Consider the following 71244-nt stretch of genomic DNA (forward strand, 5'->3'; position numbering starts at 1 on the left):
TGCTAGTCCCCGAGCAAAACAAAACAAACAAAACACAACATAAACCTTCCAACAATTGCCTCAGGGATTTTCAATGCAACATGACATGTTAAAAATCACTACTATCATAGATTTTAGCTATCCTTACCCTCGAGCATATACTTTAACCGCAATCACCACTTACTAGCTCGCATTTAATCAATTAAAACAACAATTTGAATGTAGTAACATGCCTTAGAGAATTCCCTCAATTCCTCATCGGATATACTCTTATTTTCACACAGATTTTCTAACTACACTCCCTACACTAAGTATATGTGAGAAGATTGATGTAAACGTGTAGACTAACACTCATATATGTTATAACAAAGAAATCACTTTCTGGAATTATTAACATAAACATGTATATGATCTCATGAACGGAATGCCACTACTTAGAAGCGAGAACCAGGGATTCCATATGCTCGTACCAAATTCAACCTCCACATATTGAAACACATAACAATCAAGATAGAAGTCTAAGGGTTGTAATTAGGCTAAGGTATTGGCTAACAAAGAAAGGTTAAGGATAAACAAAGGTTCTTAAAGCAATAGTAAGCAAAGTAATGAAACAAACACTTAGAATTTACTTTTGAATGCAGAAATCAACTTTAAACACCCATGGGAGATTCACACAACACTTAGGGCCAGATTCAAACTTTTGGACCCTTTCTTCAACAACCAATACTTGTGAGTTCATTCTCACTTATTTCTCAACTCTTTTCCTTTCTTTTTCTTTCTTTTTCACTTTTTTTTTTTCACGTGCCCTTTCTTTCTTTGGCACACAAAACGTACAACCTCATAAATTTCCAACAAGAAACCTTCCCACACTTGTTTTTTTTGCATAATATTGGCCAAAAGGTATGGATAGTCCTATTCTAGGTTAGGTAAGGATAATGTGGCTAACAAAGAAAATAGGCTAAATAAGGCTCAAAGGGGTTAAACCTACAATACATATGCAAAGGGTAAGGCTTTTTGGCTCTGGTTTAACAAACAACTTCATCTTATTGTATGTTATGCACTCAATATTATGCTTCGAATGAAATGGGCATGAGTTATAGTATTTGGAACTATAATGATGAAAATGCATTCTAAGTAGCAACTAAGCAAAGAAATAATGAGATCATGCAACGACTTTAGAAAACAAGAAATCACAGATTAATAACTCTCCAAATAAAGTTTAGGCTCAAGTCTCTCAGGGTTGTAGCGTTAGTTTGAGTTTCTTCCTTTAAGTATGTTACAAAAACTGATTTTTTTTTTCTTTGTGATTACATGTGAATTCATAAACGACAACTACAACTAAGCATAAACCAAAGAGCATATCAAACTACCATCCATGTTTGTAACTTTCTTTAACAGTCATGCAATTAAAAACCAAATCCTCATCATTGTTTTGGAAGGTACCCTAAGACACTAACAAAAAAAAACAAAAACAACTCTAAAAACGACTCTTTTTTGGTTTTTTTCAAAACTTTTTTCAATTTTTTTTTTCAAATTTTTGTATTTTCCTTTCAAAACACTTCAAAACAATGAGTAACAACTTCACAAGTGATAAGTGATAAAATCTGACGAAATTCATGAAAAACACACTTTGTTCACCCCCCACACTTAAACCAAATATTGTCCTCAATGTTTCAAACATAGACTCACACACAACAATCAAACAACACAACTAACAAACATGACAATTATGGCAAAGTAAAAGCGATAAAGAGTAGGATTAAGGAAGGCAAATCTGGTTGTGGAGTCGGAGATTCCTAGGTTTTCTTTATTTGAACACATGGGTTGCCTCTCAAGAAGCGCTTGCTTTAACGTCTTCCAGCCGGACGATACCTTCATTCAAGCTTCACTAGGGCCAACAGCATGGAGGGGTACATCCTCCACGACATGTTCCCCAAAATACTCATAGTAAGGCTTCAAACAGTGTCTGTTCACTTTGAATTCCTGTCCGGTCTTTAAACTTTGAATTTGGATTGCACTATAAGGAAAACATTAGTAACAACAAAAGGACCAATCCATTTAGAACGTAACTTACCTAGAAACAATCGAAGGTGGGAGTTGAAAAGTAACACTTTCTGCCTTTTTGAGAATGTCTTGCTACGAATCATCTTGTCATGGAATGCCTTTGTTTTCTCCTTGTAAATACGAGCGTTCTCATAAGCCTCATTCCTAATCTTCGCAAGCTCATTCAATTGAAGCTTCCTATGAAGTCCATTCACATCTATGTCTATATTGAACGTTTTGACTGCCCAATGTGCTTTGTGCTCTAATTCCACAGGGTGATGGCATGGTTTCCCATAGATGAGCCGAAATGGAGACATCCCAATTAGAGTTTTGTAGGTTGTACGATACGCCCACAATGCATCATTCAAACGTAAGCTCCAATCCTTTCGAGTTGGCCCAACTGTCTTCTCCAAAATCTACTTGATTTCTCGATTAGAAACCTCGGCTTGCCCACTTGTTTGAGGATGATAAGGTGTTGAAACCTTATGTGTGACGTTATACTTCTTAAGCAGTGCCTCAATGGTTCGATTACAAAAATGGGAACCCCTATCACTTATAAGAACTCTTGGCATTCCAAATCTGGCAAATATATTAGTTTTGACAAAATCTGCAACCATTTTGGAATCATTAGTACGGGTGGCTTTTGCTTTCACCCATTTCGATACATAATCAACCACAAGTAAAATACAATTGAAACTATGAGATGAAGGAAAAGGACCAATGAAATCAATACCCCAAACATAAAAAATCTCAACAAAAAAGATAGGGTTTTGAGGCATTTGATCTTTCGCACTTATATTGCCCGTTCTTTGACAACGATCACAAGTCATACAAAAGTTCTAGCATCCTTAAAGATAGTAGGCCAATAAAATCCACATTCTAAAACTTTAAGGGTTGTGCGTTGTGTGTGTGCCAAAATGATCCCCACATGCATAAGTGTGATAAAAAGTTAAAATCGAATTAAACTCATAATCGTGCACACACCTACGAAGAATCTGATCAGGGTAATATTTCCACAAGTATAGATCATCCCATACATAAAACCGTGCATCATTTTTGAGTTTATCATGTTGGTGCTTATTTAGGGGGCTTGGAACTTGTTTAGTCACTAAATAATTCACCAAATCAGCATACCATGGTTCACTTACCTCAATGGTCAGCAATTGCTCATTTGGGAACGTCTCTGGGATAGGTAGTGACTCCTCATCATGCACCAAACGGCTCAAGTGGTCAGCCACCATGTTTTCACTTCCTTTCTTGTCCCGAATTTCGATATCGAACTCTTGGAGGAGAAGCATCCAGCGAATTAGCCTTGGCTTGGCCTCTTTCTTTGTGAGTAAGTACTTCAACGCTGCATAGTCAGAATAAAAAATAACTTTAGTGCCAAGTAAATAAGAACAAAACTTGTCTGAAGCAAACACAATAGCAAGAAGTTCTTTTTCAGTTGTGGAGTAGTTCAATTGTGCGTCATTCAAGGTCTGGGACATATAATAGATGACATGCAACTACTTGTTCTTCCTTTGGCCTAAAATAGCTCCTATTGCATAATCAGAGGCATCGCACATAAGCTCAAAAGGAAGACTCCAATCTGGTGGAACTATGATGAGGGCTGAAGTTAGTATCTCCTTGAGGTGATTGAAGGCATTCTCACATTCTTCATTGAACACAAATGGCACATCTTTTTGGAGAAGTCGGCATAGGGGTGTAGAGATCTTCGAGAAATCCTTGATGAACCGTCTATAGAAACCTGTATGTCCAAGAAAAGAACGAACCTCTCTCACCAAAGTGAGAGAGGGTAAGTAGCGTACAAGATCTATTTTTGATTTATCAACCTCAATTCCCTTTTCTGAAATCATGTGACCCAAAACTATACCTTGTTTTACCATGAAATGACATTTTTCCCAATTCAAAACAAGGTTAGTTTCAATGCTCAAGAATAAAGTGAGATTAGCTAAGCAATCATCAAACGAATCACCAAAAACACTAAAATCATCCATGAAAACTTCAATAATCTTCTCAACAAAATCTAAAAAGATACTTACCATGCATCTTTGAAAGGTGGCTGGTGCATTACATAAACCAAATGGCATTCGACGATCAACAAAAGTACCAAATGGACAAGTAAAATAAAAGTGGTATTTTCTTGATCATCTGGAGCTATAACAATCTGATTATATCCCGAATAACCATCAAGAAAACAATAAAAAGAATGACCAGCTAACCTTTCAAGATTTGATCAATGAACGGCAAAGAGAAGTAATCTTTCCTTGTGGTGGCGTTGAGCTTCCTATAGTCAATGCAAACTCTCCAACCTGTTTGGATATGGGTGGGCACAAGCTCGTTCTTTTCATTCTTCACCATAGTGACTCCAAATTTCTTTGGAACAACTTGAACCAGTGAAACCCAACGACTATCCGAAATTAGATAAATCACTCCACAATCAAAAAGCTTGATAATCTCTTTCTTCACAACTTCCATCATTGGAGGGTTGAGTCGACATTGAGCTTCTCGAGTTGGTTTAGCCCCATTCTCTAAAAGTATGTGATGCATGCAAGTTGTAGGTCTTATCCCCTTAATATGGCCAAGGTCCATCCAATGGCTGTTTTGTACTCCTTCAACACCTGAACTAGTTTTTCCTCTTCTAATGCCGTGAGTGATGAAGAGATTATGACCGGCAAAGTCTCTTGGTCTCCCAAGAAAACGTACTTTAAATGTTTTGGTAATGGTTTAAGCTCGAGAGAGGGTACCTGAATCACTGAGGGTAACAACTTATTGGTAGAAACGGGAATTGGAATTGGGATTGGAGGCTTACCAATATGTTGTGGCAAGGACTCAAGGGCAGCCACCATTTCCACTTCTTCACAATTGGGCACGGCAAGGGAATCCTCATTCTTGCCTTGAGTGTGCATAGGTTCTGTCCCTTTGTCTTTGAGTTACATTCCCCTTATAATGGTAGTTTCAAGGGCATCACCATTTAGGCCATCAAGGTATCCCAGAGTCTACTACACTTCCACTACTCAAGGAGATACATTTTTTCCAAGCTTTTCCAACCCAAATGGAGAAAAAAACTTGTCTCGACAAGTCATAGAGTTAACGAGCGCCCTCGTATATCAGACGATCTTGGTGAACTAGCTCTTGTAGCGCACCGAGATGCAGCGTGCCCCAGACGAGGTGTCCTGAATAAGGACAAGGGCAGACGAAAAACCTCTCCAGCAGCGTCCTGGCAAGCAGCCACTCGACCAGACATGAACCGAGCGTTTGGGTAGTGTACACTCCTGACTGGGCCCTTGAGATAGCGTATACTCCCGTTTTAGTCCACGGAGGAGAGTGCACTCTCTACTAGGCCCACGGACGAACATACATTCACGGTTGGGGTTAAACTCCGATAGTCAACATGAGCAGCCTTCCAAGCGAAGTGTTCATTTGCGGCTAAACCCGCAAGGAACATCTTACACCTCACATCGAAGTAGGCAGCATGACGGATGGAGACAAGCAGTCACTCAATCCTCCTCAAGTTCAACCGATAGGTTGTGAAGAACTCGCTCGCCTGCTAGGAACACACCACATGCACTGTATCTGCGGCATAGATGAGCCAAACACATGGAAGAGCAGCCTAGACCAGCAAATCATGACTGGGGGCAGCCGAGAGCTTCGCTACCCCCAACAAAGTCAAATTTAGGAAGAAGTAAATAGACTCTTGACCAACATAAGTGATTTCCAATGCAATGAGGTCACCGATAAGACACTACAACGGGACATGACCAACATAAGCAGGTCACCTTTCACGGACAGGATCGAGCAGGCAGAGCCTCTACGCAAGTTTAGCATGCCACATTTCACATCCTTCAAATGAGATGGAAACCCAGAGAAACACTTAAAACACTACCGAAGTGCAATGATCCTCTATCAAAACAACGACGATCTCATATGCAAGATATTCACCACCACTCTATAAGGTGCAGTGTACGATTAGTTCTACACCCTGGCATCACAATCCATTTGGAGTTTCAAAGAATTTTCTTTGGTTTTCACCAAAGAATATTCATCATATCGCTCGATCAAGAAAAAGTCCTACCACTTGTTCAACGTCATGAAGAACCCAAATGAGTCGTTTTACGACTATGTGAAGTGGTTCAAAGTAGAGAAAGCAATGATAGTCGGATGCAACGACTCAATAGCTAGAGCAGTCTTCCAAAAAGAACTTCTAGTAGACCACTCGTTATTCGGAAAATTGATCATGAAAGAAGATTTAACTCTAGCAGACTCTTTTGCTCTGGCAGAGAAACATGCACTTTGGGACGAGGCTCGTCGATGCACATTTAAGGAATTGAAAAAGTACTCGATATCACCTTCTAACTATCCAAACCAGAAGTAACGGAAAACTTATTCATATGTTTGATGGTATCTGAAGCAGAAATAAGCTCTACCATCATATGAAAAGGGCTGGGGGCCCGACTACCTGTATTCCACGGTTCAAAAGCTCTCCTCGATGCTACTAGAAATTCAAAAGTTAACTTTGGCGATAGTTGTTACAACCCGGAATCTCAAGTTTTACCTTCAGACGCAAGCAATCATCCTCATAATGCACTATTCTTCCCAATCCAGATGCGCGACGATAAAGGCATAGACATTGGCAAATGTAAAGTTTTCTGAAAAACGCAACAACTCGGCCCAATAGGCGCCAAGGGCAGACAAACACTAGAAGGACACACTTGGAAGCAAGTTTTGTCTTCATTGCCCTAAAAGATTTTACATAAGAGCAACATGTACCAACAGTTGAACACCACTTCCTGTTACGTGTCACATGGCCCCAGCCAACCCTTGCTTCATAATTCAACTCCAGAGTGGCCCAATACTGGTGGTTGAGCATATTTTATTATGTGTAACATGACCCTAGCTCTATGGCTTCCTACCATGCCTTCACAACACCACAAGGCGACCCCAACGACGACTCCACAGATCCTTATTGCATCTTCATGCCAAGCTTAGGGGATGCAGCAGAGCGGCTCAACAACGCCCTGGAGGTAATCGAGCACGCCCTAGCCGTGCCTGCTCCACCTGAGGGTGATTTCTGGCATTTGCATGTCGATGACGCATTCAACTACAAAGGTTCGAGAGCAGACGTGGTCCTTGTCACCCCAGACGATTCGATGCCCGAGCAGGTGATCACTCTAGGCTTCAAAGTGTCTAACAACAAAGCAGAGTACAAAACACTACTAGCAAGCATCCGAATGGCAAAAGACTTGGCGGTGAAAAAGCTCGCAATTCATTATGATTCCCAGCTAATCACTAGCCAGACTTGAGACGTTTCAGACTTACACCCTCAGTTAAGTTCCATGGGTAGACAACACTCACACGGATGTACTAACCGGCCTAGGCTCCGCCTTCGACCACCAACTCAAATGCTCTATTCCGGTGGAGTATTTAGACAAGCTAAGCATAGAGGTGGAGTCAGCAGCTGAGGTGTCACAGGTTAATACAACTCCAAACTGGCAAGATTCCATTATGGATTACCTGGTCAATAGCAGACTCCTCATGGAAAGATTTGAGTCTAGAAATCTCCAAATAAAGGCAGCATGCTACTACATGTGGAACGACATTCTTGTCCGAAGATCCTACACTGGATCCTTAGTGCAGAGGGCTCTTGACGAAGGCTACTACTAGCCTACCATGCATCAGGACGCTAAGGAGTTAGTGTAAAAGTATGACCACTGCTAATGCTACAAACCGGTACCAACAATGCCTGCCAATGAGCTACATCCACAAATGAGTCCTTGGCGATTTATGCAGTGGGTAATCGACCTGGTAGAGCCAATGCCGCCTGCTGCTGGGGGCAGAAGCATGATGATTATGGCAATCGATTACTTCACCAAATGAGTTGAAGCAGAGCCCATGATAACCACGACTCAGACAGAATAGAGCACTTCATATGGAGGAATATCATTTGCCGATTTAGCATCCCTCAATCCATTGTCACCGACAACAGCCCGCAATTTGTGGGCAAAGATTTGGCAAAGTTATTTCAATAATATGACATCAAGCAGCACATGTTCATGCCGAGGTATCCTCAAGGTAATGGGTAGGCCGAAGCATCCAACAAGACGATCTTCGACTGCCTCAAGAAATCCTTCACCAACAAGAAGGGAAAATGTCCAGACAAACTCCTCAAATGTCTATAGGCATATCTTGCCACCAAAAGACGAGCAAATGGTGAAACTTTTTTCTCTTTGGCATTTGGCTCATAAGTAATCATTCATCCCAACGTCATCAAGCCAAGTGTCAGCACTCTACTGCCAAGCATTGAGCAAAATAGTAAGAAGATGACCATAAGCTTAGATCTGACAGATAAGTAGCACGAGCAGACCATCACCCGCATCACAGCCTACCAGCAGCAGCTCCTGTTTAGCTACAACAAAAGGGCCAAGATTCGGCAGTTCCAACCTAGAGATCTAGTCCTAAGAAATCACTGCCCGCGGAGAATGCTTGAAAAAAAGGGATCCCATATGGAAAGGTATGTACATGATTAACAGAGTAGGCGGCAAAAGTAGCTACACCTCTGCTACCATGAACGATAAAGAGATCGAAAAGCAGTGGAACGCCTACAATATGAGCAAGTACCACGCGTGACCTCCCACTACATCAAAGCCCGATGACTCAAGTAGCTCGACTGCACCACCTTACAAGCCAATGACTATCTAATTGTTATGCAGTTCCTACCTTATAGCTAAGTTCTTGTTCGTTTCACTCGTTTTTCAATGAGGAATTTAGAACTAATTTACAACTTGGCTCAGCTGCATGCTTACAACAACTGATCACTCATGCACTTCAAAAAAGACCACGCCCTTCGTAGGGACTCATCGCAGGAATTGCGCCCCCCAAGGGACCAACCATGATATCTAGTGCGATAGGGTAAACCAATTCCTCGACACCCACATGGGTCTGCTCTCCAGTGCGAGAGGATAAACTAATTGCTCTCCAATGAGAGAGGGTAAACCAATTCTCTGACACCCACATGGGTCTGCTCTCCAAGGCGGGAGGATAAACTTACACTCCGAATATCCAAACGTGGATAAGCCGGGTTGCCCTGGTATAACTAGGTGCACGATGGCTTACGCCAGGATCCCTAGAAGTAGCCATAATGGCCTTTTTCAAGGCTTAGCTACCTGAAGGATTTTGGTTCTCTTGGTCTAATACATGAGGAGCTAGGCCCCAGAGATGGAGGGGACACATTATGCAATACTCCGTACAGATGGTTGCCCTGGAATCCTAAATCTGCTACCGAGTGCAATAAGGTAGCCTACAGTTTTCGGAAGACTGCCTACGACTTGCCTTTCGAGCAGTAAAGCCGTGCTAGACTTATACAACCGCACATTCTTATGAAAGGTTAAACAAGCTAGTGTGCATATACGAAGCTTTATCCATTGCCGACATGCTACGTAGTCGATAAGCTTCACCTCTGCCAAGCGTGAAACAACCTACACCAAGTCCTAAAGTGTTGTGATACCTGCTACGCAACCTACGAAATTGGAGAAAGCCAAGGTTAAGAACATAAGTTTAACCTTAGACATTGCAGTAGTTGCATTATCTACACCATAGGGATAACTTTCAATATTATAAATTTGATAGTATACGCCCGATCAACAAGTGACTTGTTTTTACCCATATGAACCTACTCCTTGGGATCTCTATTCACATTGGTTGGGTTACCATCACTCTTGGTCGATGTTATAAGAATAAATCTCATCCCCCTCAATGTAATAATCATCACTAGCATTTAGCTTAGTGGATTTGTCAGAAGATATGCCAGATCCAATCCTGACCTCAAAATAATTATATCAAATATATATATATATATATATATATATATATATATATATATGCATAAGTCATTTGGCTTAGGCTCTCATAACTATGATATCACATACAATGAACCAGATAGTCTCTTCCACAAATAGTGGGATATCTCAAACCAAACATAGAGTCTCGTCTATATAAAATGGGATGTAACAAAGAGGTTGTTAAGCCTCAATAAATATCTTTTCCAAAGGCTATCAACTCATGATCCAATCCAAAATGAACTTGCATATCTATCTAAGATATATATCTCCAAAATATGATATTAGCACGTATAATATTTACCACAATTATCGTTATACTATAAACATAATTGATAGTATCTTAAGTATATTTAGTGCTCAAGATATTCCTCTGTAGTAATCCATGAGAGATTTTTCGAGTACTTCATTTCCACTAATTAAATGTTAGTCTTAGTATCTCCTCGCATCATACTCAATTGAAATTAAATCTTAGTATCTCCTCATGTCCATCAAGGAATAACTGCACATGGGTGGGCCAAGTTTTTCACAAAAAATGTCCACTAGGCTCCACCATTTTGGTCCCTGCCCTGTCCCTATATATGGGGACTTGGCTTTTTTTTTTTTTTGTGCTAATCAGTGGTCCAAATTTGATCTGGAATTTTTTATTATATAAACTTGAAATTTAGAGTAAGTACTATAGGGCTTTCTCATTGGAGATAATATTTTTTGAAGGACACAAAAATTCTTTTAAGTCTCTAAATAAGTTTTCAAATGTGGTGGTGGGAGTGGAGATGCTCATTGGAGAGCCTTATACCTCATTTATAAGCTTTAAGGACTAGGATGGGAAATATTCTTAAGTCCTTACGGTGGTGAGGAAGGCTTTAAGGACTAACATTAGAAATGCTCTTAGGTGAGCATATATTTAATAACTATACGTTGTTGGATTTAGTTGATATTTAATCTCAACTGTTTGTAAATACCCACCGTTTAAACTCTCTCTCACCCAAGACCTCATTGCACTCACACACAACTCTTTCTCAACCCTGTTCTCTGTTGATCTAAACAGTAAAAAACTAAAAAAATCAAAAAGCTATTAGGACTGTTGATTTCTCAATAAACAAAAAAAAAAATAGTAGGACCCATGCATGATGCAGCAAGGAATAGATGCACATGGGTGGGCCAAGTTTTTTCATTCAAAATGTCCACTAGGCTCCACCACTTTGGTCCATATATTGTCCTTACATGTGGGGACTTGTCTTATGTATTCGATGAGCCCCTATACTTTAGAGCATTTTCAATGGTGCCTTTAAAACAGTTCGACCATCGTATTTCCTTAAATTTAAAGACTTGGTGACTTCTTATTGGGTGGAGCTTTAGTTCCTATTGTATAAGGACTACCCGGAGACCTCAAATATTTCACCACGATTAAGGCCTGTATAGGGACAACCAATGGCGGAGCCTATTGAGATTTTGAGTGGGAAATGAGGAAACCCACATGAAAGCTTACATGTAGCTGTAAAGCTATTTCCTCCACACACACGATTACTCCATTAGTCATCATCATACAACTGCTGACGTAGCTGTAGCGTGGGTCCCGCGCACACATGCTTTTTTTTTTTTTTTCTATTACAAATCAACGGTCCAAAAATGATTTGAAATTTTTATTATATAAACTTCAAATTTAGGATACATACTATAAGGACTTTCTCATTGGAGATAATATTCTTTTAGGGACACAAAGATTCTTTTAAGTTTCTAAATAAGTCCTTAAATAGGGTGGTGGGAGTGGAGATGCTTTTGGGACTCAATTTTTGGTGTATTGGAGAGCCTTATTCCTTATTTATAAACTTTAAGGACAACCATTAGAGATGCCCTTAGGTGAGCATATATATATCTAAACTACATATTAATAGAACCCTTTTTGTCAACCAAAAGAGGTTGAAAATACTATTTAGTCTTCTATCACAACAAAAAAAGATAAGGGCAGTAACTTACACAAAACAAAATTTTGCTGTTTTTTTGTTTAAGCATCATCTATAGGTGAGAAAATAAAAAATAAACCTCTCTCACTCTCTCCTTAATCTCAATTTTAAAAACAAGAGGAAATTGTAGTAATGGTCGTTCAACTTTAACTCAATTGGATGAATGGTCACTCAACTAAAAATCCATGATCATTGGTCCCTTAACTTATCAAAACATGTTGTTATGGTCTTTTCGTCAACTTCGTTAAAACTTCCGTGAAAATGAGTTACATGCCACACACGTGGGGCTAAATCAAGGGGTAAATATAGAAAACCAAATGAAAAAAAAAAATGTAGCAATGGTCTCTCAACTTTAACCCAATTAGAAAAATGGTCCCTCAACCTTGGTTCCTCAATTTTAACTCAATTGTAGCAATGGTCCTTCCAACATGAGTCATTTTGACGGAATTCTGATGGAATTGACGAAAAGGATAATAACTGTATATTTTGATGAGTTAAGGGACCAATGGTCATGAATTTTTAGTTGATGGAGCATTGCTCTAATTAGATTAAATTTAAGGGACTATTGCTACTACAATTTTCTCTAAAAATAAAAATAAAAAAATTTTACAGACTTTGTGTATGGGCATATATTAGTATTTAATAACTATAAGCCGTTGACCTCTAAAAAAAATTGGACGCGGCCCGCCCCTAAAATATCGACACCCTGCCCCACTCTGTCACATTTGACCTCTAAAAAATTTGGACCTCCCCCGTACCCGACCCAAACCTTGTCTACTCACCCCGACCTACGATTCCTCTACTCGTTTGCCCACTCTTAGTTGGATTTGGTTGGGATTAAATCTCAACCGTTTCGTAAATACCCACCGTTTAAACTCTCTTTCACCCAGGACGTCACCGCACTCACACACACGACTCTCTCTCGACCCTGCTCTCTGTTTTTCTTCTTCGGCACCCCTCCCCATTACCAACTCATCTATCATCTCACACAGAGAGAGAGAGACCAAAGAGAGAGTAGTTGATTGAGTTCGTCCGAAGTATGATTCAAAACCGATCTCAGGATGCGTAACATCCCACTGTGACGCTACCACCAAGATTCGATTTTTCATCCTCCAGCTTTCACCATGAGTGCAGGTCCTCTCTCTCTCTAAAATTGATATGTTGGGGTATTCTTAGATTAGTGAAAGATAATGGAAAACCCAGGTGGAATATTTGATTTTGATTGCATAAGTTTTGGCTGGAATTGATGATTTTACAATATAAATATGTCAAAACTTGTATGAATGCAGAGAAAGGGTCTCTTTAATTATTTATTTGGAGATTGTTTGTGTTTTCTGAGTGCCCTTTTGGGAAATAAACACATTAGTGCCATATCTTGCTTGCTTATTTGAGTTCAAGGATGCTGGTGAAAGTAGCTCTTCCCAGGGAAAAGTTGTGGCAAATTTTAGAGGTTCAAACCGATGGCTTTTCAAGTTTTCGGTATTATAAAGTTGTGAAATTTGGGTATGATGGGTTTGTATTTATACTTGGTGATTGTATTTTAAGTAGGCTTTTCTCTCGGCATGAACTGGTATTCGGGACTTCTGACATAAAATTAGCTTCTTATTGCCTAAAACTGAAAAAAGACATTTCCCAACTCATGTTGTTACTTCTTTGGAATTTTGGAAATTCCATGTCGCCGTCGTCATCTTCCAAGAAGAAGAAAGTATGTAACGGCAAGATGAGGTTGAGGAGGAAAAGCCTCTTGCTGATATAACCAATATCTACACTATCTACAACTACAACAATTCCGTTCAATATCATTTTCGGATCAGCAGAACTGTTTCATTCCCTTGCTCTGTCGTATCTGCACAAATTCCAGGAAAAGAAAAGTAATTGGGGTTCGGGAGGAGGTTCAAGAGTCACCAGCCGCTCCAACTCCAAGTCTCTGAGGATGGGTTTGGCTGCCTATGACACTATGTGTAATCTAATGTACTAATGTGTTTGCTAGAATTAATTGTTGCTTCTATATTCTGGTAGGCCTTCGAATTTTGGGCTTGATTGATTTCTCATTAATCTCATCATAATAATTAGTTCCCTTTCTACTTGAGTATAACTATAAACTTATAGGATCCTCTAGAACTTGAGGTACAGTGAATTTAGTGGTGGATGAGTATAAACATTAAAGCTCAAAATATTGCCACTAGTTGTTTTGCAGTTGTGGTGCTTTGCGGAACCCATTATAATGAACCGTATACGCCATGTGAATAAGATTGTAGTATTGTACTTGATGCACTTGTGCAGACAGTTCTCCTGCTATGTTAGAATTGGCCTTTGGCCTGCATGATGTCAGTGTTATTTGTATTAAAGAGAGATGAAAATCTTGGTCAGGGACTCAGGCCTAATCACGAAATAGATATCACCATTCTTGCAGTAATATACATGTATCTCATTTTTGCTTAAAAGTGTGATCATTTCTTGTAGGTGGTGCCTTTGGTGGTAATAGGGGACTGAGCCCAGTTCCTCCGGAGAAAGGTGTCTTTCCCTTGGATCATATGCATTTGTGTGACCTGGTAATGTCGCTTATTTGATTGATGAACATTCTTTTTCACATTTGTTTTCTCTGTAGAAGCAAGTTTGTCAAAAGCTGGTTTTATGTTGGAGTGGGTTCAGTACGGTTGTTAAATGTGAAAGTTTTGATTATATTTCTTTGTCTTGTTTGAAGTTCTTAGCTTCTTGGCTTTGTTTTAGGAGAAAAAGGAATACCTCAGTTGTCTCAAAACTTCGGGCCACCAATCAGAAAAATGTAGACTCTTCTCAAAAAAGTACCTGGAATGCCGCATGGAAAAGTGAGTTTTTTTGGTTTTGTGTAAAACAAATTGTAATGCTTTGATCTGGAATTCGTTCTGCGACATTCTTCTGCATATTATTCAAAACCAAAACAACTACCAACTGCATGGCACTCAAAAGCTTGAAGTATAGGTTTTGAAGTTTCAGAGGTGTATGTTGGGCGAAAATAGCATAGAGTACTAACTTCCCTGCATAAAAGCTTTTCGTGTCTTTCCCTCACCTTCTGGTGGTAGGTTTGTATCAAAAAGCACTTCTGGCATTAGGTTTGTGTCAAATTACGTTATAGGTTTGTTCGTGAATGTAAAAATGAAATCATTTGTATTTTGAGGAACCATAATTTGAATTTGGCAGATTTAGCTATCCTATTTCGTGGATGAGACTTTTTGGCGTATATAAATATGATGAAGGTCTTGAACCAAAAACTGAGCAAAACAATTTAATGGTAATTCAAAATTGGCCGAAATATTAGAAAATTGTCAATTCATAGCTATTTGAGCCCTCATTCCTTGTATTGTCTCTTTCTTTTTCACATACAGATTTGTTATGAACTTTTGATTTCATAGACCCTTTATATGCATCTGGCAGGAACTTGATGGCAAAACAAGACATGTCGGAACTTGGATTCGTCAGGGAAAGTAACTCGGACGCTTCTGGAGAGAAGGTTTCCGAGCGGATTGCTAACTAGATCGGATGATAACTTAGAAGAGGACAGTAGTTGGGAGAGTTTTACTGAACATTGAATCTTGATCGTGGAAGAACTACTTGTAAAGGATCCAAAAACATTAGTGTTTTGGTTTTTTCAAAAGATGTTAATGGTTTATTTTCGTAGACTTGTAGAGAAGGCAATGAAGCTAATTTTTGATAAGGTTAATCAAATTTAAATTTGACATTTGAAATGGCAAAGGACCCAAATAAGACTCAAATAAGATATGATAGGGAGCCTTGCGGTCAGGTTCCAGAAAAATGTCAAAAGGCAAAAACTTCTGCCGGGAATGTCATTTCAAGTCAATCAGACAAGGTCTTATATTTTATAAAGAGTTTTATGTATTAATTTAGTGTGTAATTAATTTAAAATATCGTTAGCAGTAATTTTGGTGTTAATTGTTTTAACTTTTAACTATATAATTTGTTTTTGAGTATTGCTAGAGAGATTAAATTTGTAGACTAATTCTGTAAACGAAATGAAATGAAAGTTGATGATTGAATTATTGCTTAAGTTTAATTAACATACGTATGGATAATATATTATTTAATTTACAAATTTAATCCGCATTACCCTTTGTTCTTTGTTCTTTGTTCTTTGTTCTTTGTTCTTGAGAACAACAGTCTTGCAGAAACAAAGAGTCCAAAACCTGAAAGAAAACAGAACGGCTGGCGGGAGAAAAACTCTATAACAGAGAAAATATAAAATATTTCTTGGGAGTTTCTGCACACACTCTCTCTCCTCTGTCTCTCTCTCTCTGCCTCGACGGCCACGCTGGTGAAAGCCTCCTTTTTTTTATGACTTACATGGATCCATTTTGCTTCCCTTTTCTCTGTTTCGGATTTCCATGGCTCTCCATTTGTCTCCCATCAAACCTCACCTCTTTAACCACTCGTAAGCTCTCTCTCTCTCTCTCTCTCTCTCTCTCTCTCTCTCCTCACACAGATACTGTAAATTTTAGACCTTAATAATTTATTATTATTATTATTGCCTTTAAAATTCTGGTATCTGGGTCTAATTGGAAATTTGGTTATGTGGATTGTTCATGGCTCATAGGAATTTGCTTCTGTTGGTTGAATTGATATCCAGATTCTGTATTCAAACGGGGTTTTGAGGTTTTCTTTTTAAATTACTTCAAATTGCTTTTAATTAAATTAACATTTGGGTCCAACAAAAAAAGAGTTAATATGCAGTATTGGTCCAAATTCTGTGAAGTTGATAACTTTGATTCAATGTCAGTTCTGTAACTTATGTTTGTATATAGACAATACAAACAGAAACCAAAGAAGAAGACTAAATGTCATAAAATATCTAGCGGTAGAATTGCCATGTTCACTTACATGGAATAAGAATTGGAATCATTTTGATTCTTAACTTTCCTGCGTTTACTAAAACATGGGTATTGGAGTTGTTACAATTTCTAACTTTGCCTATATTTATTAAAATATATGGAATCGTCGGGTTTCTCTTAAAATCCGTAATCCAATAGCTGAAAATCAAGAATCACAACAATTTGGGAGGGGTTGATCCCATTTTCCATTCCTTCTATCCCTTGCTTGATAACTTACCCCATTCTAAGAAAACTTGTAGTTTATTGTGAAGACTCCTTCAATCATAAATTCTGATAGCAACTTCTCTTTTTGGGACAGAAGAAGATGTGTAAGATCAGAAAACCGACAAAAGACAATTGCCAATGTGCATAAGCCTTCAAGGTGCAGCACAAATGAACAAGGAATCTATGGCTTTTCGACTAAAAATCATGTGCTTGGTTTATTGGTTAGGTGTTACAATTCGTCGAGGTGGTCTTCATCTTGGACCTCATCATCTACAGCTTGTACAGCTTTTTCTCGTCAAACAACTTGTGAGAATGGTGCCTCAGTGGCTAGAACTCATAATCATGAAAACGAATTTAATCGGGTTAATTGCCTCGAATGGGTCTTACATGAATCAGCTAGGAGCTTCTCCATTGCAGTTGAGTCACTTGAATTGCCAGGAAGTGGTCCAGAGCTTGCAATGGCATGGTCTGGGAAGGATGTGCATCAATGGCATAAGCGGATTTCTTATCAGGTATAGCATATGTTTTGCTTTCCTCAAAGCATGTTACAAACATTTTATAATGCCTATAGAACAAATTGTTTTTGCTGTTGAATTGTGTTAGCATGATTAGCGTCAATATTTGAAAGGTAGTTTTGCTGCATTTTCTGCATCTCTTTTATTTGTTTGGATCACTGAATTGAGCAAGATGTTACTAGTTAGTACAAATGAATTTTATAATGGACTACCATGGCTGTGCAGGTTGCAGTTTACTCTTTGTTGAAAACAGCAATCGAAGTAGAAATCTTGCTTTCCAGTGAACGTCATTGCAGCGCTTTTCCAGTTAGAGATATGTAAGTTTTCTATGTTAAAGGCTTAATGTGGCAAATTGAATTTGGTTGTCTTAGTTATAGTGCCTTAACTGAAAAATGTTTGACTTAGTAATCATTTTCTAAAGAAAATGTGTCAGACTGAATGTTTAAACTTTGCTTAATACGTTCTTCTTAGCTGAGCATTATTATTCCTTTTCCATTTTGGATGCAAATATTGAATGTCTAAACTTTTCTTAATTCGGTATTTTATCTGTTTCAGCTTGACCCCAAAGATTGATTTGATAGGCGAATACATCGAGAGTCAACTGAACATGAGGCACTCAGAATTAGCAGAATGGTTTAGAGTGGTGGAACAGCCGCTTATTGCAGGATTTTTCACTCCCTTGTTGAGGAAGTGGTCTATGGAATATGCTGGAAGGTTTGCTCGAATAATTTGTGCTCTTAGCCTAATATATGAAAAGTCTTGTGTTATCATTTGCCACAACAATCAGTACATTTATGTTTTCAATATACGACGGATTCCTGTGCACTATTTTATGCAGATGCAGTGACAATAACCTGTCCATCTGAAATTAAGCATATAGCCCTAAACAAAGAAATCTTCAGTGGTGTTGCAGGGATGGTTGTGGCAATAAGCTGCTGTGCTGCAGTGGCTAAATTGGGTTACGGTCGTGTTAAGTGCCCTTATTTTGCATTTTCACTTGATGACGTAATTGTAGAGCTCATGGATCACTCACACAGTTTTGTGTCAGTGGAAAGACTACATAACTTAGCTACCGAGGCAGGATTTGAATTGGATTTCCTGTCCCATTTCGGTAGAAAGGTTCTGCTGAGCAACAAAAGTGAAGAGGTAGAATTTTGGATTGGGTTGGCTTATAAAAAACTATCAATGGCATTCAACAAAGAAAGTATGATCCTAGGCAAGCAGAATTTTCATCACAAGGTCAAATTTATATTTCATGATATTATCTTCAGACTCTGGTGTCTCAGATGCATTAATCATTTGCTAACTTGGCCCTTCTTTTATTTTTATTTTATTTTATTTATAAATATAGAACCTTCAGCTCATGTCTTGAGCGTTTAATTATTGCTCTTATTTATCAAGTTTTGACAGGTTCAAGGAGATACTTTGGCTACCTTAGGACTTTTTGCATATCTTGGGAGAAGGACTAGATTATTCTTGTCAAGGATGGGCATAAAGGATCTTGATGAGCTAGTTAAGGACTTCCTAAGGTAAACGGCTTCACGCTTAAATGTTTTAATTCAAAAGTGCCAAAAACATAAGAGGTTGAATTGTCTGCCTGCAGCTACTTGGAGTGTGGTAGCCTTTTCATTCACCCAGAGCTTTCTTCCATAGCAGTTTATCAACACTTCATGGAGGTCCGTTTCTAACCTTAGTAATTTTGATGCAGGTGAAAAATACAAATCATACTAATCTTTAAAGTTTACCTTTATAGGTGGTGACTGATGAAATTGGATGGCTTGATTTCTATGCTGCATGTCCTCCGAAAAGAAGTCAAGAGAGGCGAAAAGGCAAACTGCATGCCATCCAGGCAGAGAAAGAGATTGCTCTGTCTGCTGTTTTTACTGTATGCTATGATGTTTTCTCCGGGTTTGCTCACTTCAGTCGTTCAACTCAACAGTCCTTAGACACTCATTTGCTAGACTTCTTGCTCCACAGGTAAAACATTCCCATTTTTTTCATTGAGGTTTGCTTCTGTAAGTTTATATTATTTGTTAAAGTGGCCAATGAGGTTTTCAACATTGATTTCTCAGCCAGAGCTTGCTAACTGTTTGTTTGGAAGACTACTGGGCTGCTTATGATAAATCATGGTATTATTTCTCTGGTGGGTTTGTTACATTTTATTTTCGAGTACTAAATCAGCACTACCACGGAGGAAGGAGATAAATGTGCTTGTTTTTTGTTCTTATGTTTCTTTTCAAAGCAGTGAGTTGTTAAAGATTACAGAACCTGGTGCTCGTCGCGCATCATTTGTTGGATCCATAGTTGCATCCAAGTTATCTGTAACAATGGAGGCGCAACAAGAGCCAAGTACCTTGACAACGTCAGAAGATTGTCAAAATTATAATCCTCAGCGCAGGCTTAACCTGAGAAAGGTATTTACTTTCAAAAAAACAACTACTGCTGTAAAAAAATAATCAAATGAAATAAATTAATTAATTAAGAATAAAAGAGCTTCACATATAAAGATAGTTTGTTTACCAGTGGCTACATTATCAGTCTCAGAGAAATATATTAAGTTAATTAACTGAGCAAAAGCGTTGCATGGTCTCTACACTCTCTACTTGGTTTCTACCGCTGCATATTATCTAATTGTTTTGTTACATGGTTGTGATCATTTATTTTCTTCAATGGAAGGATTCCCCCTCTCCCGGGACGGAAACTATAAGCTCCATGGAGGAGGGAAGTGCCACGAGATCAAAATATCATCAGCGAAGTTTAGTTAGGAAGTATAGCAACAAGTTGGTATCTACAAGCTCCGTAAGTCTAATAATCCTTTGCTTCTTAGAGATGAGTTTATATCTATGTCTTGTTGAACTAAATTACATATTGTATTTGATGCTAATACTCAACATTTTTTTTTTTTTAATTTTTTGTAAGGATATATGGATGGGTACTCAGTTGCTTATCATAGACCTAACGACTTACGCAGAGCTACTCCTCAAACAATTGCGTGGCCACAAGGTTACAAGGCTGGAAAGAAAAAAGTTGAAAAGAACGCTAAATGACATCACTTCACTTATACCAATTACAATTCTCATGTTACTTCCTGTAAGCACTAATTTGACCTTTTTTCTTTCCTAAGATTTGCCAGGTGTTTTCATTTACTTGCACAACGTATCTAGTTACCTTCTAGCATTATATAGATTTACAAAAAGAAAAAGACATCGATTGAACAGCTGCGACTAAAACTATTGGTTGCATTCACCGCAGTTGCATTTCGTGCTAGCTCATGCTGTTCTCTATGATATGTTAAAATGCTTGTGACTGTACTCTATTATATTTGTACACGAGTCAGATTTTATCCCGAGCGGTTAATAAGCGAATTATACAGAAGTTAACTATTTCTCTCTCTTTTCTGTGACAAGGTATCAGCTGTAGGTCATGCTGCATTGCTAGCAGCAATCAACAAGTACATACCAGGCCTGGTAACGTAAATTTACCTTTGCCATTTTTGTATCTTTCTTTTGAAGAAAAATCAATTTTGTAATTCATAATCGTAATTTTTACTGCACGTAGATTCCATCTCCATATTCTTCGGAGCGGCTGGATGTGGTGAAACAACTAAAGAGAACCAAGAAGATGGAAGTAATTAGGACATGGAACAACCTTGAAGATCCATCTTCTAGAATAACGTAAGTTATTGCTTTGTGGTGCTGCTCGCTTTACCCGAGTTGGAATAAACTGGTTTATAATATGAAATTAGTGTTTGTGAATAGTCAAAAACGAATAAATATCACGAATTATTGTGACGTAGTTGTGCCTGTTGACCCATAATTGCATGCCTCGATATGGTTTGCAAACATAAATAACATTTGAAATGCAGTACATAGTTTCAAAACAGAACCTTTTACTACAATTTGCTTAGTAGCTTAGGCATGTGTTACAGAGCAAAGGCACCAAGGAGTTGAGTGAAAAGGGGAGGGAGGAGATGGTTCGTAGAGGGATAGGGAATTGGGTAGGGTTTGGGGTTGTAGTCGTAGGTATCTTTAGGGTTGATATTGGTAGGGTAGTGAAAGACGCGAGTTAGACAGGAAACGGAGAGAAAACTCATCCCTTAGGCCTTTCCTTTCTGATTTCAAGGAACGAGATGATGACAATTTAGGTTTAGGAGGATCAAAGTCAAATGTCGTGACAAGAACAAGCACTCCATGTGAGGCACATAAACACATCCCCAACCAGGCAGGAAAAAAAATCGTTCTTGGCTTAGGACAAGAATCTAGTGCACAAAAGGTAGACTTTCCAACCTCCTAGATGGACAAACTTGTATTCGAACAGGGCACGAAAGTGAGGAGGCGAGGTCAAAGCAAAGCACTTCATCTCAGGTGGAGGGAAAGATCTTGGTCCCCAGAAATGCGTAAGCAAAGGGATCACGACTAGTTAGGGGAGGTACAGGAAGAGGTGGCCGTTGTGTTCCATGAATTGGGTCGATTACTTCAAAAGACAAGGGCTCATAAGCGAACCTAGGGCTCTGGTTCCAGAGAGCATAGAATTTCCCGTTCAGCAGAGGATTTCTTGGGTTAGCCATTACGAGTTTTGCAGGAGCACTCTACCAAATACTTGAATTTGATGCTGTGGATGAGATACCTAGGGCTACTCATATGCTTGAACTCAAGGGTACATACGACACAAGATCATCTTCTTGTTGTCGTCATATTTTTCAGACGGAGAAGAAGACGAGGAGTCCATTGTTCTTCGTCTTCTTTCTTCTCTTCCCTAGGGCATGCCCAATTAGGGTTAGGGCATCCATAGCTCATTTCTTCTCCGTGCTAATATGTAAAAATGTATGCATGCCTACGCAATCCCCCAAGGAAGCCCTAGGTTGCCCTCAAACATCAATTTATTTGATTATTTTGCCTTGCCACACACGTTTTTCTCACACAACTAAAACGTGAGGTGGGATGTTAAATACCATTAACTTTTAAAAAAAATAACGAAAAGTTCAATAAAACTTTAGTTTTAATAAAAATTGATAAATAATGAATAGTACTAGGAAAAGGTAAAAATATGATTGTTCATTAAAAGTGAACCATACCGGGAGTGTTTCGTTAAAACTCCATTTTTTACCTTTGAAGATAATTTTTATAGGGAATATAGTTCTGTATTTTCTTTTTATCCCTTGCTTGGCGCGAAGGCTATTGGTTTGGGTTAGGATACGGTACTAAAGGTCCTCGAACTTCCAGGCGGTTTTTCTTTGGGCAACTGTTCGCTGTTGGATCTCGCCAATATAGAACTAAACCTCGCTGCGAACAGTCAAATCAGAACTAAACCTCGCTCTTCTTTCTTTCCTTGCGGGCAGGAAGCACACCAACAGCGTTGCGTGATTCTACGTGGGGACTTTTTGGGTAATCCACTCCCATGTTGCGAACAGTCAAATCATAACTAAACATTGCTCTTCTTTCTTTCCTTGCGGGCATGAAGCACACCAACAGCGTTGCGTGATTCAACTGTGTTGTTTGCACTTGATTGGGTGGACAGTTGATCGGAAGATAATTTCAATTTGTCCGGCCAACAGGCAGGCGAAGGTGCTTATCTTGTGCGACAACACTACAAAGCAAGTGGCTCTTCTAGGTGGGCGGGAGCAACACTCCAGAGAACACGGCACTTTCTTGTTACATGCTATGGTCTCAACGCCCTTACGAGATAGTGATGAGTTTCACGCACTCTAAGCCTGGCCCAATATTATTTGGTTTCTATGCATGATTAAGCGATATATGATTCAAACAACCTTTCGTAGGAATAATCTATAAATGAAGATTAAAAATTTGAACTATCCTAAATATGAAATTTGTACGATGCAAAAGGGAGGGAGTTATATATAATGAATGACCAACTGAACGCATAAGCTATGAACAAGAGATCCTATGTTGCAACGATAACTTTGAAAGTATGGTTAGCTATAAGGAATCGCAATTAGCTTAGCAAATTGCTTTGATCAAAGAGTTGTAAAAACTCGAATTGACAATAGTTCGTGGGAGTGTAAGATCGATAAAGATAATCTGTCGGACTGTTTTATTATTCGTTTCTATAATCAAATCAAATGCATGTACCACAATTTATTGTCTAAGAGAAAAAAAAATAAAACAAAAAACGAGAGAAAAAAAGGGGGGCAAAAAGGTACTCTACAAATTCATTACAAGAGGGCGGGCTGGGTAAATCTTCGCCTGCATTACATTACATAATTGTAAAACTAGCAAAGCTAACTACACAACATTCACTCTCTTCAATCTCCAACACCAAAAACGAGCACGAATATGTTCATTTACTCTTTTCATTCCGATTCTGAGTTGATTTGGTCATTATCCCTTGCAATTGTATTTTATCATGGAAACATCTCAGCAATATATGCAAATTTCACTCTTTTCACAACAAAATATTAGTTCTAAGAGATGAACCTGCTTTGTAATCACCATCGGAGTACACCAGTGGTCCTTAGTCTTGACGCACACGAAGAAAGGCTTAAGCTACCCTCTTTGGATCACGAGCTGCAGCAATATGGTCCTACATAACAATCAGTAAGATAAACGATTCAACTTAATACAACAAAAAAACAAGCCGAGGAAAATTTTCTTGCTTTGCTTTGTAGATATCTGATCTATACAGGTTCAGGTACCATTGGCTTCGAAAATGTAGGTAACAGCATCCATACGTTAAATACAGGTGAACAGTTGATATAACCACGCAAAATCCTAATGAAGGAAACATTAATAGGTTTTGAAAATCAAACTTACCGAGATAAAATCAAATGCTTTAGTATCCTCTTTCTTTGAACTGTTCACCACTGAACTAGGAGCTGGATTTGGTTGATTTGGATGGAAAATATCAGGAAGTGCTGACGCATATCCTCCATTTGTTCCAGCAATGTTACTTAAATTCATATTTTGCGAATTGAAGTTTCCGAAGTGTTGAAAGCTAGACATTGTTGCTAGGAATTGCGGCTGAGCAAGGAGACTTCCCATGGCACCATAATTTATTGGCTGAGAAGGAAAGGCTGGATTGAACATAATTCCAGGAGGTATATTGTAAGGCATAGCACCAGGAGGAAACACTGCATTTCCATTCAGTAATGCTGTTTGAGAATTAAGAATGCCACTCCAAGCATCGCCGGAGGCCTGATGGCTGGGATGACTAGCTGAATCCGATAGAAGTTCAGAAAGTTGTCCAGGAGGGGTTCTTTTCTGCTCCATCTTTGAGACATTTTTATCAATGGATAAGCCACCCATTAAGTTGTTTAAATCATTTTTATGATCCTGCTCCTGCGGAAGTTCGGATTCAGGCCCAAAAATATCAAACATTTCAGGTCCACTTTTCTTTTCTGCTATGGAGTTCTCGAGAGGATCTCGTTTATTATCAACGGTAAGCCCAGAGAAGAGATCATCTGCTTGTTCTTTACTGTCATTATTGTGGAACGATACATCTGCAAAAGGGTCATCGTCATTTTTCAGTTCAGTGGTGCGTACGACATTCCCTGGGCCATCTCCAAATAAATCATCAATTAGTTGGGGTGCTGGTGATGGTGCTGTTAAGTTTGTGATGACTTGATCACTTGGGTTCTCAATTGCAGCATTGGTCACGTGGTAATCATCTAGATCACCGGTGTCTATAAGGTCAGGCATCTGAACAAAAGTAGCAGTCTGAGCCTTCTTAGGCTGTTCTGAATTACTTGCCACATTGTCTGTCTGTTCTCCACCCAAGAGGCTCAAAACCTGCTCATTAAGAACAATGTCCATTCAACTGCATGACCTACTGTATCTTTTCAAAGAAAAATAAGGGCATGCACGCGCACACACACATCCAAACTGTAAAATTGAATTTAACCTCTCGAAAAAATTACATTTTCCTCACATCATCAAGCATGAATTCATCAAGAAATATACATTCAAATTATCTATAAGAATAAGAAGAATCAAATCTAGAAAAGTCACAAGGAGCAAGTACAGATTCTTTTCTACATACACAATGAAGTGACATTGCAGAAACAAGAAAATCATTATATTATTAAACAGCACATGTTAACACTTAACCATTATAAGTAACAGATGGGGAATCCTTTCATGACAAATTATGTAACAATGTACCAATTACTTTTTTTTGTCCTCTTTTGAAGCTCTTTTAATTCTTTGTTCAATATGAAATAGCCAAGGCAGCTCAACCTTTACAAATATATAACATTTTTTTATTTTTATCACCACAAGAAAATAAAAATCCTTTGATCCTACTATGTGAAAGACTCTGGCGCTCCCAAGTTACAATCAATCCTAGACTCGAGCAGCAAGGGCCGCCTGGATATGATGTAGAAGAGTTCAAGTGATACAACCAGATAATACATAAAACCAATTGTTCATCATCAATATGTGTATTTTGAGAAACAAGGAAATGGACGAATCTCACACATATTCATATTTATAAGGAAATAAAGGAATACCTTGTTAGCCTTTTCCCTCAAAGAAGACTGGGGAGAGTCGGAGCATCTCACTACAAGATCTTTGTTGTCAATAAAATATGATTCTATGATTGCAAAATGCTCATCATCCTTTCTCCTCAAAATTGATTCAAGAACACAAATAGCTTTCATGCGTACCTGACAGACAAAAATCGCATAAGAGAAAGTTAGACAGAGAAATAGATCTATAAATACAACAAAAATTCCACCTAACCCTTACTCCTTAATAAATACTGATTGAACAATTAATAAGCAATGTGGAAGAATTATCGCCAACACTTAGGTATAAAGAGCTTGCCTGCCACAATGGAGATTGTAGTTTTAAATCCAGGGCATGACTCAAAGCTACAGCATCCAACTTCTTCGCCTCAGTAAGGAAAATCAGAATGGCATCTCGAGTGGGTTGTAAACGTACACCACCCGACGTCACAATGGTCTCCAACAACCTCTCCTCACGGGTTTTACTCTCTCTGTAATTTGAACTGGAATCTCCATTGGTTATTTCAGTTTTGGTTACCCTAGAATCCTCATTCCATGGTCCACTAGCCACATTTTTTGATGACCCAAAACTACTTTGAGCCTCATTGCGATATTGAGCAGGTTCATATCTATCAGCCTGCTCGCTTTCTATGGTCAACGATCTATGAAGATTTGGACTTTTGTAATTTCCATCGTCTTTCTTTTTAAAAGAGGGACTATGGGTAAAATTAGTAAGCCCCTGTTTGATAGATGCACTTCCAAGACCAACAACCTCACTAATGAAAGACTTTTTTTCATCTGATGACATCTCGATGTTCGTATTCCCAAAACCTTGTATTCTTCTGTTAAGATCATCTGCAGGTGCTGCATTACTTTCCTCTTGAAAGATAGCAGAAATAGCCTCATGAGCAGTATCCCGCACAGCCTTATTAAGTGCGTCTCCTTTCAAAGGATCTGGGTGTCCCTTATAGTGAAATAGTTGGCGCACTGCCACTGAATTTCTTTGCATTTCCCTCCTGAACTCCACACCAGACTTTCCCACTGCATACTTTATTAATCTAAGAGCCTGCAGAACATTTGGGCATAATAGCATCAAAATCTGTAGTAATCATAATTCTAAGTAAATTATTGAAAAATATCCCAACATTCATCAAGTCTCACTTCTACATGCCCCTCTGTTATGGAAACCAAACCACTGCAATGTACATAGAATTTAATATGCCAAGCCTATCTCTCATAAAGAGGTCGCTGATGAGAAGAAGTCATTATTTAAAGCAAAGTTATAAACACACTATATCATTTCATTGAAATTCAAACCACAGTGATTACATAGAATTCAATTCTCCGAGTCTATCATGCCATTGATGAACGGAGGCCATTATGAAAATCAAAGTTATCATATAAAAAATCACCATCTTAATCTTCAATTCGCATTGATAACAAACTATTAGCAATAGCATGCACGAAGGAATATACATTCAGCTTAAACCGAACACCCCATACAATTATACTGTAGAATAAAATCAAAGCAACCAATTAATCAAGTTCATACAAGCGTTTAACAAATACAAAAACCATACTTTCCCAACAAAATTTTACTATATAACAAGATTTATTGTATACCTTCTGCTTAACAATTGGACTTTTATGGTCCAAACGCTTAAATACAAACTCAGACATCTCCTTGACAATACTGACATGCGAGGATCGCAGAAGCTGGCAAATCTCTTCCAATTTGTAAACGGGTGCAACCTTGTCTTCGTCGGAAGTCACCGCATCGATCATCCGGGACCTCCAGTACGACTCCACAGCTCTTCGACTCGAATCCATGATTCCCAATTATGCAAAAACCTAACTTTCCCAATCAAAAAACGAGGAATTTGATTCCCAAAGCACCCGATCGAAAAGATCCGATCCAATAGAATGCCAATCAAATCCCAGTAGGGTGCGTCCTTGGATCGACGTTACACTCGAAATTGGATCGGAGCCGCGGAGAAAACCGAAATTTCGGTTCAGATGCGCATGAATTAGATTTGATTGAATCGGTAGAGTATGGATTGTTTAGATTGGCGTTGAGAAATCGAAGAATTGGATTTGATTTGTCCAGAATTAGGGTTTTAGAGAGAGAGAGAGAGAGAGAGAGAGAGAGCTATTGGAAGGTGATAAGGAAAATGGAGGAGGAAGGAGAAGAAGAAAACAGTTACGTTGAGCGAATTTGATGCGCGCTATCGCTAGGCGCCTAAACTTGGCACGCACAAACACAAATGCTCTCGCTTGGCCTCATCGCTCATCGCTGCTTTTGCTGAAAAGTATTAGGTTGAATTATTATTATTTTTTCAATTATTATTATTATTATTTTTTTTTTTTTTGGCTTCATGGATTAAGCTCCAAATTTGGTTACATAAGCTCCATGTCACATTATCAAACTTACAAAAAGTTTAAAGAATTTTGACAAGAAAGACTATATTTACATGTAGTTGCAAAATGTGAGAGGACATTCATTGATATTCGAATTAAAGGACCGAATTGATGGAATAGGTTAGGTTCAAGGACTATTTGTGATAAAAATCATTTTTATTCATTGATGATTTATGGTTTTTACGGTAGTTTAGATGAGTGTGATGTTAACATACAAGAATCATAAAACGTGAGTTTAATTTGTGTTATACTATTGCTACATTGGTGAGTTTGATAGGGATAAGTATAATATATTAAATGTGGTACCCGTCTACTTTTGCTTTTTTTTTTCTATTTTATGATTAATTATCTATTTTCTTTTTCCATCATTCCCTATACGCTACACTATGGAGTATGGACCATTATAAAAGTTTAATTTTTATATTATTCACTCTCAATTTTCTGACTCATTGTGAAAGGCTTTACACCTTTTAAATGCTAAAAGTGCTGTATAACCATTGAAGAAAAGTAACATGATATCATCATGCATTAGAAACCTTGTCAAAAATAAAAAATAAAAAAATAAAAATAAAAATAAAAATAAAAAAACACTAAATATGTAATCCATTCCAATTTATAAAACATTACTCATTCCATTGCAACTTATTTATAAATGAATTAAAAATGTGAGACAAATAGTGGATTGGCATGCGTTCCAGATTCAAACATGATTACTTGTGCTTAAACGGAAATATGGAAAATAGTGGACCACGAGAGGTGGGAATTACCCATTTCTTTGCCATACTTTTGTCTTTCAACTGAGAAAGGGAATGAGTTTGGGTGGCTGGTACTCTCAATCTTAATGTGATTGGAGTTGTTTAGTACCTGTGTTTTCTTCCTAGAACATTGGGTTGTTTTCTATACTCTCGCAGCATGGCTGGAGATGAGGAAATGATGGATTGTCTCAGTTTCATTGTTGAAGATAGCTTGGATATGGAGGAGAGATTCAAGGATAATATCCATCTTGTTGGTCGCCTTATTGCAGACAATGAATCATCTAAACACGTGGTTAAAGAAATGTTGTGGAATGCCTGGAACAAAATGGGTGTGGTTAAGGTTCTTAGAGCTAAACCAAATGTTTTCGCCATCACGGTAGGAGAATAAGCGGTGATGAGGCGTTTGCAGGAGGGGAATCCTTGGTTCATAAAGGACTATGTGTTCTTAGTCAAGCTCTGGTCATCTTACCATTCACTTAACGATATCGCCACTAATAGAGCAATTTTCTGGGTTCAAGCCTATGGGTTTCCTTGTCAATATTGCACCATGAAGAATGCTAGGGCCATGGGTCAAAGGATTGGGGCGGTGCTAGAGGTTGAAGACCCTCTAGTGACTGGTTTTCGGGGTTTCATACTACTTCGTGTTGACTTTGATACCTGCAAACCTTTGGTCATCTATTTCCAAATCCCTTGTCAAAACTCTGGATCCAGGCTGATATGTTTGAAGTATGAAGGCCTCAAAATCTTTTGCTACCAGTGTAGGCACTTGGGCTATGCACGTGGTGACACTTTCTTGGCACCATAGTCAGAGGGTAGTCACTATAATGCTGACTTGTGTACTCCTATGTTATCCAGAGCCTCCTTCCTGCTTTTTCCATCAATTAAGAGGTCTAACCCGGTCTCCGGTGCAGATGAGTGTCATTGGAAGAGGAAATGGATCAGGGAATGAGGTTTTCACGACTTACCAGGATAAGACTGGAAGATTTCGGCAAACGAGTTCTTAGCATACAAATGGAAGGATGAGCTCTGTGCTGCTGTATTGTCATCATAACTGGAACGTTGGTACCATCGCCATCTGCTACTACCGATAAACTTTCTGATGTGGCAAAACCTGCTTCATCTGATCTGTCACCTAAGGTTATCTCAGCACTGGCAGATTGTCTGCCTTTGACCAATACAATGGACCGTGATGTGACTAACCGCCCTAGGTTTCCTGACTATGGCTATGTATGGCATCCCGATAGTTTTGGGACTCAATTTTCTAACGGCACTATCTCCATTGGTGTTATTGGGCTCTCTCTATCACAGGTATGGTGTGACCCATGTAGGGTTCCACGGTGGGCCCTTGAAAATGTTGATGGATTTTTTCGGGCCTCAAATGAGCTTCAGACAAGCCCAACAAAATTTACTATCTTGGATTGTTATCATCGTGGTACCCAAATCCATGAAATATGTGCTTCTCCTTAATTAACATATTGTGCCACCCACACTACCATTACGGCTAACACATATGCCCAATCTCCTACTGCCAAGTCACCTTTACCCTCCCCAAAAAAAAAAACAAAAAAAAAACGAAGACCTCCTTTAATCCCAACCTGGGTCATCTTCTCCATCTTCCCAAATACAACACTCGATCCACCCAACCTAAGGCTGCGACCAATAAAGGAAAAAAGGGAAAATCCCAAAGGGCTACTACCCGCTCTACCACTCCATGTGCTTTGGAGGATGGGCTTTACGAGGTGGAGGTTAGTCCATCTAAGGACTTGGAAGATGGTGAGAGACATGGTTGGCTAGTCATAAAGAGAAATGGGGCATATTTTCAGTTGACGAAAGTTGGTAGCTGCCAACTTCGCCAAGAACCATGAAAACCTTATTCTAGAACTATCGTGGGCTTGGGAACCCATGGAAAGTTCAAGCACTGCTAGAAATTGTTAAGCAGCAAGATCCCATGGTGGTATTCTTATTTAAAACTAAGTACCACCATTTAGTATAAGACCCATCAGGTAAATCCTGGATTTTCAAGAGGCTCTCTGTGATTGTTACCTCATGTCTTGGGTTTTGTTGGAATCCCGTTTACCTGGATCACCACTTCTCATAAGGGCATTAAAGAAATGCTTGATCGTGTGGTGGTTACTTCTAATTGGAATGCTCAGTTCCCGAATCATGTGGTCACTCACCTACAACCAAGGAAATCTGATCACTCTCAAATTTTATTATGTTGTGACTGGCATTGCTTCGCTCAATCGTAGTCGGATAAGGTCCTTTTGGTTTGTAGAAATTCGGACTAGGCATAAAGGGTGCACACATGTGATTGAGGAGGCGTGAAGTCAGCCAACCTTGGAGTTTCCTTTGTTTCAGCTAGTACATAAGATTAAGGCCACACGGGTAACACTGCTCAGATGGCAAGACTCTAAATTCTAGTCCAAAAAAGTGGAGATGTCACATATTTGAGCTAAGTTGGAGTTTATTTTGGCCCAACCCTTTACTGATGCCTCTATATGTAAGTGATCTTTATTGATGCAATGGTTGGACACCTTTTTTGGGGATGTGGAAACCTTTTGGCGCTCAAGATCGAAGGTACATTGAATGAAGGATGGAGACCGCAACACCAGATTTTTCCATCAATGAGCTAGCAACCATAAGTCCAATAACACAATTTTAGGTCTTATGGATAAAAATTGGTGTTCAAACTGAATTTGATCAAGGGGTACAAAATATTGTTCTCAATTATTTCCAAGAGATGTTTACATCTTCTCAGTTGACTGATGGGGAGAAAGTCCTTGACTCATTGGAATCTCGAGTTTCTGCTATATGGCAAACCAACTTGATAAGGATTTCAATGTCGACGAGATTAAAAACGCACTTTTCCAGATGTAACCATCTAAGGCTCCTGGACCAGACGGCATGACCCCTATATTTTTTTAGAAGTATTGGAATATCATTGGCAGCGATGTGGTCAGTGGTATTAAGTCTTTCCTCTCATCTTGAAAGTTCATGAAACAGTTAAATTTTACCCATATATACCTTATCCCTAAACAAAAGAAACCAATAGAGATGTCTCATCTTCGGCCAATTAGCCTCTGCAATGTCCTCACTAAAATTATTTCAAAAGTCTTTGACGTCCGTTATCTCTCCTCATTCAATTATGGCATTTGAGGTTGCTACTGCGCTATATAACATGAGGATGGGCAAAAATGGTTTTATTTCTTTAAAGCTTGAGATGAGCAAGGCATATGATCGAATTGAGTAGTCTTATCTTCGCCATGTACTTACGAAGTTGGGGTTCCCTTCTCGGTGGATCAACCTGGTCATAACATCGATTTATTTTTTTATCACTTACTCTTTTATCTTAATGGGAGCCCATAGGGGCATATTCATCATTCAAGAGGTCTTCGCCAAGGCGATCCGCTTTCACCATACATGTTCATGTTGTGTGCGGAAGGTCTTTCGATACTAATAGCTAGAAGGAAGGAGCTCGGTCTGTTGCAAGGCTTGACTATTTGTTCTAGAGCCTCGTCGATCTCACACTTACTGTTTGTTGACATTTTTCTTTTCATCCATGCAAAATTGTCGGATTGCACCCAAATTGCGGATATTTTTTATGTCTATGAAAAGGCCTCGGGTCAAACAATCAACCTCCATAAAAGTGAAGTCTGCTTTAGCAAAAATATTAAGAGGCCAGAGAGGGTGAGACTTGCTTATGTCTTGAAGGTTAATTGGGTCAACATACAAGAAAGGTATTTGGGCCTCCCTACCATTGTTGGACTCAACCACAGTCAATGTTTTAGCTTTATAAAGGAATGACTTTGAAAACATCTCCAGTGTTGGAAAGGTAAGCTTCTTAGTGTAGCCTGAAAAGAACTCATTGCGAAGGTTATGGCTTAATCAATCCCAATCTAATTCATGGTGCAATGGAGCTAAGAGGGGAAAAAAATACAGTGGTTGGCTTGGGACAGCTCTGCTCACCTAAGTTTGAAAGGGGATTGGGTTTCCGGAATATCTATGTTTTCAATCTTGTTATGCTAGCTAAACATGCTTGGAGGATCATAAAAAAACCTGGATTCATTGTTAACCCGTGTACTAAAGGCGAAATATTTTCCAACTACTTCCTTCCTCGATGCAATGGTGAGACCTAACTACTCATTTAGCTGGAGGAGCCTATGCGCTGCTTGAGAAGTTATTAAGCATGGGCCCAGCTGGATGATTGGAAACGATGCCTCAATTAACATTTGGAGAGATCCTTAGATCCCACTTCCCTCCACCTTTCGTATCTTATCCCCTAAACTTAATGGATGTACTTTGGAGAATGTCCATAATCTTGTTGACCATGCTTCCATGGGGTGAAGGGTGAATTTGATTGAATCGATTTTCTCAAACACTGAAACAGAGCTAATTCGATCCATTCCTCTAAGTGTCACAGGTAAGGAAGACGTTTTGATCTAGCATAATAAGCATATGGGTGTCTTCTTCGTCATATTCGCTTACCACGTCGTTTGGGCTTGGACTCCTCCCCACCGAAATAGTGTCTCGTCCTTTGTTGGAGTACCTTCCACCTTTAGGACATGATCAAAGATATGGAATGCAAAGGTTCCCCCCAAAGTGCTCATTTTCACTTTGCGGCTTTGTAGAGATCTCATTCTCACTAGGGTGAATTTGGTGAAGAAACGCATATTGATGGATGTATCATGTGTTTTCTGCAACTTAAATGCGAAATCTTCAGTTCATCTTTTCAATTTTGCTCATTGTGCTTGGACCTATTCCCCACTCAGTTCATTTACTAGGCAGCTTGATTCTCATTCTATGATGGACTAGTTTTCTGAGTTAGCTTCCAACTTTCCATCACATAGTTTTGATATTGCGATGATGGTTGTGTGGACAATTTGGAATTGTCAAAATGCTAGACTTTGGAATGATAAATGTGATCCACTTGACTTGGCTGTGACTCGGGTTATTTCGTGGTGGCAGGAATTCATTAGGGTAAACTCTGACCCTCATTTTCCCCACACTTCTGCTCTTAACAGCATCTAATGGTCACTATCTCCTAGCGATCGTCTGAAGATGAATTTTGATGGTGCTTAGGATGAGAATGAAAGACGTGGAGGGGGGAAGGGGGGGAGGGGGTGGGTGTTATGATTAGAAATGATAACGATACTTTTGTTGCTGGTTTTTGCAAGAACTTTAGTAATGTTTTCTCCCATCTCCAAGCGGAAGCTTTGGCTTTTAGAGATGGTGTGGTTTGGGCGGTGTCAAGGGGTTTCCAAAGCTTGATTATTAAAGGTGATTCTCTTCAGATTGTAGGGGCCATCTCGGATCCTTCTTGTAATTTGCCTACTATTGGCAACATTATAGAACATTCCAAATTCTGGCTTCTGTCAATCATTGAAGATTTATGTACCCATGTATGCTGCCAAGCTAACACCGTATGGCTCGTTACAGCTTGAACAATGTGGATCAACGTGAATGGCTTGTATACCCTCTATCATTCATCACTGACCTCATTTTTTAGGATCTTATGTAATTGGTTGTACTTCTTCGGGGTCGAAACGTCGTAATCCTCAATACTTTTGTTTTGTCTGGTTTTTTAGGCTTCCCCTTCAGCCCCTAATGAAATATATATCGATGCATTTCAAAAAAAAAAAAAAAAAACAAAAAATGGAAATATGAGATATTAAAAGAACTAAACATGAAGTATAAGATAGTAGTGTGTGAGGTATTGCAAGCAAGTAAATATAAAGGTAATGATGTTATTGATCTTAAAAATTACAAAGACTGCGTGATGCGTAGGCTGAATAACTATGAGTTAACTACGTCTTTCTTGTGAATGCAAGTGTGCCAACTCACAATCAAGCTCGGTCAGGCGAGTAAAATAGATGCAATAGTGGTGTCAAATGCTTAGTTGACTTTTGACCTTAAGCGACTAACATTGAGGAAGGGACGTGTCTCGGCCTTGGGTTCTAGAACCTGAAGACAAGTTTGCCTAATTCAATGCAAAGTTCAAGATCTCTTGTACCAAGTTCGGCCGCCTCAACTATATTCTTTAGTATATAGGTGTGCCAGATCGGTATCCATATGTAAGGGTACATGTGCTCAAAGGAGATGGGTGTTTTTATAGTGAATGTGGTTTGGTCATTTGAATGCCAAACTACAAAATGCACCTTAAAGTAACCAATCATAGAACACTTCTCTTCACTGGGAGCTAATGAAGTGCACTCTTTGGGCAAAAGAATTAAGAATTCTTCACTGGCGAGGCTTGGATATATAACCAACCAAAACTTACGTAGTGATGTTAATCCAAACTGAAGTGGCTCCTCTATCACTTGATTCTACAACTCGCGTAGAGCATTTTGAGTTGTTTGTTGAGTTGATGGGTTTCCCATGTTGCAGAACCTCTTCTATTTATAGGGATTGACATTGTGATAAACCAGTCTGCTGAGGTAGAGTCTTGATGGGCCAATGTCACTCAACATTTATCTAAATACTCATCTTTATCCATTTTAATCATTTCCTTAGTTGAAACTCACCTTAATCCAATCTAGGCTTCTTGATTTAAACCAAACATTTGAACCTAGTCCCTTTATGTGACCCCTACATTCATATATGATCAAGAATGAATCCTGATATTTAGAATAATTTGCATCTAAACACATCTCATTCTGATCCTTGGCAATTTTAGTTCACTAAGGACTTGACCGAGCCACGTTTGAACTTAATCCTTTCACAATCCCACTTTCATGAGGACTCGGTTGAATCAATCATTTCCTGGGCTGAAAACCCACTAGTCTGAGAGATCATTACTGGGCCAAAGAGTATGGCTTTCCAACTTGTGTTAGCCTATTCTCGACTCAACCTGTTATTTTAGGCTCAAACCGATGTATACCTCAATCGTTAGTGGTTACTCTATTTATAATTACTAGTATCATTCCCCATCTTTGGGATGTCTAAAATCATCGAAGAAATCAGAAAAGAATCAAAAGTAAATGACATGTCATGAATGCTTCTACAGGTTAAATGATTTTTCCCCATGCATTGAGTCAATTCCATTTTCTATCAAAATTTGTTAGGCTACTTATCCCTTGAAATTTCTATGAATCTTAAAAATTATTGAACTAAGATTCACATTTACATAACAATAATGCGCAATATTCAGAAGCTTGTGACAAATGATCCATTTCACCAACACTGTTGATGATTCCCTTCACAAGTACTGAAACAATATGGAAATTACAACAGACGACAACGTAATTTCGTATCAAGAAGCCACACTTGCAGTCTTTATCAACTCATCTTCCTCGTCAACAATCATCTCGTCTCTAAAAAGCAGTTCCAAATGTGGAAGTACCTTTGGGGCCACAGGCAAATTAGCAATGTTAATATTCATCATGTCAAATCTAATGCATGTCTTATGCATGTGTGTATCATCAAATACTGGGATTTTCGGATATCGCTGGCTGAAGTGGGTGAGGATGATACGATAAACTCCCGTAGAGTTTCCAACTTCTATGGCTTCCTGCGTTGTGGTATGGTTTCTTGCCACCGCCTCGTCCGCCATGCCATCCTCAAAAGTTGCCTGCAAGACTCAAAATAGTGAAATTGATCAACTACAATCTTCCTTTTTTTTCACAGTTCTATAGTTTCTTGCTAAATTGCACAATTTTATTATCTGACAAACAAAACAAAAACACACAATAAATATCGTAACTTGCCTCATGTATTAGAACTGTAGGACCGTGAGATGCTTCTATAAGTTCCGGGCAGGGCCTAGTATCACCTGAGAACACAACCTTCCAAACCGGAATCACTTTTTCCAACACTATTCAATCTCTCTAAAGCCTTCAAGACAATGTCAAATGCCTGCTGACAGTGGATGACAAGAAAACTAACCAAGGCTTCCAAACCAGCATCATTAAGCACTTTTTGCAAGCTCTTTACAGTTGGAACTGCATTGTTGTCAATAGGACTACCCGGCCTTTTCCAATAGCTCTGCATACGGGATCTTTTAGCAAATAAATTGGAATCAACTCTCTCTGCTAATTACCTATGTATATTTTTAATGCTCATGTCCTTGAAACGAGTTGGACTTATGGGAGAAAGAGTAATCCCTATTGGCTTCAGTAACACCCAAAAGCAAGTAAAGACGCTTCTATGGTGCGCTTACAATCAAGGAACTGGATATCTAAATATTCGCGTCTCTAGTATGCATCAAAAAAGAACTTAAGCTTTATCGGTCCAAGAACAAGTAATGGCTCGTGCGGCACTCCCTTCAACAAATCACGTTGTAGGGTAAGTATTCTTGCCAACCCGGTATGGTGATCAGCATGAATATGAGTAATCCAAATACAGCTAGAATCTCTCACAGCATTATTAGAAGTGACATTGCGATATTTAGATGTCTGAAATGATCCAGTCCCTCAAAGAACCCTCTCCAAGTCATCTCTCCTTACATTTTCCAAACAACTAGGAAGCGTATTCTCATTATACCATGGCTCTTCAACCAAAACTGCATTATCTCTTGGTTTGATCATGTGGACTGGTGCCACGACTGACTAACAATGGGCAGCATCTACAACCTCCGGAATCTCTGAAATTAACTCATCAATGAATTCTGAGGAAGACACCTGACTTGGAATAACGGACCTATCTAATCCAAGACGAGTATATGGACGCAAAGTGAACTGTTCAACACACATGAAAATCACTACTATTAACATTTGTACATCAATAAAGTGGTTGTAGAACTTGCAATAATACAGAAAAAGCAGTCATGCTAATGAGAACCCGATTGGCACATAGAAATTGCATCCTGAGTGCAAAATACAATGGTAAATTAACAAAAACATTCCAGAAATCATTGAATCCCGAGTGCCAAATACCAAACATAAAATTCCAGAAATCTTAATTAAAAACGATGACAATATCTGCTGGAATTGCATAGAATCAGATGAAGTTGCAAATCCTAAGAACGGAGAAGCGATGTCGAGCTTTGATCCCTATTAATCTACCTTTGAACTGGGAGCAGGTGAGCACTGTCGAGAAGAGACGGTGAGATCGTTGTGGAGAGGAAGGAATCTGAATTTCAAATCGGTCTTTTATACTTGATGTCAACAAGCTGGAATAGCTCAGCTGGTTAGAGCGTGTGGCTGTTAACCACAAGGTCGGAGGTTCGAACCCTCCTTCTAGCGTTTTTCTAACATTTTTAAATCCATCTATTAAAAAAAATCTTCAGATCGATGAGATAAGGTTATTAGCAAAGATCCACCACACACGATGCTGCAAACAAACCAAAACCCCATGCAAATCATCCATCCAGTTCATTTCAGTTCAAATATCTAAAAAATGGTTGCTCTCCAACTGAGCTCTTGTTGTTCATCTTTTTGCTCCCTCCCATTTAACTTGATCAACTCCAACATTACCAACTCCCATTCAACTCTCAGACCTTCCAAGCCCCTCATCAGTTTCTCCAGAGCAAAAATTAGAGCAGTTAGCGCATCCCAAGAGAGCCAATCTGAAGCCATTCAACCCGAGCAACCCCCTTCCGTGGATTTCGCATTTGTTAGTGTACGTTGCATACAAATGTTAATGGAAATTCTCTGTGCATGACGTCCCCGTACTCGTCCCCGTCACTTAAACTTTGTTTTTGGGGTATATTGGTTTAATTGTGTGTTGTATATTGATTCACTGTTTTCAGTCAGTTTTACTTCCTGACCAAACACCAGATGTGCATCTTCGTCAAGCCTGTGGAGGGCAGAAACTTAGGAATATAATGTTGGATTCAAATATCGATTTGTATGGACCATACGTAAGTATGCCTCCCACTTAGTTCTTAATATTCTTATAATTTTTTTTCAAAAGAAAAGAGGTTTATATATGTTATATGTAAATGTTCAGAGTAGAGTTCTGCTGAATTGTGCTGGAGGAGGAACCTGCGGGACATGCATGGTGGAGGTAATGATTTTACAATTTCTTTAATTTCTTATTATTATTTAATACAGAATTTTAATTTTAATTTTTCAATTTTGTTGTATTTTGCTGCTAGATTGTTCAAGGAAAAGAGCTGTTAACCCCTCGCACAGACAAAGAGAAGGAACACCTTAAAAAGGTATCATCTGCGTACGAAAACTGATTTTACTGAAGTGGATCAATTAAATCACTAATTAATTAAAGTTAGGACGATGTGATCTTGGGAGGTGGTGATTTAACAAAAAATTGTAACGAAGGCTGACATTCCCGTTAATTAATGGACTCTTGCAGAAACCAAAAAATTGGAGACTTGCTTGCCAAACCACAGTGGGGAAACCTGACTCCAGAGGGCTGGTATGTTTTGAAAAAGTTGCAAATATGAGTTAGGCCAAGACAATTTGTCCGTCCTCTTGGACTGAGTTCGGAATCGGATCCTCCTTTCTATATCTTAAAGTAGTTTAGATTGTCGCTCGTGTATAAAACATGTTTTAATAAATTACAAGACAAAATGTTTTAGTGATTGTTTTCTTATTGGATTAATTTCAGGTTGTTGTCCAACAGCTACCGGAATGGAAAGCCCATGAATGGAAATATGAAGAGGTCCTGGTAGACCCTGCCCAGTCTTCATAAGACATTTTTGCCTACCATTGTGAATTTGAAAAACAAAAAAATATATAATTAATCCAGTTTAAATTTATAGAGAATTAATTTAAATGGAAATGCATCATCAGTGTAATTGGCTATTACAGAATAAAATTATTCCTTTAGTATAGTTGCTGTCCACTAGTCCCCAATAAATAATGCTTTAATTTGCTACGGGAACATGTTCACTACTTAATTATATCTGTTCATTTGAAAAATATGTACACAATTTACAAAAGAAAGATAATGTTATTTGAGATATTTAATAACTTGGATCATGTATAAAATATATATATATATATATATATATATATTATGTATCTCAATTTATATTATGCATTGATTAGGTTGACATTACATCTTTCCATTGTCTTTGTCTTCTTGTAAATCATGTTCTTTAGTTGTACTCTAAGTCACCACTTGTGTAAGGATAATGCTAGGTAAACCATTTTTTTAGACAAAATTTGTATACCGTATCACCAATAAGAAATAAGCACATTAATGAACAATTCAATAATAATTCAAGCATCAACAATCGTGTCATATGGTTTACAAACTATAGTATAAATAGATGGTCTCCCCTAGCATTACCCCTTGCATAACATGTATATAAAACAGGAATTTGACTACAATACTTAAATCTATTTAATACAATCACCAGTTCAACAATTAGATGGTAATTGTATTAAATACATATTTACGTGAATAATATATGACCGTCAAATAGTGATTGTATGAAATACATATAAATATCGTAGCCATCCCTAATATCCAATTCTCTAACTTTTATATGGTATGAGAGCATAGTGATTGTATTAAATACATATTCACGTGAATAATATCTGACCGTTGAATAGTTATTGTATTAAATACATATAAATATCGTAGCCAACCCTGATATCCAATTCTCTAAATTTTATATGGTATGACAGCATTGTACAATTCAAGAGCCTATTGCAAAGAATGAACATGCATCTGTTAATATTCTCGAGCCATATTGAGAGAACGTTTGTTCCTCAGTCGAACAATACATTTCTATAAACTCAATATGCATATGTCCACAAAAGCTCATCAGTTGCATTGTTGGAAATCACCGACTTCATTCATTATTCACAAGGAAAAAGTGACCTACAAAAAGGGCTTTACAAACAGCACAAGAAAATGGAGGTTCCAAGCTGGGAAAGTGAGAATAAATAACTGAAAACTTGAAGACAAAAAGAAGTAAAGAACAAAAGAAAATTGCTCTTCCTCCTTTTATTACAAATGATACACTGGAACACATTTGCAACAAATTAAATCTCAACCAAGTTATCAGTACTCGCTGACTAAGGGTGCATGTTCTGAGTGTATAAATACGTTTCCATAGATAAGGCCAGCAAGTCCACCACCAATGAGGGGTCCAACCCAGTAGATCCAGTTGTCGTGGAAGTCGCCGCTAGCAACGGCAGGACCGAAAGACCGGGCCGGGTTCATTGACCCACCGGAGAATGGTCCGGCAGCCAAGATGTTAGCCCCGACAATGAAACCGATGGCGATGGGGGCAATGGTGCCCAACGAGCCCTTCTTGGGGTCAGCTGCTGTTGCATAGACAGTGTAAACCAAAGCAAAGGTGATGATGATCTCAAAGACTACTCCTTCAATGGCTCCAACTCCAGCAGCTAGACTGTGGATGGGGATTGTCTGAAATAAAAAATAAATTTCATAGTTAGTTGCAAGTTGCAAAAATTTGACAAAAATTTAAAAAATTCAATGTACCTTTAATATGTAACCTGTCAAAATATTTTGTAATTAGAGTTTAAACATCAACAGTAATGATGATGCTAGATTCATCAAATTTATTCACCAAATGATGTGTCAATATCTTATACCTGTTATAAATTATTGTGCGCTCAAATTTGAACCAAACAACATTAATTAGTTTGTTTAACTTTAGTGTTCCTATCAGTATTCATTACGTGAACTAAAAAGTTATCGACGAATCTCTATTTCGTAAGAGAAAATGCTAATAAATCGTAATAAATCCGTTTTTTCCATCTAGAGATGAATACGGCGAGAGTCAAACTCTGATTGCGGTACTAAGTAAGTCATCTAGCACAAATGTCAACACAACCAAATTAAGCCTTGGCGTCACATAATACTTGCAATCTTAAAATAAGAGTAGTGATATTCGTACACCTATTTTTACTTCTCATATACCCCGTCGGATCGAATAAATTGAAGAAGATCAATGGTAAAAAATTAATAATGATGTGTGAGAGGTAAAAATGAGTATATGAATATCACTATTCTAAAATAATCACACCAAAATATCATAATTGGCCCTTGTTTTGTGCATGAAGTCTTAGTTTAAGATACACAAAACTGTCATTGCATTGGGTACGTTGAAAAATATCTCACCAAGCCTCCAGTGACGAACTTGAGGATAAAGGATGCAACAATGGCGCCAACAAGCTGGGCAATCCAGTAGAAGATGCCAGTGAGGATGGTGAGTTGGCCACCAAGAGCCAATCCGAAAGTGACGGCTGGGTTTACATGGCCTCCAGAGATGTTGGCCCCAATTGAGACTGCAACAAAGAGAGCAAAGCCATGGGCAATGGCAACGGCCACTAGCCCAGCAGGATCAAGTGCAGCATCGGATGTCAACTTGTCTGTACACACAAAAATAAAATCCCAAGTTCTTAAAATAGAAAAATCAACAAATCAACTGCTAGGGTTTACGGAAATGATTTTCGCATACTTTTTTCTGTTTTTACAGGTTTTGTTTATTTCAGTCTTTTAATTTATTTTTTTTAGTTTATTCAATCCAAAAGCTAAAAATAAGTAGGGATGGTATGCAAGTGGAGAAAAGTTGTTTGCATAAATCACTTCCCTGATTTTATAGAACGGATCTATTTTTCAGCCATGCTTAACGAATCAACTCATGACCTATTTTGATCTTAACTCAACTCAGTCGTGAATTTATCGTATCATTTTGATAGTTTAAAGGAAATAATAAATGTTATTGTAAGCTAACTAGCTGATGATGCAGTTGATAAAAAGAATAAATAAGATAAAAAAAAGAGCTATTAGGGGAAACAAATTAGTACTGTAAGCTATGGCTGAACCAACTCCTGCAAAAACAAAGAGCAAAGTGGAGATGAACTCAGCAAGGTAGGCCTTCAAGGACCCCAAACTGAAAGAATCATCAAATCTCCCAAATGCTATTCCGGCCATCTTTTGGAAATTGGAACACTTACTACTATTGAAGAATACGGAGGAGAAGAAGATAAGGCTGTAGAAAGAAGGGTGGCCTAGGTCACATATATATAGCGACAACGAGTAAAACCTAAATATTTAAGGTTTATTAAATTATATGAGTTCATGAGCTGCACAGCAAATATTTATGTGTTTAGATACAATAAAAGGAAAACTAATGAAAATATTTTGAAAATTTTGAGTTTTAATTAAAATGACAAAAATGTGTTGTAAGTGAATGTTGAAGGTATATGGCTATTGCCACATCATTTGACACATCATCACAGATTACCACATCAGCTATTGGAGTTAGTGTGTTATCAGGTAGTTAGAGTAATAGCGTAGCTGATAAGGCATATCTGCAGGCTATATAAACATGTACTTTGTGTGTGTGAGAATTGTATTGAATCAGTTGAGAAATAACAAAAGCTTTCATTCTTCTTACTCTTTCTCTCGCTCTCATCTCTCTATTTCTTCAGGCTTTGCTATTGAATGTTTTGCATACATACATTCATCTCTACATATCTGGATGAATGTTATCAGTGAATAGTATCAGGAGTGATTTATTAGAGTAAAAATGTCATTTTTCGTTAAAGTAAACAATACCATAAATGTTTTGTTAAAACTCTCAAATGGAAAATGATGGGTGATTGTATTTTTAGATCATATTTTGTAAATTATATGATAGGTCGTTTGATGTTGGATACATTTTTTTATCAAAACAAAAAATTCAATGTTAACAATCAACTGATATGATCTATAATTCAAATAGATAATCTTTGTAACATCATCCAAAAAGAATATATATGAAAGAGTGGAGCCAAACCATGTCACTTTTGTGCAGTGTTAGCTGTCGCTAACATGCTTTAATAGATGTGTCTGGAAGCTCATCAATGATTCTACCATGTGACCAACAATTCTTTTGCTTAATGGAGAATAAAAAGTGATAAACACATATTTCGTTTGGCCCTTCTACATTTTAATCTAATTATTTTATTTTATTTATTAACTTATGTATTAAAAACTTTAAAAGTATTTTTTTAACTTATATTTTTTTCTTTTTTGAACGATTAAAATTAAGTCATGTTAATAATTTATATTTATTTTTTCAGAAATAGGAAAGTACAGTAAAATTGTGAAAGGAATAGAAGTAAAGGAGAAGAAAAATGAAAGGGATTCAATTAAAAAGGGTGTAAAACTCATATAAAAGAAATAGTTGGTGAGTTTGGTGGGTCAAGAAAATAATGATAAAAGAGGAAGTGATGGACGGCAGGACAAACTTTGGGCCACCAACAGCACCGACCATGCTCCAAAAATAGGCAATCAGGGTTTCTCACGTTTGAAAAATGAGAGGAGAGGAATATGCTACGGAGGTATTGGGATCATTTATAACTTGTATTCTAGGTTTTAATTATTGTGAATAATTGGCTTACTGATTGGAGGATAGAGAGGAATCTCAATGTGTCTGTCCTACCAACTACTATTCACTGCTTTAGTTTTGGAGATAAAAAGTTTTTTTCTTTTCAAAAAAATTATTTCATTGCATGTCTTTTTTTTTTTTTTTGGTCAAACGATAGATTTGTTAGATTAGATGTTAACTTAGTCAACAACGAAATTCGAATCTACATCCTCATGTAAGAACTCAATTCCTTTACACCATTGTGGTAAAAGGCTACCTATTTTTTTACTGCCTCCGTCAGTGCTAATCGATGAACATTCGAACTTAAATATCTTTTGATATATATATATATATTTGAGTTTTATACAAAAATGTTCTCTTGGTTACTTTTGGCGAACAACGAATTCTTGATCACTCACTGTTTGATTTGATATCAACGGTTGTATATGTTTTTAATGTTTTTAATCTCAATTTAGTATTATGATATTACAAGGGTAACTACGTTTGCACAACCGGAGTAATATACGATAATGCAATCGTAGACGTTGCTTTGGTTTTTCCATCATCATTGTCAAAAATCTAGTTTCTTTCAAATAAAAAAAGTAGCCATTGACTCTAAGTCATGAATAATATATATATATATATATATATATATATATATGAGATCGAAGAGTGCTAGTTGGTAGTCGATGAATATTTGAACTTAAGTCTGAGGATTTATACCAAAATTTTCGAGTAAATTACATTTTTATGCTCCAAAATTTTGAATCTATTACATACACGGATAACCTGATGGCATAGAATAACATCCGGGCGCGAAAAATATCTGCAATAGTTCTCTTTTGTACCAGGTTCCTGTACAGTGACGCATAAAGATGCTTATATGCGAAAACGAATCTCGTTTGTTCTTTTATCATAATTGCAGTGAACGGTCAAATAAGAAGATTCAAACAAAAAGCTAAAGATTTTGTGCCTTGTGATTAGACCTAACATTCGTGTCGTATTTTTCATGTTTGCATCGTTTTTGTGACATATTCAATATCTTAATAGGTCGTGTTGTGTAATACCGGTTAAAACAAACAGGTAATATGACCCGATCCAAAATTGACCCATTAATATTATAAGAAAATATAATCTAGCCCGTTATCTGGTAAAGAAAATATATTTTAAATGAATAGATAATAAAAATGAAAAACATAATTTGACCAAAAAAAATGAAAAACATAATACTAAATTATTATATGCATACCATGTTGTCACATAAATATTACTCTAAAACATAAGAAACAACATTTGTCTTTCAAGTATTACATACCTCAAAATAAATGTCTAATAAAAAAATCTTAGTACATTACTACAAAATATCAAATGTTCAAGGATATGCAAAACAAAGGGAGTTGTGTTTTAGGGTTAGGAACCTTGTTTTGACAACAAAAACCTTCAATTTTTACCAATCACTAAGGGAAATAGTATTGGAACTTTGACTTGATATTTTGTCTTCAAGAGTTATATTGACTATTGATTTATTGTTTTCAAGAGTTATATTGACTATTGATTTATTGTTTTCAAGAGTTATATTGAAGATGTTTTCATTAAAGCTTTCTGCATTAGCACTCTCTTATGCATAAACTAAAAATAAAAAATCAAACATTGTAAACCATTCAAATGTGTTTGGTATTTTAAAATTACTTGATATTTTTATTTTTAATGTGTTTTATAATTTATTTAATCTCAGTCTTTGCCTGCACTATTTCTATAAAAATAAATAAATAAATAAAACTTAAATTTATAGATTTACATAGAATAATAATACAATAATACATATTTAATATACAATATATACATATACACTATGGCTATTGTATTTTATAGCAAGTTTTTTTTTCTTCTTCTAGTAGTTTAAAAAATTAAAATCATCAAATCATCAAATTGATCAATTCCGATTCTTTCTTTTCTATTGATTCTTTTCCGATCGAGATGTATGGATCCATGGGTCTATGTGTCTATATAGATCCTGTTCATGGATTAACGAAAATGTGCAAAAGCTCTATTTGCCTCTGCCATTCAAGTGTAAAAGAGACTTGTTGGCTTTACACCCATAACTTACTTGCCTTATATTACTCTTGCCTGGAGAGTTTATTTTGGAAGAAAGGCTATACTTATATTTTTATATTCTACACTACCCAAAAAAATATTATCCCTTTTACGGGAAAGAGCTGAGAGAAGATTCGTTGAGATAATGGGAAAATGAAAAAGAGCAGAACATATTCGATGATAACGAGAGAGAGAACCAAGATTGGTTAACCGCAAAGCTTTCCACGAGGAGCCCCAAAAAGTCAAAAAAAATTTCAAAATTAGGGGTATACGAAACCATGTTTTACATGGCTGAGTGAAGGGTAACTCTGCTGATGGAAGCTGACGTAAGCCCAGGCACAACGATGCAATTATCAGGGGCGCGCTCTACCATTGGGCTAATAGCCTGCTGTACTACTTTGTTAGAGTGGAGAGGCGTGACTAGAACTCTTGAAATAAAGTCTGTGTTTCCTGGATCTGGAAAGAACTGTCTCTGCTCTTGATGCTTTTGTCTTAACATGTCGAACCCACATCTCACCCTCATGTAAACCTGTTAAGCACCTATTATTAACGGGTTCTTATCGTGTGACCCGATAGGGACCCGATTGGTTATCGTGTTGACCCAAAACCTGTTATTTTGTGTCGTCTACATGTTGTGTTAAAGGGTTATGTAAGAAATTGTCAGGTCTACTTATGATAACCTGTGGAATATATCAATGTTCCTGTGGTTTAATAATGGTGGGAGGGATCAGTGATACACGAAAAATAAGGAGATTGTATGAAAATAAAAAAAAAAGATTGAAAGCGAAAACATCTCAACATTTGTTTTTTATTTTTGGTTTTCATTTTGTGCATCATTTCGTACACTGTCATTCCTTACCCTTGTTCCTTTCTTCTTTGTACCAAATACTTGTACTTATTGCAGTCGTATTGGATTAGGAATGTGATTGTGTAAATACTAAAATATTTGGGATATCCTAGAAGATTCTCTAGGGTTAGATATTACCCTATTAGAGTTATAATTCTAGTAGGGCAAGGATTTAACCTTCCCTACTACTATAAATAAAGGCACAATGAGGTGATATAACACACACCTCACAAATACATATCTCTCTCTTCTCTCTCAATGTCACTAGCCCTCTTTCTTCTTGTCCTTAATACAGTTCAGTAAATTAGGCCTACAGCACATCATCAGCACGCTCTTGCCAGAGTTTAAGGAACTGAAGGTTCATGGAGAAAGCTCTTCTACAACATTAAAGGCTCAATTGTTTTTTGCGAATCAGGTTCTTTTAAAATAAATCAAGATTTTTGAAACGACCTTAAGCATGAAAACGTTCCCTATGATGCATAAACTCCCTATATTTACATTTTCCTTCCAATATATATTGCATATTTTTTTCATATATTTTGTCATTATATATATTTGTTCATGCAATACGCAATTATGCTATGTGAAATTTGTGAGTCAAAGCATCGAAGCCACGACTGCACGCTGTGCCGTCAAGCCGAGCTGGCTGGCCTGCAGCCATGCCACCACGAAGGATAACATCGTTTCAACGCCATGGACCACCTCGCAGCAGCTTCGTGGACTTGCTGCCCCTGCACAGACAACTAGGCATCAGCCTAAGCTATGTTCTTCACGGGTCTGAAGCCCCGAGCCCACCGACAGGACTACAAGCCTTGCTAGGCTGTCCCCTGCAACTTGGCCCAAAACGCCAGCAAGCCTGGGCTCTGTCCTTGCACCGACCCGTCTATAACAAACTTTTGCTTGCTGGACTTTGCCTGTATGTAACTCGGCTCGCCTACAGCACCACATGCAAGGCCTTGTCCTGTGCACCACCTACAACCAGCCCACAAAGCTGGGTTGCATCTTTTCGACCGCATATTTTGGCATCCCCTCTTCATAACCGTACTTCTATAATTTTTGGGATGTTATTGGTTAATGCCTATCAAGTTATAATTTTATTGTCGCTTGGCCCAAAGCCAAAAATTCAAGCTAATGGTTTCATTATTTTGCTCATACGATCAGACCTAGATGGTTATGATCTATTGAATTAATTAAAGTGACCAGCAATCCAGTAATCTGACATAACATCCAAAATTATTAGCCTCCAGTCCACTTTTTGACAATTAACAATTTAATAAATTATTTCTTTTCTTTGAACCGTTGACTATCTTTTATAGTTCCGATGCACTCACAATTGGGTTCTTGAAGCAATCCCTAAATTCACTACACTTAATTGTATATTATATTTTGTGTTCTTGCATGTACGCCTATATATGAGCCGGAATTTCATAACTAAATCAACATTGTAGTTTCGAATTTAGCACCTTTGAAACCCAAAGTTTTCATTCAAAACTTACCTCATAAAACTCATAGCTTTTATGCTTAAATTAAACCTATACATTATTGTAGAACCTAAATGTTCTACAATGTATGCCTATGGCTTTCCATATGACTAACCACGTTTTTGTTGTATCCTCTGTTTTAGGGACATGTTGAACTTGAACAAGCTCAATTTCATCGCTTTGGAAGCATCTAGAAGAAACTAACTAAAGTGGGTTCAAGACATGAAGCTTCATCTTACTACAAAGAGTCTTCGAGCCACCATTGAAGAACCTATGGATGACTCGGTCAATGAAGCTCAAAAATCTACTGTTATGATCTTCATCCAAAGACATATCCATGACGCACTACAGACCAAGTACCTCACTCAGAAGGACCCACGTACCCTATGGCCGATCATTTTGATCCCCAGAAAGACATTTACTTGCCTGAACCAAGATACGACTGGCAACATCTTTGCTTCCAAGACTTCAAGTCTATGAATGAATACAATTCTGAAGCTTGTAGAATCTGATCACTGCTTAAGTTCTGTAAAAAGGACTTAATCGAAGAGGATCTACTAGGGTGAGAACAAGCTCTCTATACGACCTTCAATGCCACCAATATTGTCATGTAGCAACAATATAGGGCACATAAGTTCACCAAATTTTGGGATTTGATCTCTGTTTTACTTATCGCTAAAAAACATAACCAACTTTTGATGAAGAATCATCAAGCTCGACCCATTGGCTCGAATCCGCCTGAAGTGTATGTAACTAATTATAGCAGCCACAACCAACAAAAACCTCATTGTGACCGTGGAAATGGGTGGCAGCCCCAGCTACAAACCTAAGGTCAACAGAGCAAATGCCTTGCCAAGGGAGGAAATTTAACCCAGAAACGCCAGCCCTTTACCCCCCTAAGGCCCCAAACTTCAAGAACAAAGGAAAAGCTACCGTTCAATTAGCTTTCACTGAATTGGACTTCTGCTACCGTTGTGGATTGAAGGATCATTGGTCACGCATATGCCGAGTATCATTCCTGTAGTGTGTCTAACTTTGCACATGTGGAACATCTCGACAATACTACCACTTCTATGGAGGTTTCATATTTTCAGGAGGCATCAGCTCCTATGGAAGAACATAGTTTTATTTTTCTAAGACATGTTACGATATTTTTCACCCCTAGTGGTCGAACCCCCCGCCCCTATTTTTTAGTTTTATGGTTTAATTTTTCAAACAATTTTTCTAAGTCTTTGGAAAAATTTGTTTGGTTTGGTTTGGTTTGTTTTGAATTATAGATAATTATTTTTATGGATATTATTTCTCGATTGATTAATTGAATGAATGGAACTATATTTTTATGCATGTGACCGATTCAATTAATTTATTTCTAGGTACGACTAGTGGGGAAGTTAGTTGTCGGGTTGATAGTGCTACCACGCACACCATCTTTCGTGAGCAACCCTATTTTTAACTTTGTACCTAAAAATGCACGTCTAACAACCCTCTCAGGCTCATCCAACCTAGAAGGATATGGAAAGGCCCGTATAATGTTATCTAATTGTACCAAATTAACCATTAAAGAGGCACTCTATTCTCCTTGTTCTAGAAGAACATTGCTAAGTTTTAGAGATATTCGAGATATAAATATCATGTTGAAACCACTAAAAATAATGGTTTTGAATTTCTTTGTATCACTTCTTATGAATATGGCCAGAAGCATATTCACAAAAAACTAGAACGTCTCTCGAGTGGGTTGTACATCACAACCATTCCATCCATGAAGACCCACTATGTGGCCGACCTTATACATGGGTCCCAGAGCACTCTCCTGCTTTGGCATGATCGAATGGGACATCTCGGATGAGATATGATACGCCGTATCCTCAAAGAATCACACATGCATCACCTAACATCTTATCCCGGCCATCCACTTTGCAAAGCATACTCCCTGGGGAAGTTGAATACTCAACCCTCAGCTACAAAGAATATTCACGACCCCCCTAAGTTTCTTCAGAGGATTCAAGGGGATATTTGTGGACCTATCCAACCAACATGCAGACTATTTGGATACTTCATGGTGCTGGTTGATGCATCAATACTTTGGTCACATGTCTGTTTGTTGTCCACACGCAATGTTGCATTTGCGAAACTCCTAGCTCAAGTCATTAAGCTTAGTGTTCACCACCTTTATTATCCAATCAAGTAAATTCGACTGGATAATGCTAGAAAGTTTACGTCACAGATTTTTTACGATTATTGCATAGTTGGGATTGAAGTTGAACATTTTGTACCCCATGTTCATACCCAAAATAGCCTGGTAGAAGCTTTCGTAAAACGCCTTCAAACGATAACTCAGACTTTGGTTATGCAAACTGAATTGCTGGTATCTGCCTAGGACCATATAATATTGCACACAGCTATGTTGGTCCACCTGAGGCCCATTGCTATCCAACCTTATTCACCGTTATAGTTGGTTACTGAATACAAGCATGTTGTCTCGCATCTACGTATGTTGATGCGCAGTTTATGTGTCAATAATGCCGCCACTATGTTCCAAAATGGGTCCTCAAAGAAGAATAGGAATTTATGTCTGCTATGATTCACCAACCGCACATTTTCAGGATTGTCACTTCGATGAGGCAATCTTCCTATCGCTAAGGGGAGATAAGATCACTAACGTTCATGTCGAATGCCACGATTTATTGTGGATTACTCCCATTTTATCTTATTTAGATCCCCGCACTCCTCAGTCTAAAATTGAAGTGTGTCATATTTTAGATCTTCAGAGCGTTGCTCAAAGCATGTCAGATGCTTTTACTAATCTAGTGAAGGTGACGAGATCACATATACCCGTTGTAGCTGCACTTATAAGCATCAACGTACTTAACGTACACTGTAACATCACCCCAAAAGGGCGAATCATCCCCGAATGAAGGGTGGCCAAACCTTCCACCCGGCTTGGTGCACAAATGGCTAGCCAATTATCTGCTCCTACCCTGAAGTGTGGCAGACCCTCTGGTTTAAAGGATTCAGAACCTCGAAAGAGGAAAACTGCACAAACTAGTGAGCTTAGTCTAAATTCGACCATCGCTTACGCATATTTTCCAACATGAGGTTATTCTAGATTACGGTGATGTTTTAGACGAGACAAACTGGCCTCTCAAGAATCGCAAGATTTCCATTACACAATATTGGATGAGGTTTGAAATCAGAATAAGATGATCATCGACGATGCATTTGCGTATACAGTAGCTACTGAGATTATGCTTAGCAATGTCACTGAACCACATTCCGTTGATGAATGTCGACAAAGAACTGATTGGTCAAAACTAGAAATAAGCAATCCAAGTCGACCTTGATTTGTTTGTGAAACGTAAGGTGTTTGTTTAACAATCCGTCTCTGATTTTACATTTTAATAGTATAAAATTACAAAAATGCCCTTAGCAACGAAAGCGTTGACTCTTGTGTCATGACATGTAGGAATTATTCTTTTAGCATATTCATGTCGTACTTGTTGATATAAACGCGTAGGCATGAACAAAATTGAATTCGGAGCTAGAACGAAACTTTTACGAATTTTTGAACATCAAGGGTATTTAGGTAATTTCACGTTCGAAGATATTTTTCCAAATAGGGCCTCCACTATTTGGCTCGTGTGCCCTTGTCCTCCATTTTCCCTTTTTTTGTGAATCTTCCCATCCCTTTCTTTTTAATCTCTCTTCTCTCCTTCACTCATACTTCTCATAACTTTCTCTTTCTCTCTCTCTCATCTCTTTGCACTCTTTTATCCTCTTCGAGCAACACACACACACACACATTTAGACATCAACAACGACCATCACCACCATTTCTGACCTCCCAGGATGTGATCTCAAATGGCGAGATCCCTCTTTCCTCTCCCTTTTCTCTGCACAGTGACACCATTACTGTGCAATTATTTCCCCGGTAAATTCTCACCGTTTCTGGCAAATGTAAGCCTTGAACTTAGTCCAAATCATCATAGATTATGTCTAGATTTACAATTAGAAATTTTTTGAGTGGCTTTGGTGATGTAGACACAAAGGAAACCCTAAGAGATATCACTATGCATTTCTGGAAAATCTAAATCGTGGCTGTTTCGCCACTTTCCAGTCATTTTTTAGGCCAGTTTCGATCTCTGTTGAGTCTCGAAAGGGTATATATCTCTTCCTTACATTTCTAACTTTACATAGGATCTTGAATCACTCGATTTGGTGTTGTATGGAGCTCAGAATAAGCTCTGGAAGTTGGAAGAAAAATTTACAAAACTGCAGAAATTGCAAGGAAGGCTAGTACGGTGTACTTGCAGGCGCGTCGAGCACATATGCCTTTACCGAAGGTACCGTTCTCTACCGCCATCTACGGCAGCGACCACAGCGCGGCTGACTATTTTTTTGGCCAACTTTCCGACAACTTAACTCGACGCGTGAAGACGCATGGGGTGGCACATGGCCTCTTGGGTCGCTGCCTCGTGGTGGCGTGTGGGGGAACCCAAGGTCCATCCTTAGGTTTTTCAACATGGTGAATCCAAATCCGTCGTCCGTTTTCTGAAATTATATCGTTTTAGTAGAATTTTAACAAATGGTCCCTAATTGTGTTTAGGTGCGTTGGTTGGAAGTGACCCGTCCTCCCTTATTCGAATGGTTCTTTGGTAGCGAAATATTTGTGAGTGGACTCTTTCCTAAATTGCATGATTTTTATTTAATACTAGGCTTGCATTCATGAAAAACATGATTTCATGATTTTACGTTTTACGCATTATTTATGATTTATCGAACTTACGTTTTATAAAAGGTTTACGAATTATTGCTTTTTATGCCCTATAAGGAATTATGCATTTACGAGTATGACTTAATGATTTCATATTATCGATTTATGATGATGATTGAGATAGAAAGTTTCAATGGATTCGGGATATGATGCTTTAAGCTTTTGAGCTCCAATGATTTGATACGATAGATATGATTTATTTTTTCAATGTTTATTTAGTCGGTAATCATACACCACATACACACAACATGAGTATGTATCTATCTATGGCCATAGGACACAGTTGATGAGTAGTGAGATATTTATGGCATACTCCCAGCTTCACTGGCGAAACTAGTGTCAGACAGCTTCACTAGCCACGACTAGTGTCAGTGTGTTATGTTTTTCTTTTCTGGCGTAACCCAGAGTCTTATAGCTTCACTTTGGGTGATAGGGCCTACCATGTTTCTTCACTGGTGTAACCCAGTGTCATACAGCTTCACCCTTGGGTGATTGATATGCCTTCAGGTGACTATGATACCCCTATTTAAGTACATTGTTTTATAACTCATGAATGTTTACGATTTTGGCCTTTGGGCGATTACAATACCACTTTTAGATATGATTATATTATTTATGATTTCATGGCATGTTCGAGTTTCAGAAAAATCTACTATGTAGTATTATACGAGTTTTCAAAACAGGGGGTTAGTATGTTCGAAAGAAAAATGGTTTTCTTATTATTATTATTATTATTATTATTCATTTGAGGGTGTCCACGACATATTTGGGCCTAAGCTACTTAATTATGTAGGCATGTAAACGTACAACAAGAGATCTTTAACATTTAGAATATTTTATGATATGATTAAGAATCTATGGGCAGATATGAATGAGATTTAGGAAGTTGTTCCAAATCACATTCAAGATAATCATATAGACAAGCGAATCACATTGGATAGTAAACATGAATAAACTATCAATCAAACGATGTGATCAAGAGTATTGAAATAGAGAAATACCGTATTGCATTGTAATCCCCAACTAAATAGGTTCTCTAACTTTTTTTTATTAACTTGGGTAGCCACGACATACTGTTAGGTGTCACTCATGATTTTTGGAAGCCCTGAAGATGTGTAATCACTAAAGGGATAATCGAAAGAAAGTTTTAATTTACAATAAATTAATAAGAGTTTTAATCGGCCACTGCCTCTTTAAAAGAAACCTAATGGATCACACACCGTGTAAGGTAATGACTGAAGGATATAATGAAGTTGAGTAAGGACAATTAAATAGTTTAATTGTATATGGTCAAAATTAATTAATTAGTCAACTGATCATTCGAAATGCTCGTACTGGGCTTTAAGTTAGTTTCGAGGTTCGGAGTGCAAATGAGTTTGGGTCCTCGAGGCCCATTGAGTTTAAGGTGTATGACAACTAAAGAAAATTGGGAATTAACTCAAAAAAATCACTAAGGCCGGCCATAGAGAGAGGAAATGAGATGGTGGACTTACTACAAGTTTACCACTCATTTGGAAAAAGGTATAAAGGCAACTTTGTAGTCTTAACCTTTTTGGGTTTCAAGAGGAAAAAGAGAGAAAATGTCTCTCTCTTTTTTCTTCAAAAAGGTCGGCCATCATGGGAGAAAATTGCTAGCATTTTTTTCTTCCAAGATCACTCATCTGTTTGCACAACCATCCTTGGTGTCGGAACTTAGAGGCTTTCAACTTTGAGGGCTTTTGGAGAACCCATTCTTCCTTTCAAATCCAAGAAGACAAAGGGCCAAGAAGCAAAGTTTCACCTATCCACATCCATGGAGTCAAGGAGTAAGGACACAAAGGAAAAAAATACCCTTTTATGGGCAGTGCAATGCCAAGAATTGTCTAGGAGAGAGGCAAAATATAAAAAGGTAAAAACTATGGCGAAACTAGGAATTAACCGATAATAAAAAACAGTCAGTAAGTGGGATGTGTGAACCCTAACAAACTTGAGTTATTTCTTCAAACAAATTCAAATTATTCAACAAACACAGTAGTAGTCTTGTGAAAACAAACCTATTTTTGCTCAACTTCTAGACATTATCCTCCTACAATTAACGGTTCATTGAGAAGAGTTCCAATAGCGCTTCCGGATCCACAATACCTACATTGTCCAAACCAGTGTTCTAAAAATCGGCCTAGGCGGCCGCCTAGGCGCTGGGCGGAGGTGTGCCGATGTGATTAGGTTCGAATTGTTAAGAAAAATCGGGGAGCTGTTAGGCGCCCACCTAGGCGCTCTTAGGCAGAGTGAAATGGTTCCTGGGAAGAAATTCCAAACAGAAACCTAAAATCGCAAACTTGAAATTAACATGCAGAGCATGGGTTAAGCTACCTGAGTTTCTAACGAGACTAATTTGAGCTTATGAGACTCCAAGTTCGACGGGTCCCTTGCCGAAGCACCATGCCAGAAGCTCAATTTTCAAAGGTTGTAGCTCAATTCCATTAAAGCAACCCTCACCGAGAACCCCTGCTTGGATTCTCCCACTTTCCATCACATAATTTAACATGCAAAGGTACCATAGGGATCCCCAGGTTGTGTAGGTCTTGTATTTGGTGGTTTGGGGTCTCGATTTAATTGGAATTTGTGGTGATGGTGCATGTAGCTCTCTTTGGCTATGGTGGTTTAGAAAGAAGGCAGAGAGTTCAAAATGAGAGAGAGAGAGAGAGGGAGAGAGCGAGCTGTAATCTTTAGAGGAATAAATGGTTATAAGAGAAGGCAGAAAGTTTGAAAAAAGAGAGAGAGAGAGAGAGCGAGCTGTAATCTTTAGAGGAATAGATGGTTATAAGAGAAGGCAGAGAGTTTGAAAAGAGAGAGAGAGAGAATAGAGAGAATCAGTTTTCAAAAACAAAAATGATGGTGATGTGTGAGTGATGATAAGAATTGGTGGTTGAGTGTGTAGGTTTAGAGAAAGAGGGAGAGAGTGACGTGAGGGTGGGGTGTGTGCGTGTGTCAGAGGGAAAGAGAAAATATGTGAGAGAGGTGAGAGAGAGATGGGACCAGTTGATATAAAATGGGGAAGGATGCATACTCTGACCGGTTTTGGTGCTCCAAAGTTGAAAGTGTCATCAACCAAGTTAAAATCATAAATAAAAGAACCATGCTCTGACCGGTCTTGGCTCCAAAGTTCAAAGTAGGACACCAATAAAATCATAAATAAAAGAGAGAGGATTTCGGGGATGATACCAATGGGCGTGGTTTCATTAAGGGATAACTGGCATGGCTTTCTAGTAGTTTTATTATTAACCACCCAACCCATTACTTCAGATTTTTACTTTTATTTTTTAAAAATTTGATATAATCATTCAAAATATCTTAAATTATATGGCATATATGCTTAATGTGTTTTTAAATTTTAGACTTGTTGGATACTATTTTTGTATTTTATCATTCTTTTATTATCTTATCCATGGATTTCATATAAGTATAATTTTTTATGTGTCAATATGCATTTATTTACAAGATATACAAGAAATTAACCTAAATCCACCTAGACTGCCGCCTAGCCTCCTAGGCACTAGGCGCTAGCTCGCCGCTTGACGAGCGCCTAGCGTTTTTTAGAACCTTGGTCCAAACTAATAAAATATGAGCAACAATATTGTAAAGAAAAAACATACAACACGTACAGAACTATAATTCGACACTATGGTGATTTCGTCGGTCGACCTCTTCAAGCACAGTTGAAAAACAGAAGGCCATCGGTGGGCTGCTCTGCTGTGGGCACATCAAGTTGTTTGGGTGTGGGTATAATAAAGGTGGGGGGACGAGTCAGCAGTCCGTGTTGTTAAGTTTCAGTTAAAATGAAAATGACACATTTCATTTATTTTTCTTTTCACCCCAAGTCAAAATGACAACGTTTGGCTTGGGTTTCTTAATAAATAAAAAATAAAAAATAAAAAAAGTGAAAGTGTTGTGTCGTGCAACCCCGCATCAATGTCACATCAAAGCAGGAGTAATCAAGCAAAGGGGCAGAATCTCGTTCTGCTCATGGATGATTATTATTTGCTAAGCAAAAAGGTACTTCAAAATCAAAAGTACAAAGTTTCTCAACTTTCTTTATGATTTGAGTTGATTCATGGTTCACCAACAATACTAGACTTTGAATTTCATGGTTTAAGTTTTGATTTAGAGAACATACAGTCATGCTTCCAGCATGTAATTGTTAAATGCATGTATTATGTTGCTCAATGAACTTAGTTTATCAAATATTTTCCTTCAAACCTTTCTTCTTGAGTTATCCGTGTCGTACCTTCAAGTTGATCATTCACTTCTTCTTTCAATATCCTTGAAAACAGTATCTTATCCATAATATACCTTGAAAATAGTATCTTATTCATTCTAAGCCAATCATAAATTATGATATTAGATAACTAAAACGCATAAATTACAATATTGTCATCATATCTATATTTTATGTAAGTTTCTCTCCAATGAAACAAGACTCTAGTCCATTAGGGTGCGTTTGTTTGCCCTTATTAAGCTGCACTGGACTGGACTAGCTTAGCTAGAATTACTAGTCCATGTTTGGTGCAAATAAGAACTAACTTTAATGAGACTAAGTCAGACTTGTGTCTGACTAAGTGCTTCACTAGGTGGTCTTACCGATACCTTCGACAAGTATGGATTGATAATTCTGTCTCCAACACCTTGGTCTTCATGCTTGCATCATCTGCATCTGTAACTCCTCATCCATGCTCAGATCTGAAACCCAGACCTACCTACTGCCTAAATCTCAAAATTCAACCCCAAAAATTTGAAATAAAAAATCAAAACACCTTCTCTCGGAGTCTCTCAATTTTCCCTCATCGCATACTCGTATATAAATTTACGTTTCCCGATCATTTATGAGAGAAAAACAAAAAAATAACAACAATCCCAATAGAAAAATTCTCATTTTTCCGAGAAATCAGAGGAGGTGTGTCGGAATAGGAGAAGGAGGAGATAGTAGTGGTGGTGAATTCCATGGTGATGGGTTCCGAGAGGACAAAGATGTTGTACAATTTTAACTTGTCGTTCGATTTGAAGTGGGGGAACCAGAAGCACTTATGGGGAGAGAGTGTGAGTGACTGAAAGGGAAAAGAAGAGAAAAGAAACCATAAGCATCTGCGGAATTTCAACTTGCTGCGAGAGAGAGTGAGTGAATGGAAAGGAAAATAAGAGAAAAAGAAAAGAAAATAAGGTAAAGGAACCATAAGCTTCAGCACAATTTCAACTTGTCGTGGTAGAGAGGATGGAAAGGAAAAGAAGAGAAAAGAAAAGGAAAGATGAAGATAGGGGAGAGAGAATGAATTCAAAAATGACAAAAAAATCATTTGGATCTAGAAATATAATTTAGTCCAAGATCTAGTCCGATATTGTATCAAATGCTCAACTGTTACTAAGCTAATTCAGTTTAGGCTTTGAATTTAGTTCAATATGAGATAATCCAATGCAATAAACTTGTCCTTATAGTCTCTATTAATAGTCATTGTCCAATCTGTTAGGCCATTAACAACCGAAGGCTGGTCAGAAGGCTCATTGTGACAACCCGTCCTTAATTTTAAGTTTTATAAATTTTAAAATAATGGTTTTACGAAAAATGCCCCTAGAGGCAAAGATTTTGACTTTCGTTGACCATCGATTAAAGAGACATAGGACTCATTCTTATAACGTATCCTCGTAGTACTCGTCACTACGAGCGTATAGGCGAAAGCCGTTTGCGAGTCTGGATTATAACAGTATAGTTACGGACGTTTGAAATTGGTTATTTAAAGTTTAGTTATAAATAAATTGAACTCCCACCTTGTGGGAAAGAAACCAATCAAATTTTAAGCAAGAATAAGGGGACCAATCAGCTATTTTGTTTAAGTGACCAATTAGATTTGTTAAAAGGAGGACCAATTAGAAATGAGAAGGAGGGATCAGCCAATCAGGAAGGAGAGAGCAGAACCTCATCCCCTTCTCTTTCAACCTGTGCACACCACAAACCCAGTTTCGACCCGGCCAAATTTCGGCCACTCTCCACCATTTTTTAGGATATTTGCATCCATCCTCCACCTGCAATTTCTTCCTCAACTTCTCATCTTCCATCTCCACCAAAAATCAAGGGTTTTTAAGGCCTAAACCGTGAAGAACTCCACTGGAGCACCGGAGGTGCTCGATGGCGATTCTGCTGTTCCGACAAGTTCCACCACCCTTAACCAACTTCACTTGGACCTAGGAACAAAACCCAACCAGTGTGGTAGGGGCATTGGAACATCAAGGAAGGAGAATCAAAGAACACCTACCTTAGGGTTTCCGACGGGTTTAAGCTAAATTAGAGCTTTTCCCGGCCAAATTGGGTTTGGCCACATGTATAAAACTTACTCTAGTCATTGAGATCTTCATTTTTGTGAAATTTGAGAATTTTTAGAAATAGTTTATTTTTCCGGTGAGTCGAGGCGGCCGACCGCCGTGTGCGACGGCGTGTGGGTTGAGACCCCACCTGCCCATCCTAGGCTAGTTTGGATGCCCTAATTCCATAAGTGAAGTCTGATTAATGAAATTCCATTGTTTAGGTACAATTTCGCTAAAGTCCGCCACCTGGTCATTATTTGAATCGACGATCCGACCGTTGGATCATTACCAAACTTTAGTAGGTTATTATTCATAATATTTGAGGACCTTGGAACTTACAGATTGGGAATCTGAAGTATGGATCTTCTCAAATTGGATTTGTAAGTTCCTCAAATAAAACGTTAACCGCCACTTGAATTTGCAATTGGCTGAGATCTAACCGTTGGATCATAATGAAACTTTAGTATGATGTTCTAAAAACATAATGTGGATCTTTAGAAGTTACAGATCGGAAATCCAAGGTGCGGATCTTCTGGATTGAGTTACGTAGGGTTATGGACCCTACTACCAACCTTTGACCGACGGTTGAATTTTGGTCAATGGGTTTCAAATCATTCTAGAACGTCTTTGGGTGATGTGTTTTATGTAAGTCAAGTGTTCTATCAATAAAAATTCTGAGACGTGATTTGATATTTATTCTAGGCGACGATCGTTCATGACGCCTTGATATTTGTGCTATGTAGCACGGACTTCAGGTGAATGGGTCTTTTTCCTTTATATATATATATATATACACACACACCTTATGGTTTTCTAGAAATGTTTTAAATTGATTATGCATAGCATGCCATGATTTAAATGTGTTATATTTAAATATTGCATTGTGATGAGATTTATGGTTATGCCAAATGATCATACGAAGGCACAGATAAGTTCATGTGAGTTATTATGTGATTGAAATGGTTGAATTGTATGAGCCTGCGTATATTCATTTAGAGCTCATCATTGCTGCACCTCGTTGTTAGTGCTCCCGCCCTCGGCCAAGGCACAACCTTCACATGATTATTCACCTCCCGTACCGCACACTCGCCTTGGATCCAAGTCTGGTGCTAGCCTGTTGTACAAACCACAATAGGTGGTTCTGACTAGTAGGTGACCCGTGCATAGCGCTAACTTTCACGTGATTGTAGCACTAAAGCGTACATAATTACACCCAGCATGTCGTACGAGTCACACTAGCTCTGACTTATATGCTAGCATAGACTAATGAGCAATAAGTCCAGTCGTACAGGTCACATTAAGGTGACTCCGACTGGCATGTTAGTTTAGACTGATCTCACACCTGGCTTACATTTATTATTGCTAAGATATTGTGGCATGGTATGCTTCTGTTTTCACTGCACTTGTGCATTCATTTTCGTACTTACGTTGTATTATTATTTTTCCGGAAACTATACAGGTCTTACGGTAAAGGGTTATAACGTTTTCAAAAGGTTTTTATTAAAACTTTATTTTCAGGTCCACTCACCCTTGTTTTTCGCCCCTCTAGGTTTTAGCTGCTGAACGGTTGTATCGACGAGGATTCTTTGTGAATCTCATTATTGGTGTCTACTTCTGAGGGTATAATCCTTATCCACTCTACTGTACTTTACTTGTGCTCTGATGTCACGTGTGAAATGGGTTTATTCCCGCTCACCAGCGCAGTCTTATATTTAGGCACTTTTAGGTTTAAATTTATTCACATATTCCACATCACTACACTTTATGGCTTCGTCACCTTCCAGGTGTCGGTCAGCACAGCTCGATTTGAAGTCCTAGTGGAGATATCGGGTCAGGGTGTGTCAATTTTGTATCAGAGCATAAGTAGGGCAGTATTGCATTCATCACACGCATGATGTAAGCATTCTAGGTTCTTGAGCCTAATTTTCAAATCTTGCCACCTCATCGAATCACGAAAAATATGTTGGCTTTTCCTAAATTTCGGGAAGTTTTGTTGACTTGTTGACATTTTAGAAGATCACTTTGGTGAACGCCTTAGACTTAAATCGAAGAAATTACATACCAAGGAAAAGTGTAAGTTTGAGGCAAGTTGATGGCCCTAAAGCAGGGCTAATGTATTGATAACTGTGTATCACCGGAGACTTTACCAACCATTTCCATCTCTATTCTCCAGCCATTAGTACTAAACCTTTTGAGATTAGAAATCAAAAATAATTTTGACTCCTTGGCAATATCCGTTAGAATACCACATATTAGAATTCCTACGAAGTCTACTCTCGTTAAGACTCTAGAAATGTCTTGTTTGGCGATGTGGTGCTAAAGTGGTAGTACTCAACAAAAGAACATCTTGGGACAATCACTTTTGGTCCTCGATAGCACTAATCTTTTCAAACGTACTAGTGATCATTCCGATTCTTCTAGAGGAAGATTAACTTTCATTTAAGTCTATTCTAAGGTAGGTTGTTAGCAAATTATGTTTCTCAGCCTTAGGACATTCCAATCAATACTAGTTTCCCGAATTCTTTAGGGATGTACTCATCATTTCGACGAGCATAGGCACAGGTGTACGAGTTGTTATACCTACGGTCAGTAGAAATCCCTGAAGTAGTAAGTATTTGTCTCTAGAAACAACTGATTCACCTCATCGGATCCGCTCCTTATCAATCGTCTGAAACTATCCACTTGAGTAGGCTTTAAACTGTGATCAGTCCATTGTAGCACTTTTCAACTATAGTGTTTTTCCTCACTCACAATCGAGGAAAGTTAGTTTAGTTGTGACGTTAGTTATGAATAAAATTTCTAACAACCAAATTGTTGTCTCAATCTACCTTTGTGTTACTCCTTTCGATGACATTGATCATTTGGATATCCATGATAACGTGTTCTCTAGATGTTTCAACTGTGCTGAGGCAGCATAACCGAGAATTGCTTGTACTTTCCAACGGTTAAAACCGTTCGAAATGAACCATCCTATTCATGACTTAGAGTCAATTGTTATTCTCTTCATTTGAAATATCGAATGACACTTCTCGGTGAGAAATGTGTCTAGAACCTTTACCAACCTTAGATTTCTCAAATACATCTTCATTTTGAGATAAGGTAAAATTTATGATAGCGGCGATGAAAGAACCAAATCAACGTCTACAATTGCACTATCGTGTATTACCCCGGTGGTGCAAACATAGTTACTGAACACCTTTAGCTTGTCCTATCCCACCTCAATTGAAATTCACAAGTATTGTTTTGATGTTACCTATGAGATATCAATAAATTGTTTGGATGGTTATAATCACTTCCTGTATCTGTATAAGGATGGGACATATCACCATAAGCTTCCAATACAAGGTATATTGTACATATGGAGTTATGATGATGTTTTAGTGACCATCGACCAATGCATCAAGTTAGCCCACTTTCCATTGATTCAGAGGGACCACATTTTAGACCACTTGATAAAATTCCTCATTCTTGAAATTATCAGATTTCTCGGGTGTTTAGACTAGCGTTTATTCTGACAGGGATTCTATATGCATCTCTTTGTGTTGGAAGGTATTCTAGTCAATCTTGGGTCCGTGTCTACCCTATTACACTTTGTATTATTTTTGAAACAGACAAACCGTTTAAAGGAGTTGCTCGGACATTGATATTTACCCTTGATCATTAATTTCTCAATCACCCAACAAATACTCTGCTAAACGAATCTTAACCATTGGTGATTACATGTTCCAAGAGCTACAGTTATAGCAAGATGTCATGCATTAATTTCAATTACCTTGTATTCTAGATTTGTTGGAATTGTTTGACCTTCAAATTCTTGATTGTTCTTATTGGCGTAGTTTTGCTAAACTCGAGGGAAATTCAATATGAACCTGCTCACTATGGCATTATGAACTGCATTGTTGGGTTATGTGGTGTGTATGTCGCTACCATATCTCACCGTGACACGTGTTTCATTTCCAAGTCTTGGGAAGCCTTCTTGAAGGCCATGTGCATCAAACTTTGTCACGTGCCGCATTTCACCCTCAGACTAATGGCTAGTCTGAATGAACTATCTGGACCTTAGAGGACATATTGCTTTTGAATATTTTACAGTTCTAGTCGGTCATGGTAGACACTTACCTTTGTTAGAGTCATGTGTAACTGTGGTTACATTTCTAGTTGGCTATGGTATTATTTGAGCCTTGGTATAGAGATTTTATGCATGGAACATGTTTGACAGATGAGTATTGCGATCAGGTATTTGAAGGATCAAGATTACGATATACAAAAATTATGATTATTGTTGATGTTACCTGTTGGGGAAGTGCATTAGCACGATCGAGGTTTTGTTTAGACGATGTATATGCATTTCCCAATGGGGGCATGATGGTAATATTGCACCCTCGGGAATTTGTTACTTACTTATCGAGACAACAGTGAGTTGTCGTTATTGCAGGATGCAGACCGTAATATCAATAACTTATTCATTGGGTTCGTTAAGCAAGTAGACAAGTAGGCCATTCTACATTAGCATTTGTATTTACTTATTTAATTAGTTATTCATTGTTTAGGCTCGACCCAAAGATACTACATGCTTATCTTCAAAGTACGTAACGCAACGAGTGCGTAGGTGAAAAATAGTCTATGTTCAATTTTAATTTCAGTACAATTACTTTAACTTTATGTTATTATATATATGTATTTTGACGGGATGTTATTATACATATATAAATATTTTTGACTTTATGTTTTATAAAAGCAGTATATTATAGTATTGTACTGAAGGAGAAGGAAAGTTTACGTTTGGAGACATGAAAGAAGAATCATTGCAATCTGATCACGACGGAATGGCATTCTCTTTTATGCAACAACTCTAACTTGATATCTTTTTTACATATTTATTTCCCAGCTGTCTTTTCACTACTTGTTTTTATAACTAATGATTTTAAATTTTGGGGAAGAAATTTTTTAAGGTGGGTAGATTGTGACAACCCGTCCTTAATTTTAAGTTTTTTAAATTTTAAAATAGTGGTTTTACGAAAAATGCCCCTAGAGGCAAAGATTTTGACTTTCGTTGACAATCGGTTAGAGAGAAATAGGACTCATTCTTTTAGCTTATCCTCGTAGTACTCATCACTATGAACGCATAGGCGAAAGCCGTTTGCGAGTCTGGATTATAATGGTATAGTTACAGACATTTGAAATTGGTTATTTAAAATTTAGATATAAATAAATTGAACTCCCACCTTGTGGGAAAGAAACCAATCAGATTTTAAGCAAGAATAAGGGGACCAATCAGCTATTTTGTTTTAAGTGACCAATTAGATATGTTAGAAGGAGGACCAATCAGAAAAGAGAGGGAGGGATCAGCCAATTAGGAAGGAGAAAGAAGAACCTTATCCCCTTCCCTTTCAACCCGTGCACACCACAAACCCAATTTCGACTCGGCCAAATTTCGGCCAATCTCCATCATTTTTTAGGCAATTTGCATCCATCCTCCATCTGCAATTTCTTCCTCAACCTCTCCTCTTCCATCTCCACCAAAAATCAAGGGTTTTTAAGGCCTAAACCGTGAAGAACTCCACCGAAGCACCGGAGGTGCTCGACAGCGATTCCGCCATTCCGACGAGTTCCACCACCGTTAACCAACTTCCCATGGACCCAAGAACAAGACCCAACCAATTGTAGGGGTGTTGGAACACCAAGGAAGGAGAATCGAAGAACACCCATATTAGGATTTCTAGCGGGTTTGAGCTAAATTGGGGCATTTCCCGGCCAAATTAGACTTGGCCACAGGTATAAAACTTGCTCTACTCATTGAAATCTTCATTTCTGTGAACTTTGAGAATTTTTAGAAATAGTTTATTTTTCCAGCGAGTCGGGGCGACCGACCATTATGTGCGGCGGCGTGTGGGGTCTCGGTGTGTGGGTTGAGACCCCACCTGCCCATCCTAGGCTAGTTTGGATGCCCTAATTCCATATGTGAAGTCTAATTAACGAAATTCCATTGTTTGGGTACAATTTCGATAAGGTTCGCCACTTGGTCATTATTTGAATCGACGATCCGACTGTTGGCTCATCACCAAACTTTAGTAGGTTATTATTCATAATATTTGAGGATATTGAAAACTTACGGATTGGGAATCCGACGTATGGATCTTCTCAAATTGGATTTGTAAATTCATAAAATAAAACGTTAACCGTTACTTGAATTTGCAATTGGCAGAGATCTAACCGTTTGATCATAATGAAACTTTAGTATGATGTTCTAAAAATATAATGTGGATCGTTGGAAGTTACGGATCAGAAATTTGAGGTGCGGATCTTCCGGATTGAGTTATGTAAGGTTATGGACCCTACTGCTAACCTTTGATCGACTGTTGAATTTTGGTCAATGAGTTTCAAATCATTCTAGAACATCCTTGGGGGAGGTGTTTTATGTAAGTTAAGTGTTCTATTGATAAAAATTCTGACACGTGATTTGATATTTATTCTAGGCGACGATCATTCGTGACGCCTCTATATTTGTGCTAAGGAGTTGTAGCGCGGACTTCAGGTGAGTGGGTCTTTTTCCTTTATATTATATATACCTTACGGTTTTCCAGAAATGTTTTAAATTGATTATGCATAGCATGCCATGATTTAAATGTGTTATATTTAAATATTGCATTGTGATGAGATTTGTGGTTATGCCAAATGATTATATGAAGGCGCAGATAAGTTCAGGTGAGTTATTATGTGATTGAAATGGTTGAATTATATGAGCATGCATATATTCATTTAGAGCTCATCATTGTTGTGCCCCGGTGTTAGTGCTCCCACCCTAGGCTAGGGCACAGCCTTCACGTGATTGTTCATAGCCCGCATAGCATGCTTGCCTTGGATCCAAATCTGGTGCCAGCCTATCGTACAGACCACAATAGGTGGTTCCGACTCGTAGGTGACCCGCGCATAGCGCTCGCTTTCACGTGATCGTTACATTAGAGTGTACATATTTACACCCAACCTGTCGTACATGTCACACTAGGTGACTCCAACCCATGTGCTAACATAGACTGATGAGCAATAGGTCCAGTCGTACAGGTCACATTAAGGTGACTCCGACTGGCATGTTAGTTTAGCCTGATCTCACACTTGGCTTACATTTATTATTGCTGAGATATTGTGGCATGGTATGCTTATGTTTTTATTGCACTTGTGAATTCATTTTCGTACTTACATAGTATTATTTTTTTTCTGGAAACTATACAGGTTTTACGACGAGGGGTTATAGCATTTTCAAAAGGTTTTTATTAAAACTTTATTTTCAGACCCACTCATCCTTGTTTTTCGTCCCTCCAGGTTTTAATTGCTGAACGGTTGTATCGACGATGATTCTTAGTGAATCTCAGTATTGGTGGCTACTTCTGAGGGTATAATCCTTATCCACTCTACTGTACTTTATTTATGTTCTGACGTCACGTGGGAAATGGGTTCATTCCCGCTCACCAGCGCACTCTTATATTTAAGCAATTTTAGTTTTAAATTTATTCACATTTTCCACATCACTACACTTTATGGCTTCGTCACCTTCCAGATGTCGGTCAACACAGCTCAGTGCGGAGTCCTAGTGGACATATTGGGTCGGGGTGTGTCTCTCATTTTAGCCATCTGGCCCTCCAAGAAATTAATATTTTAATGAATAGTACAGAGCCATATTTGTCTCCATCTCCAACCGAGGGTCATAGGGCTCGTTTTAGCCTTGTCACAAAAAACTGTCACCAACCGAGGGCCAAATATAATTTATTATTTAAAAACTACAACTTAAATTCAAATGCAACGGCTAAGTGATGTTAGCATGGAGTAGGCGTTTAAGTTTGATGTTGTTAAATGTTTTTAAAAATGTTGTTTAAGTTACACGTTGTTAAATGTTTTTTTTATGTTCTATAATTTTTATGTTGGTTAATGTTATTTAATGTTGTTTTATATTGTTTAATGTTGTTTCATGCTACTTAATTTAATTTAATGTTGTATAATGACTTAGGAAGTTATAGGAAAAAAAATAGAATTTAAAAAAAATATGAAACAAATTTTGTAAAATAGAAGTTATAGGCAGTTATAGAAAAAAAATAGAATTTAAAAATAGAAGTTATAGGAAAAAAAATTTGAAAACAAAAATAAATAAATAAAACTGTAAAAATAAAATAAAATAAAATAAAAATAAAAAATAACGACTAGCTGACGTCAGCTAGCCGTTGCATTTGAAAATTTAGCCTAACATTCCTATCGGTTATATCCGACAGGAATACTCACATTTATGGCCAGCCCTTTGGCCCTTTCAGATTCCATGGAGCCCACAAGTCCTCTAGCCCCTCAGTTGGAAACGGTTTTCGGGCGTTTTTCGGCCCTCTGACCCTCTGGACCCTTCAGTTGGAGATGGCCTTACTGATCAAGCCAGCCAACCAAAATTAAACAGTTTTTTTTTTTTAACAAAAAACTAAACAGTTCTAATAAAACTGAATGGCAGTCACCGTCTGTTTGGGTTTGTGGCAGCAGCAGCCACCCCTTGGTTTATGTGGCAGACAGCATTATGTGGTATCATTTTCCTAATACATCTCTTGGTAAAAAATAAAAAATAAAATAAAATAAGAAAATAAAATAAAATATTCACTTGCACAAGTAGATCCCATCTGAATCTCATTCTTTGTAAGAAAATGTGGTCTCTGAGTTTAGGCAATTTGGTTAGAGCATTGTACTTCTTTCTGCACTCAAGTTCGAATATTTCTTCTATAATTTAGATATATTTAATGTAAAATATCGTTTGTACCAACAACGAACATTTATCTTTGGCAGCTGTCATTTCCTCAGATCAAGTGAGAGTTATTTGGGCAATAGCAAATGAGTAGTTGAGAGACATAAAAATGTTGGATGTAATAAAATGGGAAGGTGAGAATAGGCTTTTATATGTAATTATTGTTGCTCCATCCAATTAGTCAGTCTTTTTAATCTAGATCACTAATTCCGTTAGACGGACTTAACAGGTCCAAGCTCTCTCTTTATCATCTCGTGCCGGATGTAACAAGGGATTCATCCTTTTTCCTTCTCGCGAACCACGGGAGCGCCTAGTTCCTAGAGGAGCAAAGCTAATTTTCCTTTCGGGGTAAAGCGGCGTTAATTCATTTCCTACAGTCGTTTCAGTTAAAAAATTGACTATCCAATCAGTAAATTCTAGGCAATAATTCGTAAGTCTGTAAGTACGATTAGATTGGCTAAATCACTTGTTTTAAGATATTTTGGAAGAGGAAATGTATTGGAAGAATAAGCCGTCCTATAGCCGTCAAGCCATCCTACAGTCGTCCTACCTTGTCCTACCTACACACTAGCCGTCCTACAGCCGTCCTACCTTGTCCCCTACAGTCGTCCTACCTTGTCCTACCTACACACTAGGACGGCTACCTTGTCCTACCTACACACTTGTATCATGTATATATATCATTGTAATCTTGTAGAGAAAGATAATGAGAAAAAGCATTCTCTTCCATTTTTTCCACATGGTATCAGAGCCGGAACCGTAACCGGCCTGACTCCATTGTTGTCCCTTCTCTTCTTCTGCACATTCATTTCGATAATGGCAGAAGATAATCTTTTTGACTTAGAAGCTGAAAGCTTCACAGCTCCTCGCCTTGTTTTTCCAGAAGCTGAAGTCAACCCAAACCAACTTTTGTGTTCTGTGTTGTTAAATGAGTTTAACTATCTTCCATGGTCCAGATCAATATCTCTTGCCCTTGGAGGAAGATCCAAACTTGGATTCGTCAATGGAAGTATTGAAGCACCTGACGTCGCATCGCCGGAGTATGAAGCATGGCTGTGCAAAGACCAGCTGGTCATGTCGTGGCTCCTCAACTCCATGGATCCTAAGCTGTCTGAAATTTTCAATTTTTCAGAATCCTCTAGTGCTCTTTAGAAGGCAGTTAAGGACATGTATGGAAATCAAAACAATGCTGCTCGAGTGTTCCAACTTAAGAGGAATCTTGCAAGTCTTCAACAAGGTGATAAATCCTTTGTTCATCATCTCGGTTGAATGAAAAACATGTGGAACGAACTAGAAATGTATCGACCACACACTATCGATGTTGCTGTACTGTTAAAAAGGTCCGAGGAAGACAAAATCTTTCATTTGCTTGCAAGTTTGGGTTCTGAATATGAAGATCTTAGAAGCCATATTCTAATTAATCCCGAACTTCCATCATTTGCAAGTGTTTGCACTACTATCCAGCGAGAAGAAGTACGCAGAAAAGTCATGAATGTTGACGTAAAACCTAGTGTGTCTGAGGCTAGAGCTTTTGTGACAAATCACAAGTCATTTGGAGATAAAGTATACAAGGGAAAAAGGCCAGATCTGAAGTGTCTACATTGTAATAATGTTGGACATCTAATAGATCGATGCTGGATATTACACCCTGAGTTGAAGCCAAGGTTTGAGAACAAGCCTTTAAGAGATCATAAGGGCTCACATGCCAGACCATATACAAACAAGTACCATGCTGCTGCTGCTACATCCATCGGTGGATCGATGAACTTTACAGCCAATCCGGCTGACTTGTTGAATGAGTTCTCAACTTACCTTCAAACCAGAAAAGGAAGCACAGGTGAAACGTCGACTGGGGAAAGTCAAACTGCTCTTCTTGGACAGTTTGCAGGGTTCTTAGCTGAATCTGGTCATGTACCTCAAGGAGACATTCCAGGTATCATGTGTGCTCTTTCAACTGCTCTAAATGTTAGTCACTCTCATATTTTTTGGATTATAGACTCAGGTGCCACAGATCACATGACAAATCAATATTCTAAGTTATACGATTTTGAAAGCCACACTAAACCATCACTAGTTTCTGTAGCAAATGGTAGAGGTAGGCCAGTTCTAGGTAGAGGGAAAGTTAAACTGATCTTAGAAACTGTTGAGTCCACAGCGTTATATGTTCCATCTTTTCCTTTTCAATTATTGTCCGTAGGAAGGATTACAAACTCTCTAAACTGTCGTGCAATTTTTTCCCCCCACAATGTTGTTTTTCAGGATCTAGCCACCAAGAAGCTGATTGGTGAATGTCATTACCTAAATGGGCTGTACTATTTTTCAGAGGACCTCAATGTTCCAAAGGGGTTCCAAGTCAGCTCAAACCTAGAACATCGGTTGTGGCATCAACGCCTAGCACATCCCTCAGAATCTGTGTTGTCTACGTTGTTCCCTAGTTTATGCAAATCCTCCCTTGTATGTGAAATTTGTCATTTGTCAAAATCTACTAGACTCCCATTCAATTCTTCCATGTCTAGGACTAGCAAGTTGTTTGAGATGGTGCACTCCGATGTTTGGGGACCTGCACCTCTAGAGTCTTTTGATGGTTATAGGTACTACGTTATCTTTGTTGATGATTTCTCAAGAGCCACTTGGTTGTACCTCCTAAAATTCAAAAGTGAAG

General features: G+C 38.1%; 5 protein-coding genes, 1 non-coding gene and 1 pseudogene across 12 annotated transcripts; 4 read left to right on the top strand and 3 right to left on the bottom strand.

Annotated features, from left to right (window-relative positions):
* Positions 1 to 12671: 12671 nt before the first annotated feature.
* On the top strand, positions 12672 to 15539 carry LOC137708628 (uncharacterized). Its single transcript, XM_068447747.2, has 4 exons — positions 12672 to 12955; positions 14285 to 14373; positions 14552 to 14649; positions 15236 to 15539. The coding sequence occupies exons 1-4, from the start codon at positions 12946 to 12948 to the stop codon at positions 15333 to 15335; spliced, it is 297 nt and encodes a 98-aa protein (XP_068303848.2). The 5' UTR covers positions 12672 to 12945; the 3' UTR covers positions 15336 to 15539.
* Positions 15540 to 15965: 426 nt separating this feature from the next.
* Positions 15966 to 21218, top strand: LOC137708803 (uncharacterized). Of its 6 annotated transcripts, none has more exons than XM_068447955.2 (14): positions 15966 to 16247; positions 17003 to 17420; positions 17649 to 17740; positions 17979 to 18137; positions 18326 to 18662; positions 18834 to 18952; positions 19027 to 19099; positions 19177 to 19400; positions 19496 to 19552; positions 19666 to 19837; positions 20100 to 20222; positions 20343 to 20513; positions 20831 to 20890; positions 20982 to 21218. In XM_068447955.2, the coding sequence occupies exons 1-14, from the start codon at positions 16201 to 16203 to the stop codon at positions 21099 to 21101; spliced, it is 2172 nt and encodes a 723-aa protein (XP_068304056.2). In that variant the 5' UTR covers positions 15966 to 16200; the 3' UTR covers positions 21102 to 21218. The 6 variants fall into 6 exon arrangements, with proteins under 6 accessions (XP_068304056.2, XP_068304057.2, XP_088544526.1 ...); XM_068447956.2 differs by having other exon boundaries at positions 19669 to 19837; XM_088688400.1 differs by having other exon boundaries at positions 18326 to 18569.
* A 2233-nt stretch (positions 21219 to 23451) lies between these two features.
* Positions 23452 to 28259, bottom strand: LOC137707450 (protein MODIFIED TRANSPORT TO THE VACUOLE 1). Of its 2 annotated transcripts, XR_015958421.1 has the most exons (6): positions 27508 to 28259; positions 26204 to 26950; positions 25888 to 26043; positions 24194 to 25168; positions 23858 to 23963; positions 23452 to 23767 (listed from the first exon to the last, which is right to left on the bottom strand). XR_015958421.1 is itself a non-coding variant. In XM_068446322.2 (5 exons), exons 1-5 carry the CDS (start codon positions 27712 to 27714, stop codon positions 23922 to 23924), a joined length of 2127 nt encoding a protein of 708 aa, XP_068302423.2. In that variant the 5' UTR covers positions 27715 to 28203; the 3' UTR covers positions 23452 to 23921. The 2 variants fall into 2 exon arrangements, 1 of the variants encoding a protein (XP_068302423.2); XM_068446322.2 differs by having other exon boundaries at positions 23452 to 23963; positions 27508 to 28203.
* An 8345-nt stretch (positions 28260 to 36604) lies between these two features.
* LOC137708973 (tRNAse Z TRZ4, mitochondrial pseudogene) lies at positions 36605 to 37857 on the bottom strand (annotated as a pseudogene).
* A 305-nt stretch (positions 37858 to 38162) lies between these two features.
* On the top strand, positions 38163 to 38236 carry TRNAN-GUU (transfer RNA asparagine (anticodon GUU)). Its single transcript has one exon. It is a non-coding gene; the product is annotated as a tRNA-Asn (tRNA).
* Positions 38237 to 38302: 66 nt separating this feature from the next.
* LOC137707452 (photosynthetic NDH subunit of subcomplex B 3, chloroplastic) lies at positions 38303 to 39786 on the top strand. The gene is made up of 6 exons (XM_068446324.2): positions 38303 to 38612; positions 38743 to 38853; positions 38943 to 38999; positions 39091 to 39153; positions 39306 to 39368; positions 39561 to 39786. Exons 1-6 carry the CDS (start codon positions 38391 to 38393, stop codon positions 39642 to 39644), a joined length of 600 nt encoding a protein of 199 aa, XP_068302425.1. The 5' UTR covers positions 38303 to 38390; the 3' UTR covers positions 39645 to 39786.
* Positions 39787 to 40736: 950 nt separating this feature from the next.
* Positions 40737 to 42971, bottom strand: LOC137707451 (aquaporin TIP2-1). Its single transcript, XM_068446323.2, has 3 exons — positions 42743 to 42971; positions 42054 to 42304; positions 40737 to 41336 (listed from the first exon to the last, which is right to left on the bottom strand). Exons 1-3 carry the CDS (start codon positions 42867 to 42869, stop codon positions 40968 to 40970), a joined length of 747 nt encoding a protein of 248 aa, XP_068302424.1. The 5' UTR covers positions 42870 to 42971; the 3' UTR covers positions 40737 to 40967.
* Positions 42972 to 71244: the final 28273 nt, after the last annotated feature.

This window comes from Pyrus communis, chromosome 17 (genome assembly GCF_041283825.1).
Source record: "Pyrus communis isolate YQ-2024b chromosome 17, ASM4128382v1, whole genome shotgun sequence".
Taxonomy (NCBI): domain Eukaryota; kingdom Viridiplantae; phylum Streptophyta; class Magnoliopsida; order Rosales; family Rosaceae; genus Pyrus; species Pyrus communis.

Bases quoted from the DNA above. Each gene is read 5' to 3' on its own strand.
- LOC137708628 (XM_068447747.2), top strand. The intron at 14,374-14,551 runs GTAATGTCGCTT...GCTTTGTTTTAG, and splicing joins ATATGCATTTGTGTGACCTG to GAGAAAAAGGAATACCTCAG. The intron at 14,650-15,235 runs GTGAGTTTTTTT...TGCATCTGGCAG, and splicing joins CTGGAATGCCGCATGGAAAA to GAACTTGATGGCAAAACAAG.
- LOC137708803 (XM_068447955.2), top strand. From the start codon at position 16,201: ATGGCTCTCCATTTGTCTCCCATCAAACCTCACCTCTTTAACCACTC. The intron at 17,741-17,978 runs GTAAGTTTTCTA...TATCTGTTTCAG, and splicing joins GCTTTTCCAGTTAGAGATAT to CTTGACCCCAAAGATTGATT. The intron at 20,514-20,830 runs GTAAGCACTAAT...TTCTGTGACAAG, and splicing joins CAATTCTCATGTTACTTCCT to GTATCAGCTGTAGGTCATGC.
- LOC137707450 (XM_068446322.2), bottom strand. From the start codon at position 27,714: ATGGATTCGAGTCGAAGAGCTGTGGAGTCGTACTGGAGGTCCCGGATG. The intron at 25,169-25,887 runs GTATTCCTTTAT...CTTAATGAGCAG, and splicing joins TGAGGGAAAAGGCTAACAAG to GTTTTGAGCCTCTTGGGTGG. The intron at 23,964-24,193 runs GTAAGTTTGATT...ATTGTTATGTAG, and splicing joins AAGCATTTGATTTTATCTCG to GACCATATTGCTGCAGCTCG.
- LOC137707452 (XM_068446324.2), top strand. From the start codon at position 38,391: ATGGTTGCTCTCCAACTGAGCTCTTGTTGTTCATCTTTTTGCTCCCTC. The intron at 39,000-39,090 runs GTAATGATTTTA...TTTTGCTGCTAG, and splicing joins GCGGGACATGCATGGTGGAG to ATTGTTCAAGGAAAAGAGCT. The intron at 39,369-39,560 runs GTATGTTTTGAA...GATTAATTTCAG, and splicing joins AACCTGACTCCAGAGGGCTG to GTTGTTGTCCAACAGCTACC.
- LOC137707451 (XM_068446323.2), bottom strand. From the start codon at position 42,869: ATGGCCGGAATAGCATTTGGGAGATTTGATGATTCTTTCAGTTTGGGG. The intron at 42,305-42,742 runs GTACTAATTTGT...TTGTGTGTACAG, and splicing joins TGGTTCAGCCATAGCTTACA to ACAAGTTGACATCCGATGCT. The intron at 41,337-42,053 runs GTGAGATATTTT...TTTTTATTTCAG, and splicing joins AGTTCGTCACTGGAGGCTTG to ACAATCCCCATCCACAGTCT.